This window comes from Zootoca vivipara, chromosome 6 (assembly GCF_963506605.1).
Source record: "Zootoca vivipara chromosome 6, rZooViv1.1, whole genome shotgun sequence".
Taxonomy (NCBI): Eukaryota; Metazoa; Chordata; class Lepidosauria; order Squamata; family Lacertidae; genus Zootoca; species Zootoca vivipara.
Window position 1 is genome coordinate 27,797,875 of NC_083281.1, and position 52,914 is coordinate 27,850,788.

General features: G+C 46.5%; 2 protein-coding genes across 14 annotated transcripts; one reads left to right on the forward strand and one right to left on the reverse strand.

The window, feature by feature from the left end:
* The first annotated feature begins 3,223 nt into the window (after nucleotides 1-3,223).
* Nucleotides 3,224-34,111, forward strand: LOC118086129 (membrane-spanning 4-domains subfamily A member 4A). 13 transcript variants are annotated; one of them, XM_035117413.2, is made up of 7 exons: nucleotides 3,730-3,865; nucleotides 8,157-8,312; nucleotides 12,514-12,630; nucleotides 15,995-16,051; nucleotides 17,056-17,235; nucleotides 18,234-18,353; nucleotides 18,920-20,472. In XM_035117413.2, exons 2-7 carry the CDS (start codon nucleotides 8,202-8,204, stop codon nucleotides 18,998-19,000), a joined length of 666 nt encoding a protein of 221 aa, XP_034973304.2. In that variant the 5' UTR covers nucleotides 3,730-3,865; nucleotides 8,157-8,201; the 3' UTR covers nucleotides 19,001-20,472. The 13 variants fall into 13 exon arrangements, with proteins under 13 accessions (XP_034973313.1, XP_034973301.2, XP_034973304.2 ...); XM_035117414.2 differs by lacking the exon at nucleotides 3,730-3,865 and adding an exon at nucleotides 6,906-7,565; XM_060275695.1 differs by lacking the exons at nucleotides 3,730-3,865; nucleotides 17,056-17,235; nucleotides 18,234-18,353; nucleotides 18,920-20,472 and adding exons at nucleotides 6,911-7,565; nucleotides 30,506-30,604; nucleotides 31,338-31,460; nucleotides 31,721-34,111.
* A 2,417-nt stretch (nucleotides 34,112-36,528) lies between these two features.
* On the reverse strand, nucleotides 36,529-47,672 carry LOC118086128 (sushi, nidogen and EGF-like domain-containing protein 1). The gene is made up of 7 exons (XM_035117409.2): nucleotides 47,573-47,672; nucleotides 44,913-44,948; nucleotides 44,145-44,275; nucleotides 43,269-43,550; nucleotides 42,081-42,218; nucleotides 37,475-37,644; nucleotides 36,529-36,673 (listed from the first exon to the last, which is right to left on the reverse strand). The coding sequence occupies exons 1-7, from the start codon at nucleotides 47,607-47,609 to the stop codon at nucleotides 36,670-36,672; spliced, it is 798 nt and encodes a 265-aa protein (XP_034973300.2). The 5' UTR covers nucleotides 47,610-47,672; the 3' UTR covers nucleotides 36,529-36,669.
* Between the last annotated feature and the right edge of the window lie 5,242 nt (nucleotides 47,673-52,914).

Genomic DNA, 52,914 nt, shown 5'->3' on the forward strand with positions numbered 1-52,914 from the left:
CTCATCGCCCCACCTCAAAACATCAATCTGACTAGGAAACTGGATGCAGAGCGGAGTAAACTGTGATGTGAACACTTCCCAAGAAAGACATTTCAGGGGCAGACAGCTTCATGAAAAGAAGTTTTTGGAGGTGGGGTGGGCATTGCAGGGCCCAGAATCCAAAAAGGTCACACGGGTCAGGTGAAGCCATCCCCACTCCCCCTCTGTGATGTGAATAACACCGTGCAAATGCAGTTTTTGAAACAGAAGCAGGGGGTCCACGACCTTTTAAGCCAGGTGGCGCTGTGGTTAAACCACTGAGCCTAGGGCTTGCTGACCAGAAGGTTGGCGGTTCGAATCCCTGTGACGGGGTGAGCTCCCGTTGCTTGGTCCCAGCTCCTGCCAACCTAGCAGTTCGAAAGCACGTCAAAATGCAAGTAGATAAATAGGAACCGCTACAGCGGGAAGGTAAACGGCGTTTCCATGTGCTGCTCTGGTTTGCCAGAAGCGGCTTTGTCATGCTGGCCACATGACCTGGAAACTATACGCCGGCTCCCTCGGCCAATAATGCGAGATGAGCGCATAACCCCAGAGTCGGTCACGACTGGACCTAATGGTCAGGGGTCCCTTTACCTTTTTAATGTAAGCGGTACCCTTAGAACCGGTTCGTTTGCAAAACTCCGTTCAGAGTTCTTCCACGCAGAAAGCCAGTCTCGTCCACGGCCCCACCCCCACCCCCACCCCACCTCATCTCTTTTGAGCTGCTTAGTTTTCAGTGGGGAGGTGGGACCGTTGTTGCTGATGCTGTCGTTGGGCATATGGGGCCGGCAGCTTTTGCTGCGTGCGAGTCGCGACCTGTCTCAAATTGCGCAGGGGTCGTCCTAATCCCTGGATCGGGATTTCCCTCCCCACCCTCCACCTCCTGAGCAGCTCCCGATTTACGATGCCGCCTACGATTTCTTCCGGCCATGGGTGTAGACAGGGGGGGGCAGGAGGGGGCAGCTGCCCCCCCCAGAAGCAAAAAATTATTGTATTTTACAGACCATAACCAATACTTTGCCCCTCCAAAAACTGAAGTGGAAAGGGCTTTGCTTTAGCAAGAGCAGCTCTCCACTTGCTGGGGGCGGGAACACAGCTGTAACAAAAACACATCAAATAAATAAAGCAAAGTGGCTACCAGTACTTAAGCAGTTAAGACAATGGAGCAGAATATCCCTTCAGGCAAGGTCCACCCTATTCACCCTATTGTTATTCAGTGGGAGTTGTTAATGGGCATTCAGGGATCGCATTAACAGTTCTATTGGCGATTTAATGAGGGTGCAGAGGATTCAATTTGACTAAGGTGGCCCTGCAAGGCTAAAAGGAAGTGAATAAGAAGGGGGGGGGGGGCTGTAGCTTTGATAGACACAGTGATGTTTATAAAAAGCATTGGTGTTCCAGTCTGCCCCTCCTCCTGCATCTGTATACTGTAAATCAGGGGTGGCCACCTCCCAAGAGACTCTGATCTACTCACAGAGTTAAAAACTGGGAGTGATCTACCCCCTTTTGGGGGGTTCAGGTCAAAGCTGTTGAGTTTTTTTAAGGAAGGGAAGCCCTGTTTTGGGGGGTTTAGGTCAAACTTGTTGAGCTTCTTTTAGGAGGGAGGGAGGCCCATTTTTGTTTAGGGCTTCAGGTCATAGTTCAGCTTTTTTTAGGGAGGAGGAAAAATTTGGGTGAGCTTTTTTAGGGGTGCCAGTGATCTAGCAGTGATCTACCACAGACATCCAGTGATCTACTGGTAGATCACAATCTACCTGTTGGACGTGCCTGCTGTAAATCAAGCAGAGAGAAAGCTGCTTACAAGGCTCCTGTACAGGTGTACCGGTATCTTCCTCTTGCTGCAGAGTTCTAGCATCACAGCGTCACCCAGAGGCACCCACAAATGTGAGTTATCCCTCTCTCTATTTCTTCCTTCCTTTCCTCCCTCTTCCATCCTCAATAAAATACTGGGGGAGGGGCAGATAAGCCCCACATAGAAAGCCCATCAACATGACTCTTTAAAATACAGTATTTACCAGTAATTTCTTTTGGGGGGGGGGGAGGCACCTAGGCCTCTAGGAGTTGGCTGCTATGCCTAGGACAATTCAAGAAAGCAGAATGATGCATATGCTATGGTAATATATCAATGGAATCATAGAATTGTAGTCGGAAGGGACCACAAGGGTCATCTAGTCCAACCCCCTGCAATGCAGGATTTTTCCCCCAAGGTGGGGCTTGAACCCACAACATGGTTGAAATATTATGCTGATATGCAGCAACGCCTCGGAGCTGTCGTGACTGCGCCGTGCCTTCCCTCGCCCTCACCCGCCCTGCCACCCCCTCTTGCCTGCCCGACCCTCCCGTCCTCTTGCTGCAGAGTTCCAGCTTCACAGCGTCACCCAGAGGCACCCACAAATATGAGTTATCCCTCTCTCTATTTCTTCCTTCCTTCCCTCCCTCTTCCATTCTTAATAAAATACGGGGGGGGGGGGGCAGATAAGCCCCACATAGAAAGCCCATCAACATGGGGGGGATGACTCTTTCACATATGGTATTTACTAGTAATTGGGGGGGGGGGGAGGCACCTAGGCCTCTAGCAGTTGGCTGCTATGCCTAGGAGTAGGACAATTCAAGAAAGCAGAATGATGCATATGCTATGGTAATATATCAATAGAATCATAGAATTGTAGTCGGAAGGGACCACAAGGGTAATCTAGTCCAACCCCCTGCAATGCAGGAATTTTTTCCTAAGGTGGGGCTTGAACCCACAACATGGTTGAAATATTATGCTGATATGCAGCAACGCCTCGGAGCTGTCGTGACTGCGGCCGTGCCTTGCCTTGCCCTCACCCACCCTGTCACCCCCTCTTGCCTGCCTGACCCTCCCGTCCTCTCCAGCCAAGCAGGGTAGCCGCTGCCATTGCCAGCCCCAGAAGCACAAGGTGGCCGCTGCCGCCGCTGCTGCCACCACGATGTCGTTAGGCCAGCTGGCCCTGTAGCCCCGCCCACGTTCCCACTTTGTGGCCCCGCCCCTGAATGATCATGGCTTGCCCCCCCTAGTTTTGATCCTGGCTACGCCCTTGCTTCCGGCAACGAATCGGTTAATAATAACGTCCACTTGCCAGGAGGAATGTGCTGGCAGAAGAGTAGCAGCCGCAGCTCGTGCGCTGTGCGCTCCGGGTCCTCCGCCCACGTGACATGTGCTTGACGATGGGCCCACGCTTCGCGGGCGGAGAAGGAGATCAGACCTCTCTTCTGTCAATCACCCTCGTTCTCCGGTGGGGTCGGGCTCATAGGAGGGCTGGGAGGTGCGTGCAAAGGGGGTGGGGGTTTGCGGAGCGGTGAGTCGGCTTTGCAGCTGGCAGCAGGGCTGGGGGCGGGTAAGCCCACCCCCGATTTCCCTTCTCCCGTCTGAATTCTCCCACCAGCCCGAAAAACAAGGACAGCAGCATCTCCCCTCCTGCCCGTTTCTATACTTAGCTTCCGGGAAGCCGCCTTGCGAGGGGGAAATCTCTGGCCTCCCAGTTACCAGGACGACCAACACAGTTGCCAACTTTTTGTTCTGTGACTTTGACCTTAACCCCAGTTTTGTTGGTTTGCGTTACTGCGGCTTCTCCCCCCCCCAACCCACTTTCTCTGCATTTTTACCCCATCGCTGTGATAAATCATTAGACCAGGGGTAGGAGTGGAAGTGGAGACACTCAGGTCATGTAGCCACAGCAGAGGAATGAAGGCTAGGAGGAGTGCGGAGAGAAGAAAAGCAGAATTGGAGACTTTCACCTGCCTCACCTGCAATGAAATAGGCCTCTCCTGTTTCGGTCTCTACAGCCACAGCAGGCATTGTAATTCTCCAGCTTCATCCTCAAAGGTACACCCTTCCATTGTCTTCCGAGACAGATGCCAACAACAGGAATGGCCAGGGATGTCAGGAATCACCCACTCCTGCATTGGGCCTTGCTAGTCCTACAGCTGCAGCTGCCTTTGATGGCATCTCCCCCCCTCCAGCCCCCAACAGAGGTGATTGACCTGTGGCCCTCCAGGATTTGATTGAACAAATAATCATAGAATTGTAGAGTTGGAAGGGACCCTGAGGATCAATTAGTCCAACCCCCTGCAATACAGTTGTCCCATATGGGGATCGAACCTACAACCTTGGTGTCATCAGCACCATGCTCTACTAACTGAGCTATACAGGCCAAAGGCCATCAATCAGTTTCTATATCACTTAATTTAGTAACAAAAATACCTATCAGCGATGTACAGAAAGCGGAAGCAGCAATAGACAACTTAAACAAGATATTACAAAAATGCATATAGAAATGATATATAGTATTAATACAAAGGTACTAACATATTCATTTTCCTTCTGACACACATCCTCTCTCTCGGCCTCTGGGTTCTCACTCAGGCTCCAAACAAACTCTCAGCTCACCCACAATTCTCACAATGATAATTGCTACTGGAAACAGTGGACATCACCTTTCGCTCTCACCCTAGACTTGCCTTTTTATGGGCAGGCTGAAGGTGGGTTGTACTTCCCACAGCTGTGCCCCATTCAGCTGCACCCTCAACACCCAATTCTAGGTGTGCCAGGTTTGTTCAGTTTTCCAGGGAGTAAGAAGGATGGGAAGAGGGCCCCCCTCCACTCACAGCTCTTTCTTCCTCCGGTGTCCTCTCTTCCTCCTCCAGACTCTGCCTGCAGACTCTACCTGGCAAGTAATTTGTGGTGAGTTCTTACTAGCCCCATTTGTCAGGCTCACCTGTTGCTGGACTCCAGCTCTCCCCAGTCCCAGGCAACATGCTCATTGGTCAGGTGGGATGGGAGTTCTAGTTCAGCAACACCTGGGGGGGCGGCGGTGGCGGACAGGTGCAGGTGCCCCATCCCTCAGCTACAAGGACCAGTGGGATGACTCCCAGGAACGGAGGGAAATTTCTTTTTTTAAAAAAGTTTTTATTTATACTTTTCAAGTTTATACATTTCATTAATTTTACAATCAATTTAACATTTCAAAAATTGACTTCCCTCCCCCTCTTTCTGCGGTTCCTTAAATTTATTTTTTAATGTCTTCTGCATATCAAAATTCATTTAACTCATTCATTTAATTATCTACTGTAAATATATACTCTTATAAAACTGCAGGATATTACAATCACCCTGCTAATGTTTTTATCTGTTTACAATTTATTTGTAAATATTCAATAAGACATTTCCATTCTTTTATAAACAGTTTGTTATCTTGATTTCTTATTCTGCCATTTCTGCATATTCCATACGTTTTTGTATCCATTCTTCCTTTACCGGGACACCTGCTTCTTTCCACTTTTGGGCAAGTAAAATTCTTGCAGGGGGCAAATTCATGGAGGGAGAGCTCTATCAATGGCCACTAACTGCAATGGCTATAGTTGGAGGTGGCAAAGCTTCTGAATACCAGTGGCTGGAAACCACAGGAGGGGGAAGTGTTCTTGTGCTTGAATCCTGCTCGCAGGCTTCCCACAGGCACCTGTTTGGCCACTGCAGGAGCAGGATGCTGGACTGGATAGCCATTGGCCTGATGCAGCCGCCTCTTCTTATGTTCTGTTAACTGCCTTATACTGAGTCAGATGAGTAGAGCCCAGAAGAGATTGCCAGTGGTTCTCAAGGGTTTCCGACAGGGATCTCTCAGCCTTACATGGAGTGGCCAAGGATTGAACCCGGGACATTCTGCGTGTATTGCAGGGGGTTGGACTAGATGATCCTGGGGTCCCTTCCAACTCTACAGATCTATGATTCTATGCAAAACAGATGCTCTGCCACAATCGGACCAATTTTGCTTTGGCTCTCAAATTTGCTTCCCCCGACCCCTTGTCCCTGGTTTCACTTCTGCATTTCTAATGGGAAGTTGGTTACAACATGACACACAGCTGGCCACATTTTGGGATTGAAGCACAATGCTATGTCAGCCCAAATTACACAAGAATCCCGAATATAGTTTTCCGGGTAAACAGGAAGAAGCTTCTAGTTCTGTTGGCTGAGACAGAGGAGAGAGAGAGAGAGAGAGAGAGAGAGAGAGAGAGAGAGAGAGAGAGAGAGAGAGAGAGAGAGAGAGACTGGGTGATGTGCTGCCAATAACAGCTGAAACCAGAAGGGTGGGCTCTCTAACATTTCCTGCCGCTGTGGAACAGGACCTCAGAGTCCCGCAGACCCTTTCTCCTTCCCACAACTGACAAAAACCAGAATGAATGATGCAAAATGCTGTGGGTGGGTGGCAAATCGTGCAAAATAAGGGAGACCCTTATAGAAGTTAAGGTTTCAATGAACTGGAGCAATGAAACAAAATACAAAAATTCCTTCCAGCAGCACCTTAGAGACCAACTAAGTTTGTCATTGGTATGAGCTTTCGTGTGCATGCACACTTCTTCAGCAATGAAAAGCAATGGAAAGAGTATTGCATTGTAATGTGATGCAGCTGGGATAGTTAAACATGTCCCATGAGGATATGTTTGCCTAAATAAACAGAGCCATTTTAAATCCATTGCTAGCCCTGTGTAGAGCTTGTGTGAGGCCTGAGGTGGGGGTCTTGCTAGAATAAAGTTATAAACTCAAACAAAAAAGCAGATAGTCCCTAGCAGGGCCCTCCCAGCTGACTTGGCCCTCCAAAGCCCACCCCAGGGCCGGCTCTACGGGTAGGCTGGGTGGCGCCGGCCAGCCGGGGGGGGGGGCGCCACGCAGCCCGTCTGCCCGCCCGCCGGCCGCTCCGCCGTGCATCAAGCCCACCTGCCTGTCGTGCAGCAGCGCCCTCAGCGACCACGCTGCGCCCGGCCGCCCGTCGCGCTGGAAAACGGGGTGGCGGGGGGCGGAGGAGGGATCCGTCGCACCACGGCGCCAAAGGTACTTAAGACGGCCCTGCCCACCCCCCTCACACTTTTTGACATTAAGAACTGTTCAACAGTTGAATAGACTCCCATGAGTAGTGGTGGACTCTCCTTCCTTGGAAGTTTTTAAGCAGAGGTTGGATAGCCATCTGTCCTGGATGCTTTAGCTGAGATTCCTGCATTACAGAGGTCCTTCCAGATCTAAGATTCTATTATTATATTCTATGTCATATGAAACCTGAACTGAGCAAAATCTGCACTATTGCTCAACATCTGTCCGGATCTGGTCTGTAAGCTCCGAGGGGCTCACTTGGGACTTACTTTTGAGTAGACACCCATAGGACTCTGCCATCAGCTTCAGTCAAGCTGTGGGATTGGCAGGCAGAAGAAAAAGAGGCCATAGCCCCCGATGGAGCTTTTCATTTCCAATAATTGCAAGCTTCTGGATGTGAACTGGTGTATAGCTCTTTCTGCTAGGGGAAATGTTGCTCTGGGCTCCCTTTCACTTCCTCCCCCCTTCTTCTTCTTCTTCTTCTTCTTCTTCTTCTTCTTCTTCTTCTTCTTCTTCTTCTTCTTCTTCTTCTTCTTCTTCTTCTTCTCGTTCAGTCCTGCTAGCTAACCAGCAGCCCACTTGGCCAGGACTCCTTTTACACTGATCACAGCATTCCTGGAGTCCTGTGACACCATTGGCACCCCTGGGTGCAATCTAGAAAGAGGTAAGGGATCAGCTCGAGGTGTGTGTGTGTGTGTGTCAGCATTGGCGGGGGTGGCAAAACACCGTAGTACCTTGGCTTCAGGGGAGGCAGGTGGGTGGTTTTGCAAAGAGGAGTCTCTGCCCGCCCAAATTTGCTTCCTCATTTTGGATCCCAGAGAACTTAAACACCAGCTTGATTTACTCCAGCTTCTGGTGTGTAGGATTGATTCCAAGTCAGAGAAATGCAGGCGCCTGGAAACAGAATGGGAGAATTCCAAATCTGCAATATCGTAAAACCTTCATTATTCAGCACCCCTTGCCCTCACCCCAAGCAGAATGAATATCCTGTTTTTGAGCATTAAGAGCAGAAGAAGGATGGGCAGTTTGAACTCCTAAGTTTGATAGGGAGGAGAGTGCCAAGTGAAGTTGCTGCTCTTGTTATCACTGCTCTCCATGATAGGGAGAAAGAAAGTTACCCTGCAGGTTGTTGTTATTATTATTATTATTATTATTATTATTATTATTATTATTCCAAAAGGGGGCAATAATTCACTCCCCGCTATCCCTCTCTTATTTTCTCCTGCTCCCTTTTGATCTCCTCTTCCCAACACAGTTGCTGTTTTGAAAGTCTACAGAAGCCCACTCCCCAAACACCATCATGGATTCAACTCTGATTGCGCCAACATGGCCCTCCTCGAGGGATGAGTCCGATGCTTCTGTGCCAAAATCAGTGAAGAAGTTTTATCGGGGTGAGCCATTGGCACTGGGGGTGAGTACAGAATATTGGGGGGGGAATCATCTTTGAATATACAGTGGCTAGCTCATGACTGCCTGCCTCCTTTGGGACTTCCTTCCACATTCCATATTAGAAGTCCTGCTGTTGTTGTATGAGTTGCTTTCTACACAAACGTCTGCCGAGTTCTTCGTGACATGCTCACGGGTAAATAGGGATTGGACTGCAGCCTACATGAACATTAAAAAGAAGAAGAAAGGTATCATTTTGACATAAGCCTTCCTTAGGCACATTAATCCTGAGGCGACATAAAAGTTTATAAGTTTCCCCACCTCTGCTTTAATTTTTTTTTTTAAAAAAACCAAGCAGAGTCTTAAAATACATGTGGTAAATGCCAACAGTGCCCTTCAGCTCTCTATATTGGACAAACAGGCCAAACTTTACGCCAAAGGATTGTTGTTGTTTGTTGTTTAGTCGTTTAGTCGTGTCCGACTCTTCGTGACCCCATGGACCATAGCATGCCAGGCACTCCAGTCTTGCACTGCCTCCCGCAGTTTGGTCAAACTCATGTTCGTAGCTTCAAGAACACTGTCCAGCCATCTCATCCTCTGTCGTCCCCTTCTCCTAGTGCCCTCAATCTTTCCCAACATCAGGGTCTTTTCCAAGGATTCTTCTCTTCTCATGAGGTGGCCAAAGTATTGGAGCCTCAGCTTCATGATCTGTCCTTCCAGTGAGCACTCAGGGCTGATTTCCTTAAGAATGGATAGGTTTGATCTTCTTGCAGTCCATGGGACTCTCAAGAGTCTCCTCCAGCACCATAATTCAAAAGCATCAATTCTTCGGCGATCAGCCAAAGGATAAATGGACATAAATCTGACATCAGGAATCACAAGACAGAGAAACCAGTAGGAGAACACTTCAATCTCCCAGGACATTCTATACAAGATCTCAAAGTAGCTGTCTTTCAGAATTTCAGAAATAGACTGGAAAGAGAAGTTGCTGAATTGCAACTTATTACCAAACTTAAAACCATGGAGAGACCTGGTCTGAATAGAGACATTGGATTCTTATCTCATTATACATGATAAAGCTATTTTTAGCCATCTCACCCCTTGCTTTTTCCTATAAGACCAATTGCAGTCGTTAACAGTTGTCCACAGGTTTACCACACCTATCAGCCAATCACCCATTCCCACCACCCTTCTGAGTAATACCCCTCCCCACCCTCTCACTATATATAAAGGTCTGGTGACTTCTGTTTCAGTGTATCTGAAGAAGTGGGCATCCACACAAAAGCTCATACCAATGACAAACTTAGTTGGTCTCTAAGGTGCTACTGGAAGGATTTTTTTTATTTTGTTTCGACTACGGCAGACCAACACGGCTACCTACCTGTAACTTAAAATACATGCAATGCCAAACAAACAAACATAGAAATTATTGAGAGTATACATACATACATACATTAAAGCAGATGTCTATGTAGTCTATGTGGTTAAATACACATCATGCATTTATGGGACAATGCAGCAATGCACTCTTCCCAATCTCATTTCAGCTTACCCTCGCAGAACAATTTCCCCTTGCCTTCCCTTGCACACTGTTTTAGGGGTTTCCCCAGAACCCTTAGATCCAATGGGGGATGTGGAGGCCAGGTGGGCAGGAGAAAACCCCATTGCATTAGTGGGAGTCCCTGCACTGGCTTCCACTAGCACCATCGCTGCCCCCCCCCAGCCAAATCCTGAGAAATGTAGTTTACCTCTCACAGAACGATGTTAGAAACTGAGATATGAAAGCTAGGAGCTAAATGGCACCTTAATCCTAGGTTATGGGCATAACAGTGAAATGTACAGGTGCACTTTTTTATAACATGAATTCAAAGCTGAAGATGAACTGCAGCTAAAATATTGTGCTCATTCTACACATGGTCTAGTCCTTCCCCTTCTTCACACACCCCTGATATTCTTAAGAGGGTCTCTTCCCCAGTCTTCAGAGAGTAGCTGGAAGTGGGGAGACAGAAAAAAGGTCCTCCTTTCCTTCCACTCTGCAGTTTTAACTCGAAATATTAGGCCCGGTACTGTGCCCAGAGCTCAGAAACTGCTCGTGCTAATGAAATTCCATGTCGCAAAATGTCCCTAGAACAATGGGAGCTTTGAACACTGTCACAGAACTATAATTCGTTCCAACTTGGCTTCTTTATGCCGGAACGAAGAATCCTTCCATGTGACAAGTCAATCGAGAACCTGAGTCTGAGAAATGGGCTGCAAAGGTGCACCACTGCAGTTGCTGTATAAGTTGCTTTTTTAAAAAAAAAAAAAAATCTGCCCCGCCCCTGGTGCATTTTTTTAAAAGGCCATGCTATGACCATAGTTACAGCTGAGGACTGTCCACTGCTGTTTAATGAAGCACATAGTAATGAAGCTTAAAAATACTGAAGGACAGGCAGGGGGCCAAACTTAGGTCAAACACTGGTGGGTTTGTAGTGGACCTGTGACCACAGTAACTGCCCCAGCAATTCAGCCAATGTCTGGGACAGTTCTGTGCCTAAATTGGCAAGGCTTGTGAGAGCGCTCACCCCTGCCACCCTGGCTATTAGAGCAGTGCCTCTGCTCCTGTTTCTGAGCAGACATTCCCTCCTCATCTCCCCATCTTTTGCTTCACACAGCCACAAAATGCTTCCCTCCCTCGTTTTTTCGGCTTTGGGAAAGCTGCTGCCAAGGGTGACCCTGCATGATTGGAAATTTGCATCTCCACCACATTCCCCTCCCCCCTCAATCTTCAAGGCGAACATCAGCACAGGGGGGAATATGAAGCCTGGAGTCAGGGGAAGCTGCTCCCTTGGGGCAAATGCAGTTCTGCCCCTCCAGTCTGTCTTTAGCTAGCTACCCCCCCCCCGCCGCCGCCACCCAGTTGCCTGCTCCCTTACTTGCAACCAGACCAGGGGGGGAGGCCCTGGCTGCCTAGATTCATGTCCTCCTCCTTAGTTCAATTCAATAAGGAGGAAGAAGGGGACAAAACTGAAATCACTTGTCTCTCACCTCCACCGACTCTCAGTCTCCCACTGCCCTCTGCCCTCCCAGTCTCAAAGAGCAGCAGCCACTATTCAAATCACATCAGTAATGGGCTTTAGTACATTGTAGTCACAACCTGCATATCTTAGTAAGCAACCTGTGCTATTTTAAGGGTTTAGGATACCCCCTAAAAACCCAGTCTAGAATGAGTTGGCTCTGCTTGCCATTGGCTCTGAGCAAGGTTGAAATAGATGACTTTTAGGCTCCCTTCCAACTCTATGACTCTGTGATCCTGCCTTCATCTGCTGTGGCCTTTCCACCTTCTGCCCTACCAGTCCCAACCACCGACCAACCACCACACCTCAGAGCTGTCCCTGTGAGCCTGTTTATTTGCCTTCCCCTGTCTGATGTTTGAACTGCAACCACTAGGAACATCTGGAGGGGACATGCACGCGCTTCCATTCAGTACAATCTACTGCATGTCTCCTCAGACTGAGTTCAGAGGGACTTCCTCCCAAGTAAGTGCATTGAGGATTGCAGACTTTGGTCCTGCTTTCCCTGGCCATGAGCTGTAGGTGCCTCCTTTGAGCATTTCTGTTTTGTTCCAAAGACTCAAGACTACCTTAAAGATTTATGTTAAGTTTGTCCAGTGGCAAACTTTGGCCTTTAAAATTTCAGTGGCGCCCTGTGCGATGCTAAAATTCAGCTCCCTGCTGCCTCCCATCTTCCATGGCTTGTTATTGTTGCAGCATCCTCTGATGGCTGATTTGGCCCTTGGAAGCTCTCAGTTGTAAATATTTGATTATTATAAGGATATTGGTGGAGTCCATTGATATACGCACCCCGTAGGTAAATTATTGATCCCCATAGTGCTGATTAACTCCTATGGACAGACACAGGCACCACCAAACTTCAGCCATCCAGATGTTTTGGACTACAATTCCCATCATCCCTGACCACTGGTTCTGTTAGCTAGGGATCATGGGAGTTGTAGGTCAAAACATCTGGAGGGCTGCAGTTTGGGGATGCCTGGAAGCAGGTAGCATTCATGAAGGAGGAGGAGGAGGAGGAGGAGGAGGAGGAGGAGGAGGAGAATCATACCTCTTCTGCACCCCATGGAGACAGTATTCATGCCAGAAAAACATCAAGATCTGAAGTGATCTTTATTTGCTCTATGGGTAGAAATTGTGGTGATGCTAAAACCCGGTTTTATGCTTGCTTTGCAGATCACACAAATCCTCCTCGGAATCACGCACATTGCATTTGGAGTTGTGCTCAACTTAATGGGCGAACACAGAGGACCTTACATTGCTATAGAACAACCATTCTGGGCCGGAATCTTGGTAATTCTACATATAATATCTGTGTGTGTTAAAAAAAAACAACCTAAAAAGCAAAACAGTTCCTTCAGGATTCACCCGAGACTAAGGCAGAGATGGGAAACCTGTGATTGTCTGCGTGTCGTTGGACTGAAACTCCCATCATCCCCAGATAGCATGGCCAATATGTAGGGATGGTGGGAGTTGTAGTTCAGCCATGGGCCACAGACTCCCCAGTCCTGTAATAAATGAAGTAAATCAGCGGAAGACCAGAAACCCATTCCAGTCTTGTAATGTAGTCAAGGCTGAGCATCACTCACAGATCCTACAACTGCAGCGTGGAAGGAGGGAAGGGAGTATTAAGCAGAGTTAAGCCTCACGAGAAGCAGTAGGATCTGCTGGGAAGGGTGGCACCATGATCCTGACTTCTGGGCGACGGAGTCAGTCCTGCTTAATCATGAGGTGTGGGTGCTCTGCCAGGAGCACAGAATTGGCTCTGGTATTTAACACCAGTAAAATTAGCTAAAATGTATAGAATGAGTAGTAAAACATGCTGGAAATGTCAAGAAAAAGATTGTGAATTTTACCATATGTGGTGGACATGCGAAAAAGTTAAAAGATTTTGGGAAATGATATATAATGAATTGAAAAAGATGTTTAGGTATACCTTTCCCAAAAAACCTGAGGCTTTTCTATTGGGACTCATGGGAGAGGACCTAGCAAAAGGAGATCAGAGACTATTTATGTATGCCACAACCACGGCAAGGACTCTGTTAGCCCAAAAATGGAAATTACAAGAGATACCAACGATTCAGGAGTGGCAGATGAAAATGATTGACTATGCAGGGTTAGCAAAGTTGACCTGTGGGATCTGTAACCAGGGAGAGACAAAGTTTCAAAAGGAATGGAGTAAATTCATTGACTACATAGAGAAGAACTGTAGAAGCTTAAAGACACTTGCAGGACTGAAATAAATCCTACGAACTGATTTAAAATGTGGGTAAAAAGGAGCTGCGAGATAAGAGTGAGAAATAAAGCCGAATGATGGGAGGGAGGGAAGTCACAGCTTGGCAGAGCAAAATGATTTGAGAGAGGGGGATATAAGATGAATTGTATAAATGTTGTTTTTGTTTTGTTTTGTTTGTTAAAAGTTAATAAAAAATTTTATATATATATATATATATATATATATATATATATATATATATATGTATATGTATATATAAATAAATAAAAGGAGCACAGAATTGGCTTGGCCAGTTGCCTGTACAGTGCTGATGTCTGTGCCACCTTGCCTCCCACCCTCTCTCCCAGTAAAGGGCGGAGACTCCTCTGCCAGGAGGTGAGGTATGCCGCCATGCTGGAGGGAGGCTGAATATGATTTCCAGTAACAACAGGATCTGCATAGGCCCTTGCCCTTCCATGTCAGAAGCAGAAGCAGAACATCTGTGCATACTATCAAATCACATTTCCAAGTGTAAGCCTACAAGGAAACAAACAACTACTGTACCTGACTTTTAGAAGACATCTGAAGGCAGCCCTGTATTGGGAAATTTTTAATGTCTGATGTTTTACAATTTTTTTATATTTGCTGTAAGCCACCCAAAGTGGCTGGGGAAACCCAGCCAGATGGGTGGGGTGTAAATAAAACTATAACAATAACAAATAACAAAATAATGTGCATTTAACCGGTGTGCATTCAGCTTTATGGAAATAGAATTTTTTTAAGGGGGAGGGGCAACACAGAGAACCAGTAGGCTTCTTATGGATCACAGCATGATGAGCAATATTTCCACAATGGAAGAACCCTGAAAATAATACCTGGGATACAGCAATGTTTGAGCATCTCACCAGACACAGGAGGGCAATTAAAGGCAATGACAAAAAGAGACCCTTCCAAAAAGTGTGGATCCCTTTCTTTAATTATGTTAATGACCAAAACCAAGTCCTTGTTACACCAACTGCTCAATCTTCTCCGTGGAGAGGTTACGTTAAGTAATATGTTTGAACATTGAAAGTGTAAGCTCAGTGGGTTTTTTTTCTTCTTCTTCTAAAAAAATGTTTAGGGGCACTCTCATTTTGACTCAAGAAAATCACCATTTTATAGTTCAAATCGGGAAAAATATAGTACAGTAAATGGACAAAAGTACAAAGATTCACAAAAGGTTTAGGGGTATGTGTAGCCCTGCATCCTCCCCCCCAAAAAAGCACTGTGTAAGCTCAATAATATTAATGATAATGATAATAATTGTTTATTTGTACCCCACTCATCTGACTGGGTACAATGGACAGGACAAACACCATTAGAGCTGTACTGCTGGATAAGTGTTTAATGGTTCTTATATTTGTATAAAAAACAATTAAATTTGTTTTTAAAAGGGGATGGAAAAGAGGTAGGGTTCCAGGAAAAAAACCACTATTGCAATCCCAACCATCAATGAACCCAATGTGTTTTGACTATACAGTGGTACCTCCGGTTGTGAGCGGGATCCGTTCCGGAAGTCCGGCCATATCCCGAAGTTTTCGCTACTAGAGAGACCACTTCCGCGCATGCGCGAGCGGTGAAACACTTCCAGGGTTGCCGCTTTCGCAACCCGAAGTTTACGTGACCCGAGGTTCTACTGTACATGGTTTTGGTGCATAGCTGTCAAGTTCTCCCTTTTTCTAAGGGAAATTCCCTTATGCTGAATAGGCTTCCTTGCGAGAAAAGGGAAAACTTGACCAGCTATGTTTGGGTGTGATCCCCACCCAGAACGTAACCCCTGTGTACTATGACACAGCCCTGACTTGGGTCCTTAGAGGTGGTAGGGATCAGGTGGCCGTTGTTGCGAGCAGTGGGTGCATGGCATCAGGGCCACTTGTAGGTTTGGAGGTCCCTTGTGCAAGGTGTCCTTGTGGGTCTCCTCCCTCATTGAGTTTGCCTCCTCACTGGCTGCCCCTATGGCTCCTCTTTCTAGGCAGGGACCCAATGAAGAAGCAGGCTCCACCCTCTCCCACTCCCTGTTGTTTGGTCCAATGTGACAGGTAGGGGAACTAGCCGCTTGCAGCAGTGGTGGGGAGGAGGAGGTCTGGGGACCTGGTTCCAACATGACCTCTGCTAAGATAAGAGCTCTTGGCAGATGCCTGAACATACCAACCCTTGAGGCCAGCTATTGATGGCTGCCCTGTAAGGAAGTGGGCTGAGTTAGAGGCAGAGAGATTTTGGAAAAGGCCCACAATGGGGAACTGCATAGTTTTTTCAAACTACAAGAGCCTCCATGCCACAGTGATTAGTGTGTTACACTAAGCCTGGGAAACCATGGTTTGCATTCAACTTGCCTTCTACATATGATAAAACGCCTTTGTAATCTTGTTCACTGTTTCTGTCTTCCTCTTCCATCTCTTACAGTACATCGTTTCGGGATCTCTGTCTGTGGCAGCTGCCAGGAACCCTAAAGTGCCAATGGTAACTAATTTGTTTGCAGGCACACACATCTGTGTGACATGATGGGAGGTGGAGCACGCAGCTCATGACGTCTTCTGCTTGCCATTTAAGGCTCCCTCCTGGAATTCCTAGTCTGACGCTATCATGCCCAAACTCATGCATTTTTTCCTGAGGAAGTTCTGTGGATTACTTTATGAGGTTTAGGAACTTGGCTCAGGCCAAGCGTTAGATTGGATTGAAACGGCGTTAGAAATGGAGGTTGAATTTGATTCAGTATGCACCAAAAGCTGAATGTATAAAATCTTCACTTTCTGAAATGATATGCATTTGAGAACTATATCCTTCGAAATCTACACTTAGTTGAATTTTGCAATGAAATTCTCCAACCATCCAGTGTTTACAAAAATGCATTTATTAGGAGAATGTGCATAAAGATGAAGACATTAGGACATTATCAGCTTTCCAATTGCACACAATTATTTCCCTCCACTCCATATTTTGGGTTCAACCACACACTTAAAAAAAGACATCCTGCCTCGATCTCAGACAACTCATAGCTGGTCAGCTGCAGCTGGTTAGAATCTGATAGTTTTAAAAATTTTGTAAAAATTTTTGTGGGATATTTCCAAAGCAAAGGCTATATTTACCCATGTATGTCCAAAGCTGAAATGGGTGCTATTGTCCCACAATGGAACCTGCCCTCCCCACCTCATGTGAAACTCAAGGGGTGGCGCTCTGTATCAGTGTATTGTGACACCATTGGATGACCCCAGAAGCCCCATCTGTGTCCCGTTCTGGGCGCCACAATTTAAGAAGGATATTGACAAGCTGGAATATGTGCAGAGGAGGGCAACCAAGATGATCAAGGGCCTGGAAACCAAGCCTTATGAGGGAGTTGGGTGTGTTTAGTCCGGATAAGAGGAGATATGATACCAGGCAGATGCCTCAGGGCTATTGCCACCATCAGAGAGGTCAACAGAGCTAGAATTGCTTAATGAAATAATGTTATATGTCACCATTTTTAGGTGAAAGGCATGCTTGGAATGAATGTGGTGAGTTGTGTGGCAGCCGGCATTGGAATTGTGACGCTCTGTATTCAACTGGAATATTTCACACCAAGATGGGAAGCAGAATACTTTTGCCATTATGAGTATTCAGGCAACACTACACTGTCAGAGTGCATTAAAATTCACATGCTCCCTTGGGTAAGTGCAGGTCTCACCAATACTGAGGGCGCTAGCAAACCGTTGCTATTTTGGGGCGATATTCCAGGAGCACCCCAGCCAATTCAGGTTGTGCCATTAAAGTGGATTTAGAGCTCACAGGCCACAAACCCACTTCCTCCAAAGATGATACTTTGCAAGAAGGAAAGCAATACTGGGAAAATGTACTGGGAAGTGTGGGGCAACACTTGCTTGAGGCAAAGTCCAAGTGAATGCTGAATAAATGGCCAGCATTGTCCAATGTCCCTGCAAAGGGATGGGGAAGGATGCAGAACAGGGTGAAAGGATGTGCCTTAGCTCCTAGAGCTCCTAGAGGGTCCTGTCCGTGAAGAGAGGAAGTAATTTGCATCATTAATATAAACTCTCATAATCATTAGCAGGGGTGAAACTAGGCTTTCTTTCACCCGGGTCAAAGACCCAGTTTGGCACACACAGTGCGTAAGCACGTGCATTTGCTTACACACACAGGCTGGGAGCCTCTTGCGGCCCTCTGGAGGCTTCAAAAAAACCTGGTTCACCGCTGTGTAGCTACAGCACTGGCTTTGGAATAACCAGAACAACAAATGGGGAATAGGAGTGGTGATTACTTTGATCTTGGAATTACGTACATTTGGTGCAGTGTCACTTAAGCAATTGCAACCCTTGAGGGCTCTTGAGGTAGGCAGCCATTGTTAGGCAGCCAAGTTAGTCTACTGCCCCTCAGTGTCCAGGGGGCACTGGGTATCTGTGTGCATTATTATTTTTGTTCTTGTATCCCACCTTATCACCAAGGAGCTCAAGGTGGTCTACATTCTCATAATAACCCTGTGGGGTTGAAGGACTTGGCTGAAAGATATGACTTGCCCAAAGGCACCTGGCATGTGGGGATTTGAACCCTGGACTGCCAGGTCCTAGTCTGATTGAAATATACCCATCCACAGACAAGCATGCACATTGCTGGGGAGTAATTCCCTTTGCTGGGCTCTCTGCTTCATCGACAGAACATGTGGAGTGGAATCCTGGCTGTCTTCCTGGTATTCAACGTGCTTGAGTTTTGCATCAGTATCTCCACCGCTGCGTTTGGGTGCAAGACTGTTTGCCACGACAACTACACCGAAACGGTAACGGAAAAGAAAGTGGGGTTTGGTAACCAGAGCAGGCAAAGAGATTCAGAGACAGGGGCCTAAAATAAGGGGTATTGTAGAATAACGATATTCCATGTTGGGGCTGGAAGCCTGCCTCTAAGACTCTTAGCTCATGGCTCGTAAGCTCCCATTGCAGTGAAACAGATGTATCTAGCTAGAAAGAATTGGTTTGTTGCCAGGACTATGGACTAGAAAACCTCCTAGCTGTACCATCGGGATCCTGAAATACTCAGGGAGCCTCCATGGATGCAAAAGGCTTCCCGCTGCAGATGGTTACCTTGAAGGCAGCTGAAACAGTGATGGAGCTGCTGACGGCTGAGTTAGCAGACTCATCCTGACAGCCTCCCTAGGTGCTAATTGTGGGTGAAAGGGCTGTGGCTCAGAGATACAGCATCTGCTTTGCATCTAGGAGCTCCCAAGCAACCCCCACAGCCCTCCCCTTATTAACAAGAGCCACACTTTGTTGTTGTTTTTCAGAAGCTGAGCAGCACAGTAAATGCACAGCAAGGCTAATTTTACTCCTGGGGTGTTCTTTTCTGCAGGTTGTGGTGGTTTACCAGAATGCGACCCCAGGTGATGCTCTTGGTCTTCCAGCTGCTTGCAAGGATCCCGATTCCCCCTGATTTGCTTCCTGTTCCACCCTCCTTGACTGCCATCTCCTTCTGCAAAGTCAAGAGCAAAAAAGGCTGAATGTGTACTTATGCGCCAAGTAGCTTTACTGGCTGGACCAAGATTGTCTTTGTAACCAGAGGAATACAATGGAACTATTTTGATAATGTGGCGGGGACATTTCTTTTTTGATAGAAGGACAGCTTTTAACGTTGAACTGACCTTTTAAAAGTAGATCAGGGGACTATAAGAAACCAGTTAATGGAAGCCCTTAAAACAAATGGGGTCATTTTTAACAAATACAGTAGTAAGGATTTTCAAAACAAACTATAGCAAATGTTGCATTGCCTAATTATCCATCACCTGAGAGGAAGAAGAAGGATTGCAAATAAGATGTGGGCTGATTGGAGGAATTGCACTAGATATCTTGCAGCAAGATATGAATGGAAAAAAAGAAATATATGAACATATTATGCTTTGTTCACTGTTTCTGGTCTTCTATTTTCATATAACGATTTCCGGTGTCTGCGCAGAAGCGATTTCTGGAGCTGTGGAAGAGAGTCCCCATGCTGCGCTGTGGTGGTTTAGTGCGGCGCGTGGAGACTCACCAAGCGGGTGGCTCGGTTCGAGGGCGGCTCATGGGCCGGTTAAACAAGCCTCATGGCCTGCTTCTGGCCCATGGGCTTTGGTTGCCGACCTCTGCCTTGGAGCTTTGTTAGTGCCTCTTTTGGTGTGTGATCCTGGCTGCACTATGTATTTAATGGAGCATAATAGCACTTTGTGGCCTGCTACCACCATGCAAATATATTGTTCCCAATGTTGGGTGCCTGTCCCTCTCTCTGCCTAGTGGTGGCAAAAGCCCATGGGACCCAGGCACCCACACAGCGTCAATGTCCCTTTGGAGAATGGAAGATGCAGCAGAGACTGTTGTGGCTTTAAGAAATTTGCTTCATTCACCTATTTACACCTTTAGTGTGCATGGAGCGAGTCCAGATCTTATGGCACAGTCATTCCAAGAGGCAGCAGTGTAAGCTGCCTGCAGCCAGCCTCTCCCATGATAGACCTCTGCCCTCCCTACCCCCTTCTTCTTTCCAGAAACTCCCTGCCCTCCCCTAGAGCAGTTACCCGGGAAGCCTCCCATATCCCCAGTCTCTGTTCACACCTGGAGCAAGCAGGGAGGAAATTTCCTATATTGTTAATGTCCCTCAACTGCTCCCTATTATTCCTTGATGACCGTAGCTCAGTCACAGGAATTCCTTTGCAGCTTGCATTCTCCCTTCATATCATAAATAACCAAAACCACAGTGTAGAGGAAAACACACAAGAAAAGTTTTGTCTTGCGCAGCCAACCCTTCCTGTGAGTCCTCGCTGGAGCACCCCTGCCCTTGAGGGAGGCCAGCTGGGAAACTTCAGAAACCAGAAGGGTGGGCCAGGCCCCTATAACTTTTCCTGTAGTTGGGGAAAAGTACCTCAGTGTCCCGCAGACCCCTTTTGAAATATACTCGGAGTCGAGAGTGAATTTCATGCTCTTTATTCAGCTCATATTCATCAAGGAGAAGAAGAGAAGACGAATGGCTCTTTTCCCAAAACCATCTGCTTATATACATTATTTACACAATGGGCCTTGCGTGATTGGCTACTTCAGGGCTACACCTGTGGGCCAATTATATTGTGGATTGACTTCTGCCTGCAGCCTGATTGGCTGCTCCTACAGGCCAATCAGGTAGCAGATTCACTTCTGCCAGCCGCCTGATTGGCTGCTCCAGCAGGCCAATCAGGTTGCGGATTCACTTCCACCTGGAGTTGGATTGGGTAGCTCCCGCTGATTCTGAATCCTATTGTTCTAGGATTCAGCTCAGTACATAACACCCCTCCCCTCTAAGTTCCAGTCCTGCCCGGGAAGTTGCATTCGTAGTCCCCAAGGTCTGCTGGCCGCCTCCGTGTGCGTTGTGGCCTGGGGTGTTCCTTGGTCAGGGGTTCTGGTTCTGGCTCGTGTTCCGAGGCTGCTGGCTGTGCCGGGGCTGTCTGGTCTGGCGCCACTGAACCACTAGGTTGTGACTCTGGTTCCGGTGTCCTTCCAGCCTCGGGGCGCCCCTCTGTGCCTACTGCTTCTGCTTCCCCTGCCCACCCCTCTCGCTCTACAGGCCTCACTGCCCTGCTGTCCCCTTGGGACCCCTCTGTCCCACTCTCCTCCCGGGTTCCTCCTGGGAATCGTCGCCGTAGCTGGTCGCAGTGGCGGCGCCAACATTGCCCCCCTTCCGTTAGTACCTCGTACGACACGGGACCGGTCACCTTGGTGACTGTGGCGGGTACCCATGCTGGGCCTGCCCCAAAATTCTTTGCATACACTGGGTCCTGGGCCACAAATGTCCGGGGGTTCCTGCCTTTCCCCACCACTACCTCATCCTGAGCTCTGTCGGGGTGAAGTCGGTCCAGTCTAGTTGCAAGGCGCCGACCCATGAGTAGTTCAGCTGGGCTCCGGCCCGTCGTTGTGCTTGGGGTGCTGTGCTGTGCTAGAAGAAATGCGGCAAGGCGGTATTCCCAGTCCCCTTGTGTTATGCGGCGGAGGCTGTCCTTGGTGGTCCGCACCATGCGCTCCGCTTGGCCATTGGTGGCAGGGTGGAATGGTGCTGAGCGGATGTGGCGGATGGCGTTCTGCGCTGTGAAGGTCTGGAACTCCTCTGACGTGAATGCGGTTCCATTGTCCGAGACGAGGGTGTCAGGGAGCCCGTGGGTTGCAAACAGCTTACGTAGTACCCGGATGGCTGCCGCCGTAGAAGTGGACGGTACCAGTGCGACCTCCAGCCATTTGGTGTAGGAATCCACCACTATGAAGAATGTTTTTCCCTGGAAGGGGCCAGCGAAGTCCACGTGCAAGCGTGACCATGGATGTCGGGCGGACTCCCAGGGCTGGACTGGGGCCCTTGGGGGATCCGGGCGGGATTCTTGGCAGGTCTGGCAGTGTTGGACCCAGGCCTCTATCTCTCTGTCAATCCCCGGCCACCACACATAACTCCTGGCAAGGGCCTTCATCCTCACTACCCCTGGGTGTGTCTCGTGTAGGGCTGTGAGGACCCTTTTGCGGAGGGGCTGGGGAACAACAACCCTGCTTCCCCATAACAGGCACCCCTTGTGGGCCGACAGTCCTCTGCTCGTGGTTCTCCCCGCAGCTTGCACAGTTCCCTCCTTCTCGTCGAGGCTGCTGTGGTGTGTGTGCTGCTTGAGTGCGCCGCTGTACTCGGTGTACTTCCTCCCTGTCAGATTCGGATTCATCGGTGAGGTCTTCGTGGTAGACCCTCGGTTGGGATGGCGGGGCCGGTCGTGCCTCTTGCGTTGTCCTCTCGGCGGCTTCGGTTGCCAGGGCTTCCTCCAGAGCAATCTGGAACGTGAGGTCTTTTTTGGCGTAGAGGCGTCGTTGCAACATCTCGTCCCTCAGGCCACCGACGAGGCGGTCACGAAGCATGTTCTCCAACTCTGAGAAGTTGCATAACCGGGCGGCTTGGCGGAGGGAGGTCACAAACCCAGTTATGGTTTCCCCTGGGGCTTGCCGCTTTGCGTAGAAGGCATTTCGGCAAGCTACCACCGAGGGCTGTGGTGAAAAGTGCTCCTTCAGCCGTTCCATTATTGTTTTGTAAGAGACGGTAGCGACATCTCTAGGTGCAAGGAGAGCCCGGGCGATTTCAAACGTCTCCTCTCCACAGACGCTGAAGAATGTCGCCCTCTTCATGGCATCGTTGGTGACTTCTTTCGCTTGCAGGAGGAAGTTGAAACGGGCGGCGTACCCTTCCCAGTCTCCTGATGCTGGTTTGAATGGCAAGAAGCTGCTGTCGGTTGCCATTCTGGGTTCCTTGGGTCCTGGAGCTGAAGCCTGGATGCACGGTGCGATGCAGCGGTGCAGCAGGTGGCGGTGCTGCGGTGCAGTGCGTGGTGGCGGTCAGCTCAGCAGGATCCCACCTTCGTCGCCAGTGAAATATACTCGGAGTCGAGAGTGAATTTCATGCTCTTTATTCAGCTCATATTCATCAAGGAGAAGAAGAGAAGACGAATGGCTCTTTTCCCAAAACCATCTGCTTATATACATTATTTACACAATGGGCCTTGCGTGATTGGCTACTTCAGGGCTACACCTGTGGGCCAATTATATTGTGGATTGACTTCTGCCTGCAGCCTGATTGGCTGCTCCTACAGGCCAATCAGGTAGCAGATTCACTTCTGCCAGCCGCCTGATTGGCTGCTCCAGCAGGCCAATCAGGTTGCGGATTCACTTCCACCTGGAGTTGGATTGGGTAGCTCCCGCTGATTCTGAATCCTATTGTTCTAGGATTCAGCTCAGTACATAACACCTTTCCTTCCCACAGCTAACAAAACCGGACTAAAGGATGCAAAATGGGGCGGGTAGGTGGCAAAATCGACCCTTATAACCCTTAACTGGACAAATGCAAAGTGTCTTGATATGTGATGCAACTAGGAGAGAGTGGGGCGGAGTCAGAGCATGCGGAGAGGAAACGTTGACGTGAACAAACAGAGCCAATTAAAAGCCCCCTTAAACTGGAATTCAGCAAAATCTAAACCGTTACCCAATATCTGTCCGCATCCATTTCTGCAAGCTCCGATGAGATCAGCTGGGACTTCTTTCGAGTAGGCAGCCCTAGGAGTCAGGAAAGGATCGGTAGCTGCGACGCAAGAATCGCAAGCGCGATCTCTGTCTGAGCAGGTGCGTGACAAGTTCGCACTTCCCCCATCTCTCCCCCGCCCCTCCCCTCCCCAAAGTTCAGCCCCGCTAGCTAACCATCATCCCGTTTGGCCGGGACTCCTCGATCATCCCGCAGATCCCAGCGGCCCAGGGACGTCTTTTCGCGCTCTTGGGACCAGAGGAGGCGGTCTGTATTCTGTGTGGCAGCCTTGACGGGTGGCTGCCTTTGCCTAGGAACCGAATTCCCTGCCCATCCGCTTCTCTTCCGCGGCTTGGGTCCCAGCCAGAGGAACCAGCTCTTTCCCACTCCTTTTTCTCCGAGGCAGAAGGAAGAACCTCTTGTTGTTGTTGAGGAGGACGCGCAGTTTGGAGTCCCGGGTTAGCTGTCATGGGCGTAGCCAGGATTTACGTTAGCTGTGCCAAGTGCGCCTGCTGCGCTCAGTCTCTCCGCTCTTCAGTAAGGGAAGGGAGGGAGAACGTCTCCTGTTTCCATCCCTCGCCATTGGGATGCCAATTTAGGACACTTCCAGCCTGCCACTATCGTAAATTTAGGGAAATCCCCAGCTCAATCCGAAACCCTCTGGTTCCTAACCCTGCTCATCCCGGGGGCGGCGGCTTGTCTTTCTGCAGCATTGCTAGTCCTTTCCAACTGACCTGTTGACTGAAAAATCTTTGATAGCACAAAGTTTTCAGCCTGTCGTAAATTCAGTGCGAGCCGTTAAGGGTCACTTCTGAACGAGTCGTTTAATGGAGCACGAATCGTGATGCGTTTGCACAAAGCTCGCGCGCGGAGGTTAGGCAATGGCTGTGCGCGCACACGGCTCTTTGCCCCGGCTGGCAGGGCGCTCCCACCTCTGGGGTCTGAAGCCGAGTACGCAGCACGATTTCAGTTCAACCCACCCTGCGTGAGATGTTAAAAGCAAGAGGAGCCATTGGTGCCCTCGCTGTACTGTTTTGGACACCCTCTGAAAAGTTCTTATTTTAATTTTTTTTAATAATCTGCAAGCCTATTCATTAGCCCCAATTGTTCCTGCCACCCCAACCTCATTCAGCCTGAGAAAGAATTCTGTTTGCTCACAAACTTTGGGACATTTTGCTTGGTTACAAAGTAACAAAGTTATTGCTATATTGTGGCGTTTGGATTTTCCCGTTCAATTTCAAGGCTCCTCCATTTCTCTTACTTGGGGAGCATAGCCCAGGTGTGCTGGGAAGTTGCCAGGACAATCAGAGATCCGTTGGATCCTACATCCCTGTGCATCTTCCTCTAGGACAGCTCCCTAATTAGTTTATTCCCAGCTGACCTATTTCATCCTGATTTGATTGCACCAAGTTTTCAAAGGAGTCAGATGCCTGCTGTTAAGCAATCATTCCCACTGTCTTGTATGAGCTCCCCACAAATAATTTTGCAATTGTTACTCTGGACTTTCCAGTGCATTTTCCATTACTTTCCTTACTGTGAAATGTAAGATTCTTATGATCTGAAATGAAATCAGTTTTCTTGTGCAAGCTTGCCAAACCCAGTTTAATTCCATTACTGAAATCAAGTACTGTATGTCCCGGACGTCCCCGGACTGTCCAAATAAGGACAGTCTGCAAGTGGTCAACAGAGTTGGGATGTCCTTTCCTTCCAAAAGGGGGCAATAATTCACACTCCCCCCTCTCCCTCCCCTCTTTGTGGGAAATCCAGAAAGAGGAGTCAACTTCAACATTTTCTGTTTCCTGGAATGGGCACTCAGCCAAATGTGGATCCAGCAGGGAAGACTTCTGGGCATAACTTAACTTATACTGTGATACTGATCACATCTGCATCTCTCACTTACTCCAGCTTGCTCACTTGCCAGCGCCGTGCATCTTCTACCACTGCATCTCTACTCTACAGAGATGTAGCGAGTTGTTGAGTCTGAAGTCCAAAGTCACAGGACTCAGCAAGATTGGTAAAGAAAAAGCGATTTATATGCGTTGTATATGCGAAGAGTCACGAAGAGTCGGACACGACTAAACGACTAAACAACAACAACATGCGATATAACATTGTGCCACCAGATGGCGCTGTGTACTCCCATTTATTTCTCTACCTGGTTTCCCTGTTTAAATTTACAATGCGTTTAACCGAAACGCTTCTTTGATGTGTCTAGATTCAGTCTCAGACTCCATGGTCCTTTTATATATACAAATGCATCTGTAACTGCAGCCTAAGACTGCCTCCAGATTGCTACTGTATGTGAACTGTGAGTAAACTGTATTTTATTCAAAGAAGACTGTTTCTTTTTTGTGCTGCTGTTGTTTTAAGGGGGATAAAAGGGGGAAATACCAGGAAAACCCAGTCTGCTGCACCAAGGCATCCTGGATTGCTGCATCAAATAGACTGAAACAGCAGCTTCCTAATTTTGTCGCAAAAGGGGTGTACTCTGCTAAACTCACAAACGAGTGTAAGGAAGGGTAATATCTAGATAATATATCATTTCCTAATTTTTATACACATCCCCACACTATTTTCCCTTGCCCCATTTAGATCTCTTCTTCCCGATACAGTTGCTGTTTTACAAAACCACTCCCCAAATGCCATAATGGATTCCAATCCGATTGCACCACTGAGCCCCCAATCCTTCTCAAGAGATGAGTTGGATGCTTACATGCCAAAAGCAATGAAGAAGTTTTATCGGGGTGAACCATTGGCACTGGGGGTGAGTATGGCATATAGGGGAAACCTAGAGGGTCTCTGTTCCCTTGCCTGCTCAATTTCAGAGCCCTCCCACTTCCTTCCTACCCTTAGCATTTCCGTGCGCTGCTCTGGTTCGCCAGAAGCAGCTTAGTCATGCTGGCCACATGACCCCAAAGCTGTCTGCGGACAAATGCCAGCTCCCTCAGCCAGTAAAGCGAGATGAGCACCACAACCCCAGAGTCGTCCGCGACTGGACCTAATGATCAGGGGTCCTTTTACCTTTACCTTTACCCTTAGGCAACTGCAAAGCCCTCTTCTCAGCTTCCCAGCCCTGCTTCTGAAATCAATTATCTCTTCTCTTCTGCACCCTGTGTAGCCCCAGCTAACATGGGAGCTGTAGCTCAGCAATGTCTGAAGTTTAACAACCTACATTCTGATGCCTGATGGGTTTCAGTGAAATACATACTCATCTTTCTGAATGAAACCTTTGGATTTTTGAAGTGCTTAAATGATGACTGCATCATGATCTATTCTATTCATTTTTTTTTAAAAAAAATCTATACTGTAGGAAGAAAATTCAGATTGTATACATAGGAGTAAATCGTGCTGAACTCAGTGGGAATTGCTTATGAGTGGATGTGCATAGAGTTGCGCAAGATAGGTCCCTATCTCCTGCCCTCCCACATACAAGTATTTTAAATAACATAAAAAACTTAAGTTCGTCAGGGTCCCCAGAGAAGGCAGAACCGTTGCTTTGAGGAGAGTGCAAGCCACACTCTTCCTACCTTTCCTATGCCTATCCAAATAGATTTTTAAAGAAGTAGGGCTGATACCCTGCATGGTGTAGTGGTTAAGAGTGGTGGACTCATAATTTGGCGAACCAGGTTCGATTCCCCGCTCCTCCACATGCAGCTGCTGGGTGACCTTGGGCTAGTCACACTTCTCTGAAGTCTCTCAGCCTCACTCACCTCACAGAGTGTTTGTTTTGGGGAAGGAAGGGAAAGGAGATTGTTAGCCACTTTGAGACACCTTAAAGCAGTGGTGGCCAAACTTGGCCCTCCAGCTGTTTTTGGACTACAATTCCCATCATCCCTAGCCAACAAGACCAGTGGTCAGGGATGATGGGAATTGTAGTCCCAAAACAGCTGGAGGGTCAAGTTTGGCCACCACTGCCTTAAAGGGAGTGAAAGGCGGGATATCAAGTCCAACCCCCCTTCTTCTTCTTCTTCTTCTTCTTCTTCTTCTTCTTCTTCTTCTTCTTCTTCTTCTTCTTCTTCTTCTTCATCTGAGGTTTAGACCACAGACTATATTCTCTGCCTCTTATTCTCTCTCTGGTGATATTCTGAAAAATAAGCAAGTATCAACAGTTGCAGCAAGATGCATGTCTGCCATGTTCTGAGGACATGCTATTTATAATTATTAGCAGTTCGCATCATATATTTACACCTATTATTATTTCATGTTGTAGCAAGTTTCTAGAGACTAGATTATGAGTCTTTGTAAATTGTGTTTCTAAAGGAACTTTTGTTATTGCCAAGTGCCAATGTGTTTGCATTATTAAGTTTGTTATGAATAAAAAAAAATCATTTTAAGTTAGAGCTTAATAATTATTTCAGTATTAATATTCTTCTTCTTAATTGTATTTCAGTTCAACAATTACTTTGATAAAATACATATTTTGTTATGTGCAAATGGCTTTAGATACCTATTAGGTCCATAAATTACCAAATAGCGTATATTCAACACACACAAAAGTGACAATTTGTTGTTAGCAAAGGACAGCTGGACATATTGCCTTCAGTAGCCTAGGGCCTCATCAAACCTAAATCTGGTCCTGAGCATACCAATGGTTTACTATTGGATAGCATTGTATTGGCTCCATCCACTTAAGGCCTCCAGCCCCGCTCACCTCAGCATGTGCCCACCCCCAACCCCCACCATGTTTGAAGTAACCTTCAGTTGGTCTGCATGTAGAATGAGTGGTGATAATAAGACCTGGTTTTATGCTGTCTTTGCAGATCACACAGATACTCATCGGAGTTATGCAAGTTGCTCTTGGAGCTGCGCTTCACACTGCGCCTTATTATTATTATTACCCTTACATTGTAATTGAAGCACCAATCTGGAGCGGAATCTTGGTAATCCAACACACATATTTGTGTAGAAAAAAAAAGTTCCTTTGGGATTCAGCTTAGACTAAGGGAGAGATGGAGAGGTTGGGAATGCCCCTGGGTGATTGGACTGCAACTCCCATCAGCCCCTGCCTGCCTGGCTAAAGTTCAGAGGTGATTGGAGTTGTAGTTCAGCAATATCTCTAGGGCTAAAGATCCCACAGCTCTGCAACAGCTGAAGACCATCAGGGGAAGGCCAGAAGGCGACACTGACCAAGGCTGAGCATCACTCAAAGCTCCCACAACTGCTACTGTGCAAAGGGGTGGGGGGAAGAACTTCAGAATTATGCCTCATGAATTACGTGGAAAATAGAAGCCACTGGGGAGGGGGAAGCCGTACACCTGACCTGTGGGCAGAGCGTCAGTGCTGCTTAATTGGGGGGGTGTTTTGTGGTGTTAGCGGCATGTGGGTGCAACGCCAGGAGCACAGGATTGGCTCTGCACAGGCTTTGTGGATATTTAAGTTATAATTAGAAAAATCTTAATAATTGTTCATAAAGGAAACAGTTCCTAAGAAGTAAATAAGGAAGCCAGATACAGGATAAAGGAAGTCTTTTGTTTGGTTGTTTGTATTGTTGTATGTGATGTTCACTGCATGTTATGTTCACGTTTAATGAGGGTGGATTTGTGTATTGGGGGGTGGGGGTGGGGTTTGTGCTATGTTGCAAATAAAATTCCAATAAAAATTAAAAAAGAAAAGAAAAAAAGGATGGGCTCTGCACAGTGCCAATCTCCATACCACCTGACCTCACTCTCCCAGTAAGAGGCAGAGACTCCTCTGCCAGAAAATCAGGAAGGAGTCCTGCCCCTTTTCACCAGGCACTACTATTGAGAAGTTCAGCTTTGTGAGGTGGGGGGGGGGGGAGAGACATGTGCCATGGACCTCCTCCCTCAAAGAGTCCACCAGAGAGTCTGTTAGGCAGAATTTGTATGGGCAAATCCCATGATAGTTATGGAGCTGTCCAGCAGAACGGCTATCTTTGCTTCAGTACTTTTGCTTGAGAAACATCAAATAATGTCCCCATTAATACTGTTTTCTGGTTATGATCTAATGGACTGGAAGCCAAGATGTGAGAAAAATCCCTTGGAATCTTGTTCCCAGCTTCTGACTTCCTTTTCCTTCTCTTACAGTACATCATTTCAGGATCCCTCTCTGTGGCAGCTGCCAGGAACCCCAAAATGCCAATGGTAACTAATTTGCTTGTTGGGAAATGTGTGATGAAAGATGGAGCACAGAATTCATGGCACCTGCTGCTTGCCATTTAAGGGTCCCTCCTAGAATTCCTGGTCTGAAGCTATCCTGTCCAACCTCATGCATTTTCCAGAGGAAGTTCTGTGGTTCTCTTATGGGGTTTATCATTTCAACTCAGGCCAAGAACCATATTGGTCTGCAGCTACCATGTCCAAAATCATGCATCAATTAAGATATGGCTGGTTAGAATCCAGTAGTTATTTAGCTCTCTCCCTCCCTTCCCCCCTCTCTTTCTTTCTCTCTCTCTCTATGGTGGGATATAAGAGATTTCTAAAGTACAGGAGCTGGGTTCATTTAGTCCAAAGCTGAACGGAGTCCTTCTGCCCCCCAATGGGGCTTGATGATTGCAAGAGAACCTGCCCCCAGCTTGAATTTGTTAAATTCAAGGGGTGGTGCTCTGCCTCTGTGTATGATGACATCATTGGATGTCCCCAGAAGTCCGTTCTGCACTATACATTTAAATCCATCATAGCACTTTAGAGTTAGACAATTATGACTTCTCTCCAAAGGCACGTGAGAACTGTCATTTGTTCAGGGTGCTGAGAGATGTTAGGTGAAGGGACCCCTGACCATTAGGTCCAGTCGTGACCGACTCTGGGGTTGTGGCGCCCATCGCGCGTTATTGGCCGAGGGAGCTATTCCCCTCACAGAATTACAGCTCCCAGGGAGGTATATACCAGGCAGTTGCTTCAGGATTGCTCAATGAAGGAATGATATATGATTGTTTGTCCCCACTGTTAGGTGAAAGGGATGCTGGGAATGAACATCGTGAGTTCTGTAGCGGCCGGCATTGGAATCATTTTCCTCTGTTTTTCAATGGGTCACTATCCATATACAAAGGTGAGAGAGCTGCAATGAGCATTATCCAAAAAAGTATAGTGGGTGTAATAAACCCCCAGTGTTCCCTTGGGTAAGTGCCAGTCTCATCAGAGTGAGGGCACTTCCAGATGGTTGCTATTTTGGGGCGGGATTCCAGTTGCATCCCGGCAAATCCAGGTTGTGAGATTCAAGTGGATTTGAAACACTCTTGTGCAGGAAACACACTCCCCTGCTGAAAACAGACCCTTGTTGTTGTTGTTCTTGTTGTTTAGTATTTTAGTCATGTCCGGCTCTTCGTGACCCCATGGACCATAGCACGCCAGGCACTCCTGTCTTTTTGGATAAGGAAAATGACTGGAAAATGCGCTAGAAAGTGTGTTTAGACAACCTCGGCAGGACAGGATGGAAGGATGAACAGAGCAAGTCATGGTGTCAGTAGAGCGGCGCTTTGACATAAAAAGAGCAATTGTGGGATTACTTGAATTGCTTAAGTCTGCTGCGTTTGGCTTTGACTGAGGGTCTTTTAAGCAAGGGGAGCCCTTGAACACTTCAGGGGGGCAGCCAAGTTAGGCAGCTCTGCCTGGTCTCCCAGAGTGTCCTGGGGCACTGGGTGCCTGTGTGCATTATTATGTTGTTTTGCATCCTCACAACAACTCAAACTCAAACTCTGATTCAAACTCTGTTCTTCTCACATACACACACATTTATAAATGGAGAGTAATTCCCTTTGCCGGGCTCTCTGCTTCATTGACAGAACAGCATATTGTGTGGAATCCTGGCTGTCTTCCTGGTATTCAACGTCCTTGAGTTTTGCATCACTATCTCCACCTCTGTGTTCGGCTGCAAGCCTGTTTGCCAGGACAACTACACCGAAACGGTAACGCTGAAGAGAGTGGAGTTTGGTGACCAGACTAGACAAAGATATTCCGGGGTGGGGCCTGCTCTCTTGCTCCCCAAATAAGGTGTTTGTTGTCAAAGAGCATTTCACCTTGGGGCTAGAAGTCTCCCCCTAAGTTCAATGGCCCAGAGCTCATCCCTTATTACTGATAGCAAGCAGAGTTAGTTGCTCAGGAGCTGAGCAGCACTGTAAATGCACAGCAAGACTGATTTTTCTCCTGGGGTGTTCTTTTCCTGCAGGTTGTGGTGGTTTACCAGAACGTGAGCCCAGGTGACGCTGTTGCTCTTCCAGCTGCTTGCAAGGATCCCAGATCCCCCTGACTTGCTGTTACTTCATCCCATCCTCCTTGACTGCCATTTCCAATGTCAGGAGAGAAAAAAATACTAAATGTGCACTTAGGCACCAAGCAGGTTTCGTGACTCATCCTAGGGCATCTTTGAAGAAATCTATGTCTATCAGGCCCTAGATCATCTTTGAAGAAATCTATGTCTATCAGGCCCATGCAAATAAAACACTGGGATTTTGATAAGGCAGCGTGGCCTGTTGTTTGTTGGGAAGACTGGCAACTTTTAAGTTAGGAGCAACATTTTAAAAGTAGATCAGGGGAAATGTAAGAAGCCAATCAATGGAAGCCCTTTAAATGAATAGGACCATTTTGAATGAAAACAATGATAAAGATTTCCAAAAGAAACTATAGCAAATACTGTATAATGTTGCGAACTAGGCCTTGCATGAGAATAAGAAAAAGAAAAACTGCAAACAGGATGTGGGTTGACTGGACGAATAAAGATTCCCCAAATTGCACTAGATATCTTTCAGCAAGGTATGAATGCAAAACAAGAAATATTATACAATGATATTATACATTACTCAAAATTTCTGGTCTTCTGTTTTCGTATAGTTTAGTTTCCATGGCTTCTGACATGCTAGAACAGAGGTGAGGAACATCTGGCCTGTAGGCTGATGTGGCCCCCCAGGGCTTTGAATCCGGCCCTCAGGAGTTTTCCCAGGCTCCTACCCTCCTCCTGCATCATGCCAGTCACCAGTCCTGCCTTGCAAGGTCATTTTGCCTGGCTGGAATGTGTCTCTGAACTTCGATAATGCCTCTTATTTGCCTGGTGGGAGAAGTGTGTGGTTCCATCAGAGCTATGCACTTAAAGCAGTATCACAACACTTCAAACATTCATGGCTTCCCCTCAAGCACTGGTCTTCAACTGATGGATCTCACTAGTACATCACAGCCTTATCCAAGTTGGTTTGCAACAAAACTGGAGCACTGAATATAGGGTAAAAGGTGAGAATTGGGTCCCCGAGTGCATGTTTGGGTAGGGTTGCCATATATCTGGGAAATCTCAGAGGAGTCCTGGATTTGGTTCCTTTTGGGGGCATCGGGGGAGGATTTTTAAAAATAAAACTGTAGTTAATGTCTGGGTTTGGGTGCTGTGCCGGTGGCGCGATTGGCGGTGGTGCGGGGGCCTGCTAAAAAAAGCTAAACAAATTTGTGGTGGGATCTGGATTTTTACCTTTTGAAATATGGGAAATCTATGTTTGGGTTAAAAGCGGGACCTGGGTCTGGGTCTGAATGCTTGGACATGGAGTGTTAAAGTGTGGACTTCTACCTGGAATGATCAGGGCAAAACGTTACCATCATTGCTTTGTGTGGCAACCAGTTGAGATCACATGACGCCTCCCATTTCCCACAGAGCATTTCTCACCGGTACCCAGGCAGTGGCGCTGTTGCATCACAAACAGATAGTAGCTGGCTATTTGTTTGTGGATGCACCATCCAATGGAGCGATAGGCTGGGTTCTCTCCCCAAGAGCAGTTCCTCCAGTGGCTTTTATGAAGGAAAAAGGTGCCTCGGGAACCCACCTGCTATGGTTGTGCTACTTCTGGTTTGTAGAGCTAGTAATACTGATTCCCAAGGCAGCTTCGAGATAAAATCCTCCAGTGAATATAAATGGGGAATTGTGCATGTTAGGTGCCAAACATTTCTTGACTTCATTAGGCAGGCATTTCCAATCGGAAGGAGAAGAATGCTTGAAAGCCATGGCTTATTGCCACACTGCAAGCAGTGCCGGATTTACGTATAAGCCAAACAAGCTATAGCCTAGGGCGCCACTCTCTTGGAGGCCCCCCCAAAAATTTAAGGAAAAAAACACCTGGATGTACATTTTCAAAATATATGATAAAAAACAAATAAAATAAAACCTACATACAACAACAGTGTTTTGTGTTGTGTAGGCTCCTATGGTGTAAGTAATGGGGCCCGCCTGCTGGCCTGCTCCCTAAAATATCACTGGTTTGCTCATTTCTATATATAGGGTGCCTACATTCTGCTATTTATAATTATTAGTAGTTTGCATCATATATTTACACCTATTATTATTTCATGTTATAGCAAGTTTCTAGAGACTAGATTATGAGTCTTTGTAAATTGTGTTTCTAAAGGAACTTTTGCTATTGCCAAGTGCCAGTGTGTTTGCATTATTAAGTTTGTTATGAATAAAAAAAATCATCTTAAGTTAAAGCTTAATAATTATTTCACTATTAATATATTTCTTCTTAATTGTATTTCAGTTCAACAATTACTTTGATAAAATACTTATTTTGTTATGTGCAAATGGCTTTAGATACTTATTAGGTCCATAAATTATCATATAGCATATATTGTATTCAACACAAAAAAACAGTGACAATTTGTTGTTGACAAAGAACAGTTGGGACATATAAAGGGCCCCATTACCTTCAGTAGCTTCAGTAGCTTAACCTAAATCCGGCCCTGACTGCAAGCGTAACAGAACGCTCCCAACTCTAGGTGGGAAGGAGTAAGATCATGGTAAGAATTCAAGTCCAAAGAAGGAAGGACAGCACAGGGATGCAGGGTGAGTTGTAGGCCACTGCTTGGATGCAGACAATCCCAGGCATCGCCAGCTAGGGATGGGAAAGCCCCCTGCTTAAAAGTTTGAACAGTCAGTGTAGACAATATTGGTCTCAATGGACCAAATCCCTGACTTGGTAAAAGGCATTCTTCTGCATTTGGCCTCAGCCTAGTACTGTATACCTGAAGGAGCGTCTCCACTCCCACCGTTCAGCCTGGACACTGAGGTCCAGCTCTGAGGTTGTATCCTCACTGTGAGAATGGAAGTAACAGGGAACCAGGTAGAGGGCCTTCGTAGTAGTGGTGCCTTCCCTGTGGTGGAACACCCTCCCACCACATGTCAAGGAAATGAACAACTATCTTTTAGAAGACATCAGAAGGCAGCCCTTTATTGGGAGATTTTCAATGTTCGGTGCTTCAATATGTTTTATATGTACTGTAAGCCGCCCAGGGTGGCTGGGGAAAGCCAGCCAGATGGGCGGGGTATAAAGAATAAAATAGTAATAATAAATATTACCATTCCAAACTGCAGTGCTGAGACTTATTCCCTGCAAAACTGGGATCAGTTATTGCCCCCTCCAAAGCACTCATATTTTGTAATGGTGTTTCTCAAGTGGTGTAGGAAATTGCAATCCAAATACACTGCAGCAGTTTGGCAATGGGAATGAAGTGCTGCAGTGGCCTAATATGCCTATTATCCTCTGATACATCTAATTTTTTTTTGCTTGGGCAGCTGTTGACAAGCGAATACAAATGTTTCTGCTGAAAACACACACCCCTGAGATACCATTATCACGATGCAGGTCAGACGCACATACAGAAGCAGGATTCCATGCGCATGTCAGGAACTTTGACATTGCTAACCATTCTGCATTATCTGGGCATGCACAGAAGTGATTTCCGGTGCCGCGGACATGCACAGACACAATTTCTGGCGTCATGCTGCGCTGGCCTGGCTCACAGAGGATCTCTGCGGGAATGGTCTGGCCCATGTCTAGTAAGCCTTGCTGACCCCTGTTGTAGGTGCTTCCATTCATACTGTCACTATTTTGGGGTGGGATTCAATCACATAATGGAAGAAAAATATGGTATGTATGTATAAATAAATGAATTCAGGCCGCACAATTGGAGTTGATGTGGAGGTCTTATGCCACAAACTGATTTCTCCGAAAGACTCTCTTTGCTAAGAAATAAGGATGAGTCACGGATAAGAGATGAGTGGAAGTGTTTTGAAGAATATCTCAGCGGGTATAATAGTCAGTTTAACCTACAAGTAGGAATGAACACATGAGCAGCAGATAACATTAAATAGAGGAAGATTCGAGATCAAAATGGGTATAATAATAGATTATGCAGCAGACAAAAGACTACTCAGAATGCCACGGAGAGATGGACTGGGAAGTCAGAGGATAGGAGATAACGATGAATATTGTATGGTGTATGTATAACTTGAAAAAAATGCATTGGTAATTATAATAAGAATAACCAATAACAACAGCAGCAGAAGACTCTCTTTGCAGAGAACAGCAGCTGACATCATAATACCCACTGCTGGCTTTAAACATGTGAGGTGTGGATCATTATCTCATGCAGCCTTTGCACAGCGGTTGTACATCCTGCTTAATCTTTACATGCTCTGCAATGTAAATGTTAGCACACTGGTGACTTTAAAACACACAAAAGTGACACATCCAATTCAACTGGAACACAAGGGTTTGAGTTTGCGGATTCTGGTGGGGCTGACTCAGCACCTGGAACCAGTTTTCGAAGCCAGAGTTCATAACCTGGAAGGAACTGGGTCTTTCACACCCCGACTGGCTTTGTCTGCTCTGCATGACAGGCAGAAGCTCAACAGGTGCAGCTTCCCCATCACAGGGAAAAGCTGCACAGCAGTGTCGAGAGGAAAGTGCCAGGGTCTGGATTTATGCTGCTTGAGGCATCGGGGCACCACCAGAAGCGTCTTTGCTTTCCACTGTGACAGTGAATGGGGGATCAAGGTTCAGAAGGCATGACATTCATGTAAGATCAAGCCTCAGCACCCTCTGTTCATCAAAGGCACACATGTATACATGCACACACACATGCATTCCTGCATTTCTTGACTTCATAAAGCACGTTCAGCTCCAGTCACTCAGGGAACAGACAAAGGAGAGTAGCAATGAGAGCACAGCCATTTTATTGGTAAGCCGTAATCAGGCATGGCTCCAAGCCTATAGGGGGCAGCAGAGGGATCTTTCCAAAGATTTGAGTAAATCCTGTCTTGACACCGGTGGATGAGGAGGGGGCTCTCTTGGGTTGCAGGTGGTCTCATCTAGCGAAAAGAGACAGAAACATTGGTACTGAAAAGCAGATCCCTACTCCTGCCCGTTTTAGCAACTTGCTAATTTTTTCTTAACAGCCTCTGCCACATCCCCGCCCACACATTATTAAGGGAATATTGTGACAGCTTGGAAGATGAAAACACCAGCCTAGAATGAGCATGTCACCTGACCCAATAGAGGCAGCTTTCAGTATCCTTGTCCATAAAGAACAGTGCATGTGTGTGAGGATTTTTTTAAAAAAAATGTAATACAGTGCCAGATTTACATATATGCTAAACAAGCTATAGCTTAGGGCCCTACTCTCTTGGGAACCCCCCAAAAATTTAAAGGAAAAACAAACAAACTGGATGTACATTTCCAAAATATAAGAGAGAAAAACAAATAAAATAAAACCTAGATACAGCAACAGTGCTTTGTGTTGTGTAGGCTCCTATGGTGTAAGTAATGGGGCCCACCTGCTAGTCTGTTCCCTAAAATATCGCTGGTTTGCTCATTTCTCTATATAGGGTGCCTGCATTCTGCTATTTATAATTATTAGTAGTTTTTGTTATGTGCAAATGGCTTTAGATACCTATTAGGTCCATAAATTACCATATAGCATATATTCAACAAACAAAAAACAGTGACAATTGTTGTTGACAAAGGACAGCTGGACGTATAAAGGGTCCCATTACCTTCAGTAGCTTAGGGCCTCATCAAACCTAAATCCGGCCCTGATGTAATATAAGTATTATTAAAATAATCCACACAAAAACACCCCTCTCAAAGGACAGGGGTCCTCTGGCACTTACTCCAAGCATTTGCCCTTCTCCGTTGTGTCTCCGATCACAATCTCATCCACTTGGAACACCCATCGCCCCGTGAACTGCACGTTGGTGGTTTGTGTGATATTGAGGATACTGGGGGTGCGTGATGCTGGGATGTTGTAAAAGTTTTTCTTGTCTCCACTGTCAAATCCAGCCTAGGGAGTGGAGAAAGGAGAAAAGCAATGTACTGTCCAGCTCCACAGCATAGGAAACATTCTCCTCAGTCTTGTTCCCTTTCTGCATATTCACATATGTGTGGAAATGTTTGACTGACTTTAAGTCCTTGTAAATTAGCAAAAATGTATAAAACATGCTCAAATGTTTTCTGGAAATGTAAGGAAAAAGAAGGCACCTTTATCATGTGTGGTGGAATTGTAAGATAGTAAAAGGATTTTGGGAAATGATGTATAATGAGTTGAAAAAAATATTTAAAATAACCTTTGTTAAAAAAAGTCTGAAGCCTTCCTTTTAGGAATTCTAGGTGCTGAGATCCCAAAGGAGCAGAAATGGCTATTTATGTATGCGGCCACGGCTGTGTGGCTGTTACAGGCCCAGAGATGGAAAGAAGATAAAGTTCCTACCAGAGAAGAATGGTAGATGAAGTTAATGGACTACGCTGAAATGGCTAAAATGACTGGAAGAGTCAGAAATCAGGAAGACGAAAATTTCAATAAAAAATTGGGAAAGTGTATAACTTATCTTAAAGACCATTGTAAACAGTCAAAGTCATTAGTAGGATTGGAATATCACTTGTAGTTTAAGGCTGAATTCTGGACATAACAGAGAGGTAAAAGATTTGGATTATCATAAGAGATGTGGGAGGAAATGATTAATAATAGGACCCACAAAGGGGAGGATGGAAGTCCAGGAGATTCCCTGGAATCTTGCTTTTATGATTGATGTTTGATATATTTTTGTAAAATTTTAAGTTGAAAAACCAAATATTTTTATTTTATTTTAAAAAATATTGTTGGGTTCACCCCCTGCCGCTGCCTTTTCCCCGCCTCACGGCTCAGACGTACTACCCGTATGCATAAGAATGTAAATTCAGCCATCAAATCCAGCATCCTGCTATCACACTGGCCAACCAGATGTCTATGGGAAGCCAGCAAGCAGGTCCTAAGCACACAGCACTCCACACAGCACCTGCAGTTCCCACAAACTGGTCTTCGGAAGCATACGGTGGAGCTGGAAAATAGCCACCATGAGGTGGAGCTGGAAAATAGCCATCAGGCTTAGGAGAGTTGCTGATGGCTTTGTCCTCCACTAGAGGCTAACTTGTGAAGGAGATTTGGAGGGGGCGAGGACACATGCATGTGATGTCAGGACGTTGGGAGGAGCTAGGAGGTGGAGCCGAATGTGGCGGCAGTGCGACCTCATTGGCCAGTGGCTCCTCCTCTCTGGTGCTCAGCTGCCTCCTCTTCCTGCAGCTGCCACTGGCTTGGGGGCTGTTTCCCCCCTCATTCCCCTCTGTGGCAGGAGAAGGAGGAGGCGAAAAGTCCCAACCAAAGAGGAGTGACAGATCTGGTGGACTTGAAAAAGGGTAAAAAAATTACTGGGAAATTATCCATAATGAATTGGAAAAAATGTTTAAAAGTACTCCCCCCCCCCCCCAAAAAAAAGCCAGACTACTTTCTGTTTGGGATAATTCAGACTGAAATCCCCAGGTGCCAAAAAAGGTTATTTATGTACGCCACTACTGAGGCCCGTGTTTTGTTAGCCCCTAAATGGAAAACGAGCGAGGTCCCAACCAAAGAAGAATGGCAACTCAAGTTGACAGAATATGTGCAGCTTGCAGACTTAACATCTATAATAAGAGAACAAGAAGAACATATGTTTAAAGAAGATTGGAAAATGTTTATTGAATATACGGGAAATAATTGTGTGCAGCTGAAAATGCTGGCAGCATTAAGATAAATTCAACAGTGTAAACAAGTTTTGATGGATGGAATAATGGAATACTGAATGGTATAGGTTTTGTAAAATATACAGGGATTTATGATATGCAAAATGAATCATGGAAACAGAAGAAGGGAAGTCATTGATATCTTAAGGATGTAGATAGATAGAGAGTGGCAGATCAAATTAATGGATTTTGCTGAAATGGCAAAATTTACTGGAAGAATAGGAAATCAAAGAGAAACAACTTTTTATAAAGAATGGGGAAGATTCGTGGACTATCTGGAGAAATTTATTAGCTAACTAAGTTTATTAGCAGGATTAATCTAAAACAAGCTGTTAGATATATTTGTTAAGGAAAACACAGGGAGTAACTAATAAATAGAATTAATTGGGAGGTGCAGTAATAAAAATTAAAGCATAAGAAACCACAGGAGTAGGGAGGGAAGTCAAACTATGTGTTTTTTCTTGGAAAACTTATTTAATTTGTATGATTGTTACAAATGTCAAAAATTGAAAAATATAATTTATTTTTAAAAAGGAGGAACAGAAGGAACCAGCCACTGGAGACATGATTGGCCTCCCTCACCCCCTGAATTTTTTTAAACAATTACTGAGGGGTCCTCAAAAGAGTGAGGATTAGACACTCTTTGAAAGCCATCAAAGTTGGTGACCATCATTGCCTCAAACAGGGATAGAGGATCTGGTATGTCATGTTGAGCAGCTTGGAAGAAGGGCAGGAATATCTGTAAATATAACCACCCGGGCAAATATCTGTGTGATGGCAGGATAACTGCAGCAGAATCTTCAAGGGTGGGTTTTTAGGTTTGTTTGTTTTTGCACTGGCAACATAGCTGCCAAGTTTTCCCTTTTCTCGCAAGGAAGCCTATTCAGCATAAGGGAATTTCCCTTAAAAAAAGGGAGAACTTGGCAGCTATGACTGGCAACTGAAAGCTGATTTAGAAATAGTCAGATGTGATTGTGTGGTTGCTATGAAATAGCCCTAAAGCACGTTATAGCCACAGGAATATGGAACTAGCTGCAGAATTTGGTTAGCCTACTGAGAATTTCAGCTTTCATTTAGAAAGCATAGAAACACCACAAGCAAACCCTCAACTTCCCTTGTTGTTGGATGCCTGCTTCCTGAAATTGTTCAAGCAAAGCTTTGCACATTTCAAAAGCTAGAAGCATTAATGAATCAGATTTCCAGCGACCAGAGGTCAGAAATGCCATGCCCTGTATAGTTCCTTGTTCGTCCCTCAAGTTGCAGAAGCAGAATAAATGAAAAAGCAAAACCTTCAGAATAAATTCATGGATCAGAGGAGTATGCAATTTCCCTCTATCTGCGTAATTAAATTTGGGTTGTGGAATCCAAGTTCATTGCCACAGCAATGGTTATTGGACGTAGTACAGGAAAAGTAAAGCCCTGGCAGTAGAGACCCCTCCCTTGCCAAAAAAACCCCATCACAATGCAAATCCAGGACAACCCCCCACCCCAATATCAGCAATTAGTGCTGGGCCAGTCTTTGCCATAACTGATAATATAACTGGAACAAAAATGCATTAACATCTCCAATTTCTTTCCAATTAGTGAGTTAATGGGTTGACATTCAGATAGTATTTTAAGACAGCCTTCCTCAACCTGGTGCCCTCCAGCTGCTGTTGGATGGCAAGTTACTCCCATCAGCTCCAGGCCACATGGCCAGTGATCAGGGATGATGGGGGCTGTAGTCTAATGGCATGTGGAGGACACCAAGGGGGTTTCTCCCATCTGATCGCTTACAAAGCCAGGCTTGCTCAGGAGCAGAATCAGCTCAGATGCATACAAAGCATATCTGGATATCATGGTGAAGCATCCTTTGCACGGGGTTGGACTGGATGACCCTTGGGATCCTTTCCAACTCTACAATTCTATGATTCTAAAGTTACACGAAAAGGGCTTAGCCACACCTCCATTTACTCCACTGCTGAATTTGGAACAAAGGGCAGGTTTTCCAGGGATTGCTGTTCATTCTGATTTAGTGCTAAAGAAAGGGTCTTCTGGGGGGCGGGGGAGCTTTGGGACAAAGGCACAACCACTTGGACGCATGCCTAGAAAATGTGGGATAAGCAGAAAACAGCTCAGAGCCATGCTTCCTAGGCATGGGAGAAGCAGCAATGCGGACGAGCTCTTAACCTGCCCATTAAAAAAACTGCCCCCCATTCATACTTAAGGGTTGTATCCAAGTCAAAGTCACTTGGCTGCATACTTGTTCCACTGGCAAAATATTTTGCAGCAGCGGGGAGTCGTTGCACAAGAGAACCCAGAAGCAGGTTGCTGGTAATTTTATTGAGCAACGACTTCTCACTAATGCAACTATTTGCACTGGAGTTCTCCCTTGTGTTGCAGAGTCCTCCATTGCACAGAATGAAAACTTGCCCACCTGCTTGTGCAGACAGAGAACATTGGATACAGCCCATAATGTGTATCCTGAACACCTTTTCTCACAAAACAAATGTTTTGGATTCTTTTTTTAAAAAAATCTCAATTTAAAACACATATTTTGACACTTGGCCAAAAGCTCTGGAGAAGCATGAAGCCCAAAGGATGTTCCAACCCACATGTTGGTCTGGGAGGTCAGAGACCAGGTCTGTTTTGTATTGGAATATGCAAAGGTCAGATTCCCTCAGCATTCCTATTCAGATCAAGTACCTGTGCAGGGGTTCCCCCAAGGCCTGTCCTGGGATTCCCACCACTTGCTATCCCGGTTGTCCACTGGATGTCAGCATAATTCAAAATGATGAAACATACTTCGTTATTGGTGGTCAAGACAGCCTGGAAAGTGTTGGTCTGCAGCAAAAAGGAAAGAGACATGGGACTGGAGCTATGAACAGCACAAAGAGATGCAGCTCTGTCTCTAGGGCACACAAAGTAGGAGGAGGGAGTCGTCTTCATTGCGAGTGATAGGGAAATCATCTAGATTAGGGACAGAGGAACCTGCGGTTTTCCAGATGTTGCCGCCCCTTTTACACACTGGCTGTGGATGATGGTGGCTGGAGTCCAACAACAGGTTCCCCATCCGTTCCTCTTGTTACCACGTTTTCACACTGCATATTAAGGGACGCAGGTGGCGCTGTGGGTTAAACCACAGACCCTAGGGCTTGCCAATCGGAAGGTTGGCAGTTTGAATCCCTGCGACGGGGTGAGCTCCCATTGCTCGGTCCCAGCTCCTGCCAACCTAGCACTTCGAAAGCACATCAAAGTGCAAGTAGATAAAAAGGTACTGCTCCAGCGGGAAGGCAAACGGCATTTCCGTGCGCTGCTCTGGTTCGCCAGAAGCGGCTTTGTCATGCTGGCCACATGACCAGGAAGCTGTACGCCGGCTCCCTTGGCCAATAATGCAATATGAGCACCACAACCCCAGAGTCGGTCACGACTGGACCTAATGGTCGGGGTCCCTTTACCTTTATTAAGGGTTGGGCAAGGGGGAACCTCAGACCCAGGGACTGAATGTTACAAACCTCTGACTTTTGTGTGGCTGTGGATCGTGGACTGGCTGGATGCAGAGGAATGGTGGGAGGTAGGGCCGTCTTAAGTATATCTGGTGCCCTGGCACCGTTTCCCAGCATGGCGGGCGGCCCGGCACCCTGGCCCCTTGCGCCACCCAGCCTGGCCGTAGGGGCGGCCCTGGTGGGAGGCACCAGATGGGGAGCCCCCAAGGCGAAAAGGGCCAGAGAGAGCTCAAGAATGGTGGTGGGACAATGGTGAGTGGTCAGGGAGAGTAGAAGCATTTTTGTCAAGTGTTGCTTGTAAGTTTCATCTGCTGAAAGTCTCTTTTCTGCACACCCAGAGCCCTATCATCTCCTGCAGCTGGCTACCCTAGGTCCGTGAGAGGCCTACCTTTTTTGAAGCACTTCCAAAGTAGGCGACACGGTCCCAGGTAGCAACCAAGGCCCAGACAGCCGTGAAAGAAATCTCTGGGAAGTACTGGTTGATGTCTGCGGTGCAGCGGCTAAGTACTGCAGAGTCCTGAGTCTGTCTCCATAGGACATCTCCGCCTCTAGTATTGTCAACATCCCCCCAATAGGGGGCGACAAAGGGTGACTCTAAATCCAGCGGGAAAGGGTCGGGTGTGTACTGGGACACATTCACACCAAAGGAGACCACCCCATTGTTGTTGACCTGAAGAAAGGAGAGAGATGCAGGTGTGAATGACAGCAGGTAGGTAGACCGAGAGATATAGGGTTGGCGTCATAGGAGTCAACTCCTAGAAGCCGAGGTCCCTTCGGCCCCCCATTAAAATATTTGTGGGACTTGGGCACCCCCAAAGTTGATGGACATTGCCATTCAAATGGGGGGGGGTGCATCTCATTATGTGATTGATCATGCAGGATGGAGCTTACCTCCCCTCCCCCCCCCACATTTTATTCAAGTTGGTACCCCTGGTTGGTGTGATTGGACACTTGCAAAGTCCACATCCAGCAGGGGACAACGCTGACCTCAGAAATGAGGAGAATCAGTAGGTGGCAACAGCTATGGTGAGGAGGTAGATTTGCTGGGGAAGAGGGGCATTGAGTCCTTGCCCAAGGTTCCTTGAAACCTGGAACCAGCAATGGATGGATGCATAGATGGACAACTAGATTAGATAGCAAGACTGAAGATGGGCCAGTACAAAGCAGCATGCTAGATCTCAATGACAGGTGGGCAGAGTTCTGTGCCACCTGCCCTTCTGGTCAAGAAACATGTCAACTGGGGCTTTGGCCAGGCATTACGTACGTAGAGTGCGCGGTACTTCTTGCCATAGAAGCTGAAGGGCACTGCAGTGATGATCTTTGTAGATGTCCCATCATCTGACTTGGGGTTCTTTGTGTCACCCTGTGCAGTCCCATAAGGGTACATCAATGATTCTAGAGGAGAAGGGAGCATCTTGTTAGAGCCCAAGCCAGCAACTCATTTTACAGAAGGCCCCTTGGGAAGGAGGGAGGGCTATGTGTTTGGCCAGCCTCTCCTCCCTCTATCTGGGTCTGAGGCTGCATAAAGTGCACAAACGTCTCCCAAAGGATCCTGGGAACTATGGTTTGTTAAGGGTGCTGGGAACTAGCTCTGCAAGGGGGTGAACTGCCATTCCCAGGATTCTTTGGGGGAAACCATGTGCTTTAACGTACAGCAAGTTTACAGCCTGAATGTGTCCTTTATACGAAAATGCTTAGGATCTCCCCCAGGATCAGGAAGCCTGCAAAACTCTTCTTCAGACCTTCTCACTGAACATGGGAATTGGGAGTGGAATCAGTGGAGGTGGAGGTGTTAAGGTGCCTGGAATTCTCCATCATACATTCTTGCAATGTTTGGTGGAGTAATGCTGCATGTTTTATAAGTGCACTGCCCATAGCTGCCAAGTTATCCCTTTTTTTAAGGGATTTTCCCTTATGCTGAATAGGCTTCCTCGCGAGAAAAGGGAAAACTTGGCAGCTATGGCACTACCATTCATTTGTTCAAGGCAATTCCTCAGCCCAAATTCATGCTCACGTGTCAAGTAGATCTTACCCTTGGAGGCATCGGCTGGAGAGGTCAAGGTTGATCCTAAAGAGCAGCAAGAGAGAAACCATCAGATCTGTTTCATGTTTACAGGCACAACCAGGGAGAGACAAGAGTTTTTTATGCAGATGCCATTGAGTTTCAAACGGAGATTTGATCTAGGGGGGGGGGGTCTTAGTTGACCGCAAGCTTAACATGAGTCAACAGGGTGATGCAGCAGCGGAGAGAGGCAGAGAGAGAGAGAGAGAGAGAGAGAGAGAGAGAGAGAGAGAGAGAGAGAGAGAGAGAGAGAGAGAGCGCCAATGCTATTGCTTCTGCTGGTGTTTCCACCTCCCTGAACTTTCCCTGAACTTTCTGCCCCCCTGTTCCTCCTCTTCCTCTCTCTGCCGGTAAACAGTAGCAATAAGATTGATGCCCCCACTACTGAATATGCTATCTCATCCAAGGCTTGACTAAAGTAAGGGAAACAAAAGAACTGCAAGATAGGAGTGAATAAGAAAACCGGATGAGGGGAGGGAGGGAAGTCACAGCTCGGCAGAGCAAAATGAACTGAGATGGGTGAATTTAAGATGAATTGTATAAAAAAATTGTTCTTGTTTTGTTTGTTTATTTGGAAAAAGTTAATAAAAATTATTCTTAAAAAAAAGGCTTGCCGGAAGGCAACACAGCCTCCCAGCCACATGTATAAAGATAAAGGTAAAGGGACCCCTGACTGACTCTGGGGTTGCGGCGCTCATCTCACGTTATTGGCCGAGGAAGCCGGCGTACAGCTTCCAGGTCATGTGGCCAGCATGACAAAGCCGCTTCTGGTGAACCAGAGGAGCACACAGAAATGCCGTTTACCTTCCCGCTGTAGTGGTACCTATTTATCTACTTGCACTTTGACATGCTTTCGAACTGCTAGGTTGGCAGGAGCTGGGACCGAGCAACAGGAGCTCACCCCGTCATGGGGATTCGAACCGCCGACCTACCCTGTAACAAATCAGTTAAGCCCAAGCCCTTAGGAACCCTTAGGAACTGATTTGATCTAAGTCAGTGTTTCTCAACCTTTTTTGGGCAAAGGCACACTTGTTTCATGAAAAAAAATCATGAGGCACACCACCATTAGAAAATGTTAAAAAAATTAACTCTGTGCCTATATTGACTATAGTGCCTGGCGTGCTATGGTCCATGGGGTCACGAAGAGTCGGACACGACTAAACGACTAAACAACAACATATTGACTATATATAAAGTAATTCTCCCACGGTACACCAGGCAACATCTCGCGGCACACTAGTGTGCCGCGGAACATTGGTTGAGAAACACTGATCTAAGTCACAAAACTAGATGGGCTTGTCAGCAGGGTCATGCCAGAGTGCCAAAAGTCCAGCACCTTGGCTCAATCCTGTTGATGAGCACAACATGGCTTTCCATCCGGCACTGGTGCTCTGGGCTCGTGGAGAAAGTCAGCAGTCAGGAAGGTTGACAGACATTGAGAAGGCCCAGCGCCTCGCCCAGAGATTTTAAGGAGGCTAAATGGCCTCGGTCCAGTATACCTGAAGGAGCGTCTCCACCTCCATAGTTTTGCCCAGACACTGAGGTCCAGCACCGAGGGCCTTCTGGCGGTTCCCTCGCTGCGAGAAGCCAAGTTACAGGGAACCAGGTAGAGGGCCTTCTCACTACTGGCACCCGCCCTGTGGAACGCCCTCCCATCAGATGTCAAAGAGAAAAACAACTACCAGACTTTTAGAAGACATCTGAATGCAGCCCTGTTTAGGGAGGCTTTTAATGTTTAATAGATTGCTGTGTTTTATTTTTCTGTTGGAAGCCGCCCAGAGTGGCTGGGGAAACCCAGCCAGATGGGCGGGTAAATAAATAAATAAATAAATAAATAAATAAATAAATAAATGAAAAATAAATAAATATTATTATTATTATACACCTTGGCCCCCTGCGGGTGGGGCAAGTAAAGATGCAGATAGGAAAGAACAACCAGGAGACTTGACATGTGTTCCCAATAGTTCCATTAAAAGCAGGGCTTGTATTCAAGTCCTTTTAAGTCTGGCGGCAATTGCAAGGCCAACTGGGATTGGCTCCACACTCGGGAGCTTCTGATCAGAGCTCTGGAGTGGAGATGATCCCTGCCAAAAGCATGGCTTGAACTTAGTGCCAGCTTCTAAGTGGTCGAGCCCCACTGGGATCAACTGCTCCGCTCCACCACACTGCAAAGGAAGAAATGTCTCACTGGACATTTGGGTGACATGCATTCCACCTGTCAAAGTGGCCCACCAGGAGTAGGGCAGTTAAGGAATTGGCCCACCGGGCTGAAAAAGTCCCTCACAACTTGGTTTCTGTACTCCTGATTTTATACAATATCCCCCCTCCCCCCCAGCCACTTCCACAATTGTTGCATTTCCTTTTTGTAAAATTGTTCTTCTAAAAATAAATTGATAATTATAAGTCACCTTGTATATTTTTAACTGAAAAGCACAGCACAAACATTGAATGAAACAACAAACTTTTAAAATTCCTTCACACATTGTGAAGGTAGCTGTAGTAGACTGCTACCAGGTCAAGTCAACCCAAAATTGAACATACTTTTACAATAAGTTAAGATGAGGCTTGATCTTCCATTAATGGAGAAAACAGCCCAAAGCAAAGAGCTGGCTTCTGAGTCTCCCACTTACCCACTGCCAGCAGAAGGAAAACAGATATAGTTTCCATCCTGGCTGCTCCTTTGCCCTGGAACTGCAGTGTCTTAAGCGTTTTCCAGGTGCCTTCTATGCCTCTTCCAGCCAAGAAAGGATGTGTGGAGTGGATCTACACCTGGTATTTATCTTGACCCAGCCTTCCACACCTAGCTTGACAAAAAGAGAACAAACAGTTCTCATAAGGAAAGGGGACCTTAATCAAATAGCAGGCCGTTTCAACAGTTTAATCCCACTGAATTTCTTTGCACAACTTTTTTTTGGTGAGAAACAGGCCAACACCACAAAAGGCACAATAGCCTCCTGGGTGGAGTCGGAGCGGGGGGAGGGTGTATGTCCACAATTGTGCACATATGCAAACAAACCTAGCACCAAGAATGTTCTAGATGCTGCTCAGAATGGCAAAATGATGCAGAGCATTTGGAGCATCCGGTTTACTTTTGATGGGCGGAATAATGATGGGTGTGAGGTAGTGTTTGGAACAGGGATGCCACACAGACTTACACCCCAGTTAAGGTTAAGTCTGGAGGCTTAACATACAGGCTATTTCAATGTGTTCCCCCAATTCTCTGACTTCCTGCACACTAATCTGCCCTAAACCACAGGTTTAGCGGGTGGCGCTGTGGTCTAAACCACTGAGCCTCTTGGGACCGCCAACTGATCAGAAGGTTGGCGGTTCGAATCCCCGCAATGGGGTAAGCTCCCGCTGCTCCATTCCAGCTCCTGCCAACCTAGCAGTTCGAAAGCACATTAAAGTGTAAGTAGATAAATATGTTCAGCTACGGAGGGAAGGTAAACGGTGTTTCCGTGCGCTCTGATTTCTGTCACGGTGTTCCATTGTGCCAGAAGCAGTTTAGTCATGCTGGCCACATGAACCAGAAAGCTGTCTGTGGACAAACGCCTGAAAGTGAGATGAGCACCACAACCCCATAGTCGCCTTTGTCTGGACTTAACTGTCCAGGGGTCCTTAACCTTGACCTTTTTTAAAACCTATACCATAGTGAAACCATACTCTCCAACATTTCTCCGATGAAGATAGGGATATCCTATTCCACATCAGGAAGCTTCTCCTGAGTTTGATCTTGCCGCACACATACATGTCACCTTGAGCGAATGACAAGCTTTCCGCCTCCCCTACCTCGCAGGATTGTTGTAATAATAATAATAATAATAATAATAATAATAATAATAATAAATTTTTATTTATACCCCGCCCTCCCCAGTCAAAAACTGGGCTCAGGGCGGCTCACACCAACAGAATTACAATAAAACATAAAAACAATTAATTAAAATACAGATTAAAATACAGTATTAAAATTTAAAATGCAGCCTCATTTCAAGTAGTCCATAAATCCAAGCCATGAGGGAGGAAAACACAGGGGTCAGGCTGAGTCTAACCCAAAGGTGAGGCGGAACAGCTCTGTCTTGCAGGCCCTGCGGAAAGATGACAAATCCCGCAGGGCCCTGGTCTCCTGGGAAAGAGTGTTCCACCAAGTTGGGGCCAGTACTGAAAAGGCCCTGGCTCTCGTAGAGGCCAATCTAGCCATTTTATGGCTCGGGATCTCCAGAATATTGTTGTTTGTGGACCTTAAGGTCCTCCGCGGGGCATACCAGGAGAGGCGGTCCTGTAGGTACGAGGGTCCCAAGAACATGCAAGGAAATGGATAATGCTCAACACCTTTGACAGATAAATGAAATTAAATTATTTTTTTAGCTGTAAGCTGTCTTGAGTCACTGTCAGGGAAAAAGGCGGAACATTAATAATACATTAACATACGTCAGGTTGCGGACGTAATCCGTGACGGAGGCATGTCCGCAACCTGCAGCGTTTGTAACCTGTAGCTCCGCGTCTGCACACGCGCGTGACACGATTTGGCGTTTCTGCGCATGCGTGAGCACAAGCAGCAAAACCCAGAAGTAACCCTTTTTGATACTTCCGGGTTTCCCGCAGTCTGCAACCTGAAAAAATGTAACCCGAAGCATTTGTAACTCATTTGTAACTGTAATAATAATATTAATATTAATCATAATCATAATAATGGAAACTGGGAGCATGATCAGAAACAAACTAGAGAGTAAATCCTATTGAACTCAGTGGGATTTAATTCTGAGAAAAAATGCTTAGAATTTCTGTGTAAGCAGGCTGCCTAGTCTTTATGCAGTTACCTGGCAGTAAACTCCATTGAATACAGTTGGGCTTCCTTCCGAGTAGACAGTGTAAGGCTCCATTTACAATAAAGGAATCAACACTCCTCATGTTTCCTAAAAGATTGCTGGCTGCTGAAGCATTGCAATTAAAGAATTTAAAGTGGATTGGTGACGTTTTCCTTCAAAATGATCGGAAGGGCTTTCTGCACCAGTTTCACTATTTCCTTCATTCAGTGCAGGTAAGTATTTTATTTTCAGTAGGAACAGGAGTCCACTTTTGCACCTCCACATACCACTTTTAATTGTTCTCCAAGACATGGAGGGGAGGAAAAAGGAAAAAAATGAGACATTCCGGGATGAACTCAGAAAGCAGGATGGCTTCTGTAATTCCGGGACTGTCCCTGGAAAATAGGGACACTTGGAAGCATATTGGTGAAACCTGAAAGCCACATTACCTCATTCACGTGCCAGAACATCTCCCAAATACTGGATCAAAAGCAGATGACATCATCACTCCTGCTCGGAAAAAAGTCATGGACCTCTGTTCTTCTGCTTCCGTATACCCTGCCGCCACTGTAGCACTGCAATGGAGTCAACATCCAAATGCAAATGACCCTAAATTTACTATAAACAAACAAACAAACAAACAAACAAACCCCCAAACCAATAATAATAATAATAATAATAATAATAATATATTATTTATACCCCGCCCATCTGGCTGGGCTTCCCCTGCCACTCTGGGCGGCTTCCAACAAACATTAAAATACATCAAATATCACAGATTAAAAACTTCCCTAAACAGCAAAACCAAAAAACCCATGCAAATTTGCAAAACAGCTGGCAGGTTTGGTAATGCAAAGAGTTTTATCTTTATTTATCATCAGCCTAGATCTTTACATTTGAGGATCCTGTCTAGTCGTTTCTATCATCTGGATCTGTTTGCCCGAAAAGCATATTTGCCTGCTTTCTTTTCAAAAGAAAGAAAAATGAAGCTTGTTTGATCATGTCATTGGATGTGTTGACACATTCTTAGTCATAGTGAAGCTTTCGCCCTCCTGTCTCACCTGACACCTGGACTTCAGTCCCCAGCTTGTTCTTTGGTTAGCCCTTAATGCAAATCCAATTGAACACCATGAAAATCAGTGGACCTTATCTCAGCTGAGCCTCAAAACCTTTATGCTAATATTAACCAACATTTCCCTAATTCTTGCAGGGTGATAGATGTGCCTTTATCCCCCAAACACCATGATGTCTCCTTGCCCAAGTCATACGAGGTTTTGCATGCAGAGTGTCCAGTACATGACACCACCAGGTTGGGCTGATGAAGGTTCCTGTCAAAAACCCTACAGAGCTGCTACCAGTTGTGATGGGAAAGTTTGTTTTTGCTGAGCAGGTTGGTTCACCAAGTGTTTTCTTTTTCTTTTCCCCTGCCAGCAAATGGTTAACGAACGATGGCTTATGATTGACTGGGGTTCCAGGAGGGGGGAGTTGAAAAGGAGAGGATTCTAAGAGATAGTTTTCATAGAATCATAGAATCGTAGAGTTGGAAGAGACCACAAGGGCCATCCAGTCCAACCCCCTGCCAAGCAGGAAACACCATCAAAGCATTTTGTAGGTTGGGAGAACAGGTTGGGCGATAGAGAGGGTTGGTTCTGGGTAGAAACATCCACTCTGAGGAATATATCATAAGCTAGAGAAAGGAGTCTCTGAGCTTAGTGTGAAGTCCTGTTAGAGCAGAGGTCCCCAGACTAAGGCCTGAACCAGAGCAGTGCACGGAAACGCCGTTTACCTTCCCGCCAGAGTGGTACCTGTTTACCTACTGGCACTTTGATGTGCTTTCGAACTGCTAGGTTGGCAGGAGCTGGGACCAAGCAACGGGAGCTCACCCCATCGCGGGGATTCAAACCACCGACCTTCTGATCGGCAAGCCCTAGGCTCAGTGGTTTAACCCACAGTGCCACCCTGTGGGTTATTTGGGGTACTTTGTGGGAATTCATGGAATTGGTGTTCTGTGAGGTGGGTGCACTATATTTAAGTGAGGGCAGGCCTAACAGTGCCAGGGAAAAAAGTGCCGTCGCACCAGTCAGTGTAGACTTGTGGTTTCTCCACGGACCACTTGAAAATTGCAGAGTGCCTTGACAGACCTGCCTGTTGTAGCAATTGTGGCACACTCTGCTTGATGCTGTATGATCTTTAATGGTATTTCCCTTTCTTCTTTTATTTATGTTGCATTTTGCCGTATTTGCAATTTGAAAACCACATCCTTCAAATTGTAGGTGTACTTTATAGACGTGCTTGCACCATATGCACCGCTACATATCAGGAACTGGGAAGGATGAATAGGTCCATTTCACAGAATCATAGAATTATAGAGTTGGAAGGGATCCCAAGGGCCATCTAGTCCAACCCTCTGCAATGCAGGAATCCCAACTAAAGCATCCTTGGCAGACGGCCATCCAACCTCTGCTTAAAAACCTCCAAGGAAGGAGAGTCCACAATCTTCCAAGGGAAATGGTTCCACTGCCAAACAGGTTCTTGTATCTTGAAGCCATTGGTTCAAGTCCTACCCTCCAGAGAAGGAGAAAACAAGCTTGTTCCCTTTTCCATGTGACAGTCTTTGAGATATTTGATATTTGAAGATGGCTATCATATCTCCTCTCAATCTCCTCTTTTCCAGGCTAAACATACCCAGCTCCTTCAAGTGTTCCTCATAAGGCTTAGTTTACAGACCCTTGATCACCTTGGTTGCCCTCCTCTGCACATGTTCCAGCTTGTCAACATCCTTCTTAAATTGTGGTGCCCAGAACTGGACACAGTATTCCAAGTGAGGCCTGACTAAGGCAGAATAGAGTGGTATTATTACTTCCCTTGAGCTGGACACTATACAGGTACTTCTGTTGATGCAGCCTAGAATAGCATTAGCTTTATTTGCTGCTGCATCACACTGTTGACTCATGTGAAGCTTGTGGTCCACCAAGACCCCTAGGGCCTTTTCACATAAACTGCTAGTAAGCCAGGTGTCCCCTCCTCTTATATATGTGCAGTAGGGTCCCAGAAAAGTTGTTCAGGTCTTATAGGCCCTGTTTTGAGCAAAATCTCAAAATTGGCCCTATCTATAACCAGTGGGGTCACAAAGAGTTGGACATGACTAAACGACTAAATAACAACAT

Coding starts and splice junctions, on each gene's coding strand:
- LOC118086128 (XM_035117409.2), bottom strand. CDS start 47,609: ATGGAAACTATATCTGTTTTCCTTCTGCTGGCAGTGG. Junction 44,276..44,912: donor TCCAGCCGATGCCTCCAAGG/GTAAGATCTACT, acceptor CTTCTCCTCTAG/AATCATTGATGTACCCTTAT. Junction 37,645..42,080: donor TTGGGGGAACCCCTGCACAG/GTACTTGATCTG, acceptor TCCACTCCCTAG/GCTGGATTTGACAGTGGAGA.
- LOC118086129 (XM_035117410.2), top strand. CDS start 3,725: ATGAAGGCTAGGAGGAGTGCGGAGAGAAGAAAAGCAGAATTGGAGACT. Junction 12,631..15,994: donor CATTCTGGGCCGGAATCTTG/GTAATTCTACAT, acceptor CATCTCTTACAG/TACATCGTTTCGGGATCTCT. Junction 18,354..18,919: donor ACGACAACTACACCGAAACG/GTAACGGAAAAG, acceptor TCTTTTCTGCAG/GTTGTGGTGGTTTACCAGAA.